Source organism: Salvia miltiorrhiza, chromosome 3, assembly GCF_028751815.1.
Source record: "Salvia miltiorrhiza cultivar Shanhuang (shh) chromosome 3, IMPLAD_Smil_shh, whole genome shotgun sequence".
In the NCBI taxonomy this organism is placed as follows: Eukaryota; Viridiplantae; Streptophyta; class Magnoliopsida; order Lamiales; family Lamiaceae; genus Salvia; species Salvia miltiorrhiza.
In genome coordinates this window covers 28215945-28288033 of record NC_080389.1, presented here as the reverse complement: position 1 = coordinate 28288033, position 72089 = coordinate 28215945, and the positions used below count along the sequence as shown (strand labels likewise).

Below are 72089 nucleotides of genomic sequence, written 5' to 3'. Positions count from 1 at the left end.
TTACCCCCAGCATGGAATTTACTATTTTACCCCCAGCTTGGGTTTATAAATAGCCATGTACGCGTAATCTGAAATCTACGCTATCTTTGCTTGCAACACTACAGCAATTTACTCTCGTGCTCTCAACAATCCAATTACCCTCTCTCACCTTTCCAATCAAACACTAGGTACAACTCGCGGTTCAACGACAACTCACTGATTAATTCTATATCTACTCATTTATGGCTCAACGCCACCGTAACGCCCAGCGCCATTAGATGCATTTTGGGCCTCTAAAAGAGCCGCAGGTCTAGGACGCCCAGCGTTATGTCACCCCGACCATTTAATTACACGTTTTTCCGGCTCACCTGTTTCACGCGAATTGCCGGAAATCAAAGAAAAAGGCAATGCCCTGCTCACTATGCGCACCCTATACAAGTTAAATTGCACTCCCTACGGTCAAATTGCACTCCCTAGTTGAAAAAATTTCAACTATGTGGATTTCTCTGATTCCAACAAAGAAGGTGTGGACTAAGTCTTTTATTTTCCTAGGAAAATGACACACAAACTCAAAACTTGAGATGAAGACCCGTCGTGTCCATCAAAGCAAAGTATGCCTCTCCCAACTGGAAAATTTTCGCTTATCCTAATAGTCTCGGCAGACACCGAACATCTTGTTTATCCTGCTCGATTGCGCGTGAGTCCAAAAATTGTAAAGCCAAAGAGGCGTATCTCCCGTAAGCGGAGCCTATATCACTTTCATCTTGTAAAGCCAAAGAGGCGTATCTCCCGTAAGCGGAGCCTTGATCACTTTTATCTTGTAAAGCCAAAGAGGCGTATCTCCCGTAAGCGGAGCCTAGATCACTTTTATCCCGTATCAGGCGGAAGAAGCGCAAAAGATGTAAATCAAGGAGAGAGAAAGAAGACCTAACAACTTCCTTCCTGCTTCACTTTGGCAGAACCGTCGGTCCCGTAGGACCCGACGACTCCCACTCTGCTTCACTATGGAAGAGCAGTCGGTCCTGTAGGACCCGATGACTCCCACTCTGCTCCACTATGGAAGAGCCGATAGTGCCGTAAGACCCAACAGACTTCAACTCTATCTCACTCGAGAAGAGCCGACAGTCCCGTAGGACCTAAGAACTCATACTCTATCTAACCACATAAGAACCGTAAGCACCGCATATAACGGTTTAAATTCCCCATCCGCAAAAGATAAAAGAACATAAGCTCCATAGGCAACACGAGCTCCGGAAGGTCACACTACAAAGTTGAAATAGAGGGAAAAGTAAGATGAAGAAACGTAAGAGACGTCTATCAAATTTCACTCCCTAATTGAAAAAATCCAACTAGGGAGTGGGGGACAAACTGTAGTGGATAAAATCCGACTGCCCAGCTCGAATCTGCCTTGGCAACTCTGACTCTGCCCAGAGCGATCCATCTGCTCTGGCAGCGACATGATCCCTCTGCTCTGGCAGAGGCGCGATCCCTCTGCTCTGGCAGCGACATGATCCCTCTGCTCTGGCAGAGGCGCGATCCCTCTGCTCTTTCAGCGGCATGATCCCTCTGCTCTGGCAGAGGCGCGATCCCTCTGCTCTGGCAGTGACATGATCCTCTCTGCTCTGGCAGAGGCGCGAACCATCTGCTCTGGCAGCGACATGATCCCTCTGCTCTGGCAGAGGCGCGATCCGCCTGCTCTGGCAGCGACATGATCCCTCTGCTCTGGCAGAGGCGCGATCCCTCTGCTCTGGCAGCAACATGATCCATCTGCTATGGCAGAGGCGCGATTCCTCCGCTCTGGCAGCAGCACCAGAGTAAACATTACAATACGAAAATATAATAAATTGGATTATAAACTTACGAAGACCTAGTCAACATGGGTGACTAGGTCAAACGAAGGTTACGACAAGTGAATTCCGAAGAAGTCAGAACCGTTAGGGTTTCAAGGAATATTCCAACAAACCCTAACCCTAGTCACCCCTCCGCAGCTTCATGACCTATATATACTACCTCACTAACACAATCAAGAGACGCTGTCACTGACATTCAATCTTATACTTACGAACTCTCAATCTGGTGCTCACCCGCTCTTCCGTTCCGCCTCCACGCTCACAACTTCAAGGGTTCCGATTGCTTGACTAGCCCCGCTAGCCCGGACGTTCGTCGCCCCTTGTTCATCGTCGCTCACCAGCTTTGATCTAACTTCCGGGACACCCCAATCTTCCGGATACTCCATTTACTATCATTTTTCCTTTATCATTTACTCATTTCAGTTACGTTATTTACGTTGAATACTTATATCCGTTCACTGACTTGAGCGTCGGAGGCCCTTCCATCGACACCCCCACCGGTGCTCTTCGGAGGGCTCTAACGTTATTTGTGGTCTCGGGTTAATAGTGCCCGTCGATCCAGACGTGACCGACGTCGCTTCCGTAATTGTCGGATTCACCCCCTACAATCATCACAGTCATTTTTACTATCATCCTATCACAAAGACAAGACAATAGAGGGTGACAAAAAATATTATGCACATTAATCTCAGTCTCAAGCCACAGAGACCAACCCAGGGGAAATCACCACATTCTCAAACCAGGAAGGTTATCATTGAAGACACAATAGACTCAACAGAACACACACGCAGCACACAAGGACACAGGACAAGACACAAGACAACAGAAAAACATGCAGAGCACACAGATCAAAACAAAGCTCAACAACATAAACAAAGACAACACAAGAAAAGACAATGGACAAGCAGCCACAGAGGCTGAACTTGCCACACACACAAGCACAGAGACAGAACAGAGCAACAGACTCAACACAAAACATGGCACACACAAACAGAGCAGAGCTCAATCACAGAGCAGAGCTCGACACACAGAATACACAAAGACGTAAAACAAACTCAGAGCAGAGCTTCAACAGACAGAGCTCTGTCACAACAGAGACACAAAAGGTCATCCAAACTCTTTCTTAGCCTTGAACAACCATTTGCATTCAACAAAATAGCAGTTATTCGGTCTTTCAACAAGAACCCAAGTTTTGTTATTATGCAAAGAGTTCATTTTAGAGTTCATAGCAGCAAGCAACTTATTAGGTTCAACATGCATATTGGATTGAGGATCCACCTCAAAAGGAACAGTGGGGGGAGGAAACATAAACTCGTACTTGTTTTGATAAAAAACATTCAGTATCTCCACCTCACTTGGAGCATCAGATTGTGAGGATTCAGTCAAACATGGAAAGGTAAGTTCATTAAACACTACATCCCTACTGATGCAAGTTCTAAACCCGGGGACAAACCTATCCCTCAACCTATATCCATTGTTCATGATGAGCACAGAAGCAATACTTAAATAACGCGGAAGCACAGAAAACAACAGGATCGCAAGATACCAGAAACTCAGCAAGCAAACGCAAGCAAAAAAAAGGGAAAAGTAGCAGGCAACACCAACCCTAGAATCTAGGAGTTTCAGTGATTAAGCCAATTTACCAGAGCCGCCTTCCCAGGAAGGTGAGAGGCCGGTCCTACCTAGTTCCTTTCTCGTCGGGAGCGAATCGGTGCAGCCAACGGGCGGCGGGGTGGGTAAGATGTGTTCGGAGGGTGCCCTGGCTAGGTCACCGTGGCTCTGATACCACTGTTGGGTATCTTCGCCTAGCCAGGGTTGCACCTCTTGGTTCCCGAACCTCCTGTCTTCCCCACTCGTGCTCAAGCACTTGATCTTCCTCTGCTCGGGGTGACTTCCCAGCTCGCCGCGATTCCTCTGCTCGGGGCGACTTCCCAGCTCGCCGCGAATTCTCTGCTCGGGGCGACTTCCCTGCTCGCCGCGAATTCTCTGCTCGGGGCGACTTCCCTGCTCGCCGCGATTCCTCTGGTCAGGAGCGAGACGATTCCTCTGGACTGGAAGAACTCGGCCCCGCTGGACTGGACTCCGCTCCGCTGGCCTTGGTCCTACTGGCCTCGGCTCCGCTGGAGTTGATCCCACTGGCCTTGATCCCGCTGCGCTGGACTCCGATGCGCCTCGATTTCTCTGGCTTTGGCTCCTCTGGAATCCGCTGCACTGGAGGACTCGGCCCTGCTGGCCTCGATCCTGCTGGAATGGATCCCGCTGGAACCTTGATCCCGCTGGACTGGATCCCGCTGGACTGGATCCCGCTGGAGCCTTGATTCCTCTGGCGCCTGGAGCTTCGATCCCTCTGCTCTCGATTCCTCTGCTCCTTCTTCACTTCTCTGCAACACACAAAGAAAGGCAGCAAGTAAAAGAGAAACAAAGTAATCCTGAAGGAAAGAGAGAAAGTAAGAAAATTCAGAGGGAACTCAAGGTGGGAAAATGTGTCCTCGGGACACTTTGGCTTAGATTTTTCCCACAGTAGGCAACAGCTTCTTCCGGCAGCTCAATGATCACGGCTCAGGGAACAGGAAGAACGGATCAGCAACCAGATCTCAGTTGCACAGCCACCAACAGCAGGAATCCGATGGACAGGATTCCGATGGCTTGCACACTCACAAAGTATCACCAAACCAGGAAACCGATGGACAGGAATCGGGTGATACGAGCTCTCAATCGAAGCGAAGTTCACACCCACAGTTACCAATCAGGAAACCACGAACAGAAATCCGGCGACACTTCAAGAAGGAATAGCAGAGCCTTCTATATCAAACGGTGTGAAAACTTCCTTACAATTGAAAGACTTGCAGCAGGGATAAAAAGGAGTGGAGGTCATTGGGAAGGAGGGAGGAGCATTGAAGTCGGAGGAGGGAATCGAGGAGACGGGCGGCAAAAAAAAGGTGAAGCGGCGCAGATGGGATAGTGGGCTAGGGTTTTGGAAATGGGCCGGGTAACAGATTTGGGCTAGGGAATTAAAGATCATTGGGCCAACTCTCCACATATATACTTGCTTAAATATTTTTATGATTAACATATATATATGTTACATAAAGTATAAATGGTACGTAGGCAATATATGCATTTTTCCTGTTAGTGTATATATTTTTGTGTTTAATAGTATGCAAATTTTATGTAGAGATGAGTTTTATATAGTTATAACATTTTAAAATTTATTTTATGCATATTTGCTTTTAACAATACGTATATTTCTATTTAACACATTGCATTTTTGTATTTAACATTAAGTGTAATTATACCCTTCTTATCATAAAAAATATATACAAAACTTGAAGGAAAAATGCGAAAAAAACGTCATAAAATAAAATTTTTGAATGAGATCTGATATTATATAAGAGATATATATCATGTGGTACAAGTCTTACTTCGTACTCCCTCTGTCTCCCAAATAACTTCCTAACTTCTTTTTCGGTCTGTCCCCAAAAAACCTTTATTTTCTATTTTTTTACTATACCTTACCACTAACTTCTTATTTTTTTATAAATTTTTAATCAATTTCCATATCTAAAAAAGATTTATATTTGTATTTTATTTTATTATATAATATTAGTTTAAGTTTATCACATCATACTCACAAATTAATTAAACTGCGATTATATATAAAAAGGAAAAAACAGAAAAAACTTAAAACCCTTGAAAGCATAAAATAACAGACTAAGGGCCGAGTCTCATTAAAACCTTCCTACGGAAAACCCAAAGGGAAAAACCGTAAGAAGGAAAAAGAGTACCCGTCTAGAAGACCAAAGAAAAAGACAAGAAAGGAAAAGCAGAAGGGAAAGTTTCAGGAACTCCGGCCTAACCATCGTCCCCAAACAAACCCGGCTCAAGCTCACAGAACCAAACAAAAACCAAAACCATGATTGCAGAGCTGCAAAGCTCAGGTAGCACTGCCAGCGTAGCCTACTCTGCTCTGGAACGCCATTTCTGGAACAAGCCAGCTCTGGAACATAGCCCTGCGCTGGACTTTGCTCTGCTCTGGCTCTGAAGATTAGCTCTACTCTGGCTATCAGTTCTGCTCTGCTTTGGACTCTGGACCGCCATCTCTGGAACAAGCCAGCTCTAGAACTTAGTCCTGCTCTGGACCTCAGCCAGCTCTGGCACATAGCTCTGTGCTCTGCTCTGGCTCTGTAAATTAGCTCTGCTCTGGCTGTCAGTTATGCAATGCTCTGGACCGTTTAGATCTGCTCTGGACTTCAGCCAGCTCTGTAACATAGCTCTGCTCTGGATTTGCTCTGCTCTGTCTTTGGAAGTTAGCTCTGCTCTGGCTATCAGTTCGGCTCTGCTCTGGACCGTGTGCTCTGCTCTGGCATTCGCATCAGCTCTGCTCTGGCATTCTCTCTGCTCTGTTCTGACAATCACTTCTGCTCTGCTCTGGCAAGAGCGGAAGAAAAAGAAAAACAGACATAAACCACCAGTAAAAAAAGCGACAATGCTCTTTAAAAAATCTAGAATCATCTGTGAGCTCGCGGACATTCCAAACCATCCAAAACATGGAGAATTAAAGTCTTGTCATGGATCGATCTTCATCCCTCTCCACTTCATCCGCCCAACTCTTAGCCACAACATTGTTCATAGCTTGAGCACTAAGCGTGGTCTCCGACATAATAGTGTAGTCCCGCGGATTTTTCCCTGCCGCCAAAGCCTCAGAAAGCTTTTGATTGATTATATTCTCATAAGACGACAACCTAGAAGAGTTGGCTTGCTGTGACGCCTTTTGCTCAGATTTTCTAAGACGTGCCTTAATGGTATCCTCGGATGAAATATATTTCCTGACCGTAGAACCAGTTGGACGATCTCTCTTTTTAGCTTGATGAACCTCAGGAATCCTACGCACTTCTTGTGCAGGAACTGTTATCATTTGTTGTTCACCATCCATCCTATCCATCTTCTCATTCGCCGTGCTCTCCACAGCGCACACAGTTCCCTGTCTTTTCTCCGATCCGTGTTCATCTCTAGGTTTTCCAAGAGGAGATTCAACATGACTCGGGGAGCCGATCAAGTATTTTCTTCAAAAACGATCTCAATGTTCGAGTCTTCAATCACCCCGGTGTCCTTTCCCACTGGCTCCAATTCTGTGTTACTGATCGTATCCACCCTAACCAAAATTTTCTCAAGCAAATCCGGGCCATAAACAGGTTTCGAACAATCAACCTCCTTACTTTTTGTGCCACCATCCTTCTCTTTCCATTGATTCATAACAACCCCCTTGTCTTTGTTTTCCAAGTTGACAGGAGCCCTGGTCTCCACCTTCTGCGAAGCCTCTTTCCTAGACCCTCCCTTTTTGCACCTATCCAGAGAATGACCAGTTATTTTGCATTTAGTGAAATAAAGGGGCAGCTGCTCATAGCTAAACTCCACGTAAAAAGATCATTCATCACAATTAACAAGCATAGACTCAAGCAAGGGAAGAGATAAATCAATCTCTATTAACACCCTCGCAAAATGGCCAAAAGCACCATGAGCCGACGCATTATCAATCTTGATCGGCAACCCAAGACGTCTGCCAATTCCAGAGATGATTCCCGGATGCCAACATTTCACCGGAAGATTATAAAGGCGAACCCAGATTTAACTTAACGACGAGACCTCCCGATAAGGATCAAACATTTTCTCCCAAACACGGATTCTCATCGTACCAAAAGGAAGATCCCAAATAGTATGTTGTTTCACCCGATCTTTATTTTCTTCAGTACTGAATTTCAAAGTAAAAAAACCTTTACCCATTGGGATTAAACTCCAGTCCGCCTGGACTTTCCAAAGGTTGCCTAAAACAAGTTTTAACTCCATTGATGGTTTCGACTTTTCCCCCTTCCTAAGAAGAAGCCATACTCACAAATTAATATGTATATATATATAATACGTTTATATATAGATGTATTCACTTAAATAATTAAATATATATATATATATATTATTGAATATGATTTCAAATTTGACGATGTTGTATAAAGTTTGAGACGAGATGATGATCGTAACTCAATTTTTCGTCTTTCAAGTTTTAGAGATGATGCTCATAAGTAAGAGGCGAGATTACCGAGACTCAATTATGATCTTTCAAACTCTAGACGAGATGATGCTCACAAGTCAGTTATGGTCTTTTAAACTTTAGACAAGATAATGCTCAAAACTCAGTTATGGCATTTTAAGTTTCAGACAAGATAATGCTCAAAACTAAGTTGTGATTTTTCAAGTTCCACACGAGAGGGTGCTCAAAAGGCAGAGATGGAATGTCAAGCTCCAAATGAGATTATTCTCATAACTTAATTATAGTTTCACAAAATCTAGACAAAATGATACTCACAAGTAAGTTATAATCTTCAAGCTCCATACAAGATGATGCTTAAAATTCAGATGTGGTATTTCAAACTCCAAAGAATATGGTTTTCAAAATTTTGACGTTCAAATGTCATATGCGGTCTTTAGAGCTTCATATGATTATCTGGTCTTATTAGGTCCATATGAGATGATACTCAGATGATATGTTTTGTGACGCCCGAGGACGAAGTGCGGAGTGATCGCCGATGCAAAAGAGGCACGGACAATGAGCGACTCCGATTAAGACTTCCAAGCGGAGGGGCGCAGGGATGAACCGAAACACACCCGAACGAGGGGGATTCCAAGAATATGCAGGTATGGGACTGCATATTCGATGAGAGCTTAAGTGATTTGATAGGTGCTACTCATATCAACAAGATGCATCTTCTTTTCTGGTGCCTATACGAAAGAAACTCCAAGGTTAAGCGTGCTTGGCTTGGAGCAATTTCGGGATGAGTGACCCCCTGGGAAGTTTCTCAGGGAGCATGCGAGTGAGGACAAAACATGCTAGAAAAGACTCGTGTTGGTCTGTGGGGACAGTCGTCAACTCTGGAGCCGGACTGTTACATGTTTAATTAAATTATTTCTTATCCGTCAAATTTAAAGAATTTGAACAAACTTAATACTCTCTCCGTCCCCCAAACATCTTCCTAAGAGAGGATGACACGGGTTTTAATAAAAGTTAGTTATGTATTTGATAAGTGGAGAATGGGTCCCACAAAAAGTGAAATTGTAAGAGTGATAGTTAGTGAAAGTGGAGAACGAGTCCCACAAAAAGTGAAATTGTAAGAATAATAATTAGTGAAATTGTTTCCAAAAATAGGTTAGGAAGATGTTTTGGGGACAAACCAAAATAGAAAAAAAAAATGTTTGAGGGACGGAGAGAGTAAATATTATCGATATACGATTAATAGCAGATGCGACACATCAATCGTACATCATATCATACTTCAAATTTACATATTTTTTTCTTCTAAAATATTCAATCATACATCAACTTTTTATAAACTTCATCAAATGAATATTTATATAAAAATATATTTTTATTATCACAACCTACATTTAATTGGCGAAAGTAATTAAGATTAATATTATTTCAAATACTGTACTACTAATTTAATTTGATCATATCAAATTAATTAAAGAAATAATTTATATATAAACTATTTCATATGCTATAGTAATAAAAATATTATAAAATAATTATAAATGATGGCATAAAATAATTCCCGTCAAATTTTGACGGGTTAGACGCTAATAAATGTATATATATAAAAAATTAACGCTAACGATGAACTAAATATGAGCAACTCATATAATGTATGTGTGATAACATTTCTCTATTTATATATATTTAAAAGTTATACTTCTTAAAGTTCGAGTCCCTTGTGGCACGGTATTTAAATTTCTTTATTTGATACTATTAATTTATCAAAAAAGAAAAAAAAAAAGTTATACCTCTTAAAGGTAATGCGTGTATTGTCTTTAATGTCGCGCTGAGAAAAACCATGAGTAGTTTCGGATATTCGCTGCCTATGGAAACTACATGACTATTTTACTGTGTTTTGTCAGAGACATCAAATTTTTTATTTATATTTTTAATTAGCTCCATAAGTATTATTGAAATCATCGTTGTATAGTTGATATAATTATTTGCTAGGAACAAATAAGTCACTAACGGAATCTTAAAAAGAGTTAAAATAGTGGCCGTCCAGCATCTACACACATAAACAATGGTCCAACTAGCGAGTATTAATTAATGACTATAAGTTGCATGTTATTAACGAGTTGAATCAGACTAGTTTCGAGTTATTTAATTAAGCGTACGCTTTGGTTAATGTGTTTCACTTTTTTCTTGCTGGATTTATGCGGCAGGCGTCAATCTCCATTTCTTCCCTTTTACTACTATTTAATTAACCCCAGAGCTAACTAGTCTGCGGCGGCCCACCATTCTCCTGTGCGACCGTCGCACCTGTGCGACGGGTCGACCCGGCCCAAACCCGTCCTCCTGACCCGGAACCCTGATCCGCGTGGATTTGACCCATACTCCTAATTATTACATTTGTTTATAATAATGGTTACTTTTAATAAACATAATATATACATTTGTTCATATAAATGTATATTGATATGTATAATATTTTATATTGAATGAAGGTAAATATTTATATTAATATAAGTATACATTTGTGCGACCAAATGTATATCTTATGCTTATTAAAAGTAAATACTCCTATTAGGGTTTAGTATTCAGGCTTAGGGTTTAGTCTTCACCTATTTGGGTTTAGTGTTCACGCTTAGGGTTTAGTTTACAGGGTTTAGGGTTTAGTTTATAGAATTTAGGGTTTAGAAAATATAATACTGTATATTAAATGAAGGAAAATACATATATTTATATAAGTATACATTTGTGCGAACAAATGTATATTTCATGCTTATTAAAAGTAATAATTATTATAAACAAATGTAATAATTTAGGATTTAGGATTTCGGGTCTGGATTGCGGGCCGGGTCGGGCGCGGGCCGGGGCGGACCCGTCGCACACTGTGCGACGGTCGCACCCAAGACCAGCCCTTAATAATTAAGTATAATTAAGCATTAGATAATTAATAGTTGATAATTTTAAAACTAGGAATGTCAATAAACTAATTATTAGTTAATTGTTAAAAAATGATAGTTAATTGAGAATTATTAAGATTTTAACTGAAATTATTAATCCATAATACAATTTCTTCAATCCCAGTTAAAATACATTAATCATAGTTAAAATTTATTAATCCCCACTAAAATACGTTAACTTTAACTAAGTTAATTACTGTTTAGTAAAAGGCACGAGAGTTGGGGGTTTGGGTGTGGAATCAACTAAAGATGTCTACTTGTTCGAAAGCATCTTAAATGACATGAAAGACGAGAAAATAAACAGACAAAAGTCACAATACAGAATAATGTAGCCGGCAGCTATTCGGATGCTTTAGAAGGTTAAGGGTTGAAAGTACAAAAAGAAATAACAAAATTTAATAAATAGATATGGTTTTAACTTTTGTCGCAAAATATATCTCATCTCCAGCAAGTCTCATGTGCGACCGCCGCATACGGTGCGACGGGTCGGAACTAACCCGACCCGAACCTAGTCTAAGGAAAAATAGTACAGCTGCTCCCCCTGAAAATGATCATTATATATCTTTGAGTCGATGCATGCTGCTTTTTCAAAGTCGATGTTGGTAATGTCTTTGTGCATAAGTCCACCAATTTATCGCTTGATCGAATCTTCATGTATCCTTTGAGTTGTGTGCAATTTGACTTCAAATAAACTCCTCATTTGATGTTAGAGTCTAGATGTTCATGCCTTGTTAAAAACCTCTCCGTAAAAACCATATGGGAAAAATTCGGTAGAGGAAAAAAGTACAAGACGTATATTTACTCATATATTACACTAGTTGCCTCGTTAAAAACCTTAACTAAGAAAACATTGTAGGAAAAAACTTAGTAAAGGAAAAAGAGTACAACCATTTGGCCTTCAGGGCCATTGACCTTCAAAGTCTAATTTTCGAAACTATTTAAAAGACCCTGCTCCCCCTCAAGATAACAATCTTGAATGTGTTCAACATAGTTTTCGAAATTAAATAAATTATCAACATCATCCACCAATTTTGAATTTCTATTTCTTTCATAACATAGACCAATTGTAATTTGCTTTGAATATAACCAATAACATGGTTAATATCATTTAAAATTCTCCTTCTTAGAGAAACATTAAATCTTGCTAGCAAGTCAACTTCGAATTGTATATCATGCATGATAAAAGTAGTGCTTCAATAGCACACAAGTAAGGAACTTCGGGTCCTAAGTAATTTCGTTGTTTTCTTTTGGTCTAGGTGAATGAATGTGATATATTCATATTCATCAAAAACCTTCTTCGGGTAGGTCGATTAAATCGATTAGTTTGAAATATTTTATCGAAAAGATGCTCGATCTACAAGTCAAGACAATACTTAGTTTTAACTAAGTTTTTTAAAACTCATCTTTAGACATAAGTTAACTTCCTTATGTTTTGAGTATTCATATATGTTCTTTCTTCGGGAAGAACTTCCTTAGTTGGTTATGGACTTTCACATATATATATTTATGTTTAATGGCCTATATAATAATACAATCATAACGTCCATAAATTTGGTATTTATATCAATGAGTACTGCCATAAAATGTTATATAAATAACGAAACATAATGCCATTCATAACATGAGAATATATTTGGGAATCTCAATCCCTTGAACTACTAACCTCGTTTAATTATTTTCATTTAGTGAGTTCGGCTCTGCCTCATTGCTTACTTCTATATTTTTAAGTGCTTCTGGCACACTAATATAATTTGTTTTGGATCCAAATAATCTTCAAGTTGAACTAACAATTTGTTGAGGCAAAAGTTGTTGTCGACAACTATAATTTTTTCTATTATACGATTCTCACGTATTCACAAAGTTCATGGCAACTTTAGTAAAACCAAACTTTCACCATTTTTCATAATATTTGGTCTAGTTGTTTCGTAATCCCAATATTACGATAATTTAGCGCACGTGCAAAATGTATTGGGATTATCGTCTTCAGGACGATCCTCTTCATGAGGTTTCATAATTTTTTGAGTTCTTTATTTGATTTTGTAATCCGCGGATATTTTATCTTGGGCACCAATAGATCGTTTACGCTTCTGCCGTCAATAAACATTAAATCAATTTCGTCCTTCAGGGACTTCAATTATTTGTGGTGCAATATGACATATGTATAAGATTTCACTCATGTGGCAGTCAATAATAACTTGTTGAACTTCTAGTTCATTAATGCATGAATCTAACATAATTAAGCCAACGAGAAATTTACGGCATTGTACAATTCACCATTCATATCTCCTCCTAATGCCGAAAAAAGTTTTAAGTTGGATAAATCAAAGTATCAATATATGAATTGATCCTCAATTATTGGCTCTGTATATGTATTTTTCATAAAGTATACATATAATTTTCATAGAGCTATGAGTGCATTTGAATGGTGATAAAATAATTTAGTAGATGGGAAATCCTCTTCAGGAGGTATTTTAATCACACACTAATTATAATGTAGACAGCCCAAATACTCAAGTCTTGAGTTATTTTAAAATCATTTGGGTGTATGAATTTGATATTCATCTCGATATGACTATATGATAAAATAATTGATCTTGTATAATTATTCAATTCTCATGGGAGAATAAACGAAGCTCTTCCGGAGCCCATACAAAAATAATATCATTTTTCAATTGTGTTACCCTTACTCTCAATAAAAGTTCAAAAACAATTGAATTGAGATGACGAATTGCTCTTCAAGAGCTTGTATTCATCATGAATATTAATTGTGCTACTTCGGGAGCAACAATATAAATCGAATAGATAAAGCAATGTAATAATTAAATGAAATACTAGTAAATAACAAGTAAATACTAAAATAAAGCTTAAAAATAAAAATTCATTCTCAATATTTTAATATTCTTCCGGAATATTAACTATATCTCATGTGTTCATCAGGAACACATTATATTTAAAATTGAGGGATGTCGTTGTGTTTCAGCAAGAACTTCAACGATTTAGTTTTAATAATCTTTGCGATTATTAAGAGTTGCAGATTCATGTTTCTTCAGGAAACAATATAGTAACAAATTAATTTAATATGTTACATAAATCATAAATCGATACAAGCTCTTACAAGCCATTTGTCATTTGTGCAATTATGTACAAAAATCAAGATAATCATATATATTATCCAATTATTTGCAATCCTTCTGGGATTGTTTTAATTGTATATCAATTTCAATATTAATTCACAAGTATGAATTAGACAAATTAATGTCAATATCATTACATATGAAGGAATTGATTAAACTAAATAATCCTTCACAAATTGTGTTGATAAGATATTTCATCGCTAAAAATTAATGAAATACATATAAAATGATTGACCATATACGAAAACATATTAGGTTTATATTGCAAAATTCAAAAGGTTATAATGCACATAGATGTTCCAATTGGTAAGAGTAATTGGCTATGAGATGAAATATGATGTGTTCCTCGAAATAATATTATAAATAAATCAAGCAAGATGTGAAGTTTAGTTCATACAACCAGCAAAATAAAAACAACAGAGATTAAAGTTGTGTTTTGATAGATTTTCATAAGGCGATGCACATGGCCAAGCTTTCATTCTCATAGAGCAAATCAAATATAACAGTTGACAAACTAATTTAGAATTAACCCTTTCATACATGATTAACAAACTAATTTTTTTTAGAGAAGCAATCAAACATATTGATTGCCCATGTTATTAAATTCACAATTGAAGGCAACATATAATTTTGGGGGTTTGAGAAAAAGTGGAGTCAATCGAATCAAAAATTTAATAACATCAATTGCAATTTTAAAAAATAAATTTATATATAATAGTACCTTGCAGGAAAGACACGATTCTTTCCTAGGGCATACCATCAAGAATAAAGGTAGATTAATCACATAGAACGATGAACTCTCTTGTGGTAGAACAATCGTGCTGATAACGTGTTGTAAGTGGAGAGAAAAGTAGAAGAAGAGAGAATAGCGTAGAGAGCATAAAGAGAATAAATCTGCAAGAGCATCTTATTATGAGGACTAAATGCCTCTACTTATAGGGAATACAAAGCTAGGGTTAGGGTTTAGGTTAAGTCATTTAATAGGGAAATATATATTTTATATATATATTTACAACACTTTTGTTTTTTGCCTACGTTTTTTTTTTTTCCTTTTTCTGATTCATTTCTTCTTCTTCTTTTTTTCTGAGTTTTTACAATGTTTTTTAATTTTATTTTGTTTGTATTTTATTTATTTCCACACTATATTCCAAAGTAATTATTATTATGACAAATAGTAATTATTGACATAAAAAAAAGTAATATTTACTTAACACTTTTTTTTATTTTTTTTTCATCTATTTTTTTATTTCAACACTTTCTTTTGTTTTTCAACTATTTTATTTTAATATTATCTTTATTCACATCAATGATTTTTTTTTTCTTACAACTATAATTACTTAACCAACTAATTAACATTACAAGTTTTCGTGAGTAAAAATAACAATTTTTGTGAAAAAAATAATAATTTTGAAATATTACATTTCTTCATATGCATAATTACTTTTTATTAAGACAATAGTTACTTTTAATAAGTATAAAATATACATTTGTTAGCACAAATGTATACTTATGTTAATATAAGTATTTACTTTCATAATCATTCAATATAAAATAGTACTACTTATATTTTCTAAACCCAAAATCCTGAACCCTAAACCCTGAATACTAAACCATGAACACTAAATCATAAACCAAAATAAAAATATTTACTTTTAATAACCATAAGATATACATTTGTTCGCACAAATGTATACTTATGTTAATATAAATATCTAACTTAATTCAATATAAAATATTATATTTTCTAAACCTTAAACCATGAACATTAAACCCTAAACCTTGAACACTAAGCCATAATAGGATATTTACGTTTAATAAGCATAAGATATACATTCGTTAGCACAAATGTATACTTATGTTAATATAAGTATTTACCTTCATTCAATACAAAGTATTATATTTTCTAAACCCAAAACCCTAAAAACTAAACCCTAAAACCCTACACACTAATTCTTGAACCCTTACAGAAATATTTACGTTTAATAAATATATATAAGATATACATTTGTTCTTATGAATGAAAATAATAATTATCGTAAACAAATGTAATAATTAATAAACATTACATTTCATCAAATTAATAATTGACATGAAGAAATGTAACATTTTTGAAACATTATTTTCATCACATAAATAGTTACTTTTTATTACGAAATATAAAAAATTACAAGTTCTAACGAGTAAAAATAAAATTAATTATATACATATCAATCATTGCTTTTTCTTATAATAATAATTATTTGATTAAATAACTAAAACTATAAATTCTTAAGAATAAGAGTAACAATTATCGTAAACAAATGTAATAATCTAGAAACGTTACATTTCATTGTAATAATAATTACTACTTTTTATTACGACAATAATTATTTAGTCAAATAGTTAAATATAAAAGTACAAGCGATTGAAAATAACATTACTTTTCTTCACATCAATAACTACTTTTATTTACAAAGATTATTACTTAAAGAAATGTAAAATTTCAAAATTATTATTTTTTCACGACAATTGTTATTTTTACTCACAAAACTTGTAATTTTAGTTATTTGGTCAAATAATTATTATCGTAAGAAAAAAAATAATAAATGATATGAATAAAGTTAATTTTTTAAAAACATTACATTTCTTTATGTTGATAATTACTTTTTATCATAATAGTAATTATTTTGAAATCAATAAAATACCTAAAAATAAAATAAAAAATATTGTAAAAAGAAATAGTAAAAAAATGAAAAGAAAGACAAAACTGAAATAAAAAGAATGAAAAACAAACATAAAAAAACCCAAAAAAAAAATTAAAAAAACAGTAAAAACGTAGAGTAAGGAAAAAGAAAAGGAAAAACTGAAATAAAAAAAATAATAAAAAACGCGAAGAAAAAAGAACAAAAAAAAAAAAGAGTACATAAATTCGGTCCTCGATGGATTCGAACACACTACCTCGCAGGCGTTGGTAGTAGCCAGTGCACCACAGCTTGATATTAATTTTCAATTGTCAAATGTTCAATATATAATTTTTTATTCGGGTCGGATCAAAGACGGATCCGACCCGTCGCATGGGGATGCGACCGTCGCACCTAATAATTTGCCATCTCCTAAATAAGCATGAAGTATGGTACAAAATTCAGCCTAGCCGATCATATACAAAGAATAACGACTATTACTAGCCAACAAATAATTCTCCCACCTTCTGTTTAAATAGATCTAGCTAGGTTTAACATATAGGCAACTAAGTAAAGTAATTACATTACTCAAAATGAATCGGGATGAAAATGAGCAGCTAGCGAAGAACTGGGTCATGTGTGCAAGCTCACGAACGGGCTGGAGCTCACACGTGTGGCCTGCAAAACACTGCCAGATGGGTATTTCACAAAGAGACTCCAATGCTCAAGTTAGTCATTCAGTCAAAAATTTAAAAAATAATATAAATTTTAGTATACAATGTGTATTACATACTTTGGCGTTAAAAATAATAGTATAACCAACATATAAATCACGACAAATTTCCAATAGAAACTATCTCCCTTAGGTCAAACACAAATCTTCTCCAAACCGATTATTTTATTTGCATCTATTCGCTTAAAAAAAATAACAACTTAAGCTTTTCATACAAAGCATAGTATTTTTCTCAATATTTATCGAGTTATTTAAATTATATTGAAACTCGAATTGATAAACATGCCTTTTTATATTTTGGTGTGTCATATTTGATGTTTAATTGTGAAAATTTTGGGTGTTTGGTAGTACTTTGAGCTTTAATTATGATTATTTTGTCGAATAGGCTACTTGTCGGTGTTTCTATTGTTTTTACAAGAATTTAATTGGATTCGTTGTGAGTGTTTGTTCGCTATTATTTTCACCACGCCGCAAGTATACGGTGTAGTTGCAATAAGTGGAAGCAAGGTCGTATCCCACAAGGATTGGTGAATTCAAACTTCTAAATACTATTAATAAGTTGTTTTCAATCTATTTAGACAACCAAAGTTCAAGAGGTGTTGATAACTAAAACAAAACTAAATAAAGCAAGAAAAGTAAATAACAATAACATAAACTTAGTGAATAAATTGGGGAATGACTTGAATGAAAGTTATCCTAGGGACTAGATTTCGATAGATCGTAATGAACTTCAATCTAAATCAATTTAAATCTTGATATGGCCTACTTATCTAGGGCGATCTCCCCACTAGTTTTAGCCCCCTCCCGGACGACTAAAACAGTAGATTACGGGTCATAATTGCCGTCCCCGGTCAATTTCTAACCTATAACTCCCAAGAGCACAAAGGATCAACAAGCCCTCACCCAACTCTCAACCTCCCGGTTTATTGAGATGATATGTATCAAACTCCTAATCTATTGTAATTATCCTCTCCCGATTCAAATCACAAATTAGAAATGCACAAAAGGTGGCCAACCAATCATACAAGAGATAAATCTAGGACTTGAAAAGACAACAATAAGCACAATCAAGATATATATTGAACAAAGAAATCAATCCATTACAAATCCATCTAATCTAATCCCTAAGATAAGAGATTTTAGCCAAGCATATTCATAATAAAAGCAAATCTCAAGTCATAAGAAAACATAAATAAAGATATAGAGAGATAGAGATTCATAGACAAATCCTATAATCTTGATCTTCAATCATGTAGTCTTGATGAGCTCCTTTCCAAGTCTTCCCCTTCTTTATTTGATTTTGGTGTTGTTTTTGTGTGTGGAAGAGAGAAAAAATGGTAGAGAATGGAGGCTAGGGTTTGGGATTGGAGAGTTGGGGAAGATGAAGTGGGTGTGTGTGGTGAATGAATGGGGAAAGGAAGAGAAAAATGGAGTTTTGAGGCTAAAATCGCGTTTGGGGTCCATTTGGGGGAGCCCCGCCCTTTTCCCGCGGTCACGGCCCGCGTCCGCGGCCTTCAAACGTGGGGGATGCTCAGGGGACCCGCGGTCCCGCCCCGCGGCCGCGGTTGGTGACCGCGGGTGTCTCCTGAGTCGGGAACAGCTGACCCGCGGTCTTACCCCGCGGCCGCGGGTGGTGACCGCGGGGGTACTGGGCGTTTTGCACAGTCCGCTCGTTTTGCTCCGTTCTCCCTCGTCCGGACTCGGATTTGGTCGCCGTTTGCGCTCACGGATTCCTCTCGAGACGTACTTCGATCTCATGTCTTCAAAATCCTCCAATTAATTCTTGATTTTCCCTGAAATCACTCCAAAACTACACCAAGGAATTAAAACTCAACAAAACTCAAAATTGGGATACAAACACATATTAGCAATCAATTCATGGGGGAAAATGACAACAATTCATGCGATATTGAGGTACGAAAACCATGTTTGTCAACCCCCCCAAACTTAAAGCGTTGTTTGTCCCCAAACAACAAAGAGAAGAGAAATAAAAGATAACAAACATGTGAGAATGAATTGGTGTCATTTCAAGGGCTTCAATTTTTTCAAAATATTTCACTAGTGTATCACAAGTAGATATGCATTTCAAGAAGTCACAAGTGATAGTAAGTTCAACATTATAGCCTCCAAGCTTGAATCCTCACAAGGTGAATGTTTCAATGATGCACTCGACTCTCAAGTGTTTAGAATGGACGTGTTTACACTCAATTCGAAACAATGCATGCAATCTACCATAGGCTTGCCATTTGTCCTAACTCTCTATGCTTCAATGTGTTATAAATAGAGATCAAAAAGGGCTTTCATTGGGTTGTAATGAGGGCTCTTTGGTAAGGTGAGTAGTTTTTTAGGCAAAGTGACTCATCCCACAATCCATCAATCACAATGAACAAATCAACTTCACCATTTCTCTTATCAATCAAAAACCAAAATCCCTACATTTCATCTTTTCATCCTTAGTGATATCTATCATGGCTATGATTCAAAAGGCAAATCACTCCCCTTTATGCTCTTTTATTCACATTCATTTTCATTTCTTTTTCTTTTTGAGCTCATAGGGGATTAGTGATTTTCACACAATCAAAGCTTGATAAGCAATTTCAATCATTTCCCAAACTTTTTTTCTTCATCAAAGCAACCACTAACACTCTAAGTTCTACCCCTTTATCATTGGTTCATTCAAAGAAAGGCTACAAGGCACAAAAGGGGTAAACTAGGATCATATGAGAATTTGGCACAATTGGGGTCAAGTGGCTAACAAAGATGGCCTTAAATCACTTCAATATTAACAACACATCTACTTTTATTTTCAAGAGAGGACTCATGGCAAGTTCTAGAGACCAACATACATGCTCAATCGATTTACACTCAAGAACAAAATGAGATTGTGATAATATGACAATCAATGGCTCAAATCTTACAAGCTCATTATCAAGTTCTTGGAGGCAAAACATTTAACTCACTTGTCACAAGTTCAAACTTTTCATGCATAATCCACAAGTGATACACACAATTTCTTTTCAAAAGCAACATTCATATCATAAGCCCAACACACATTTCATCCAACTCATGTTTTTCAACAATCAAGCTCAAAAACAAAAGACAAGGAAAAGCTCAAAAACAGAGACAAAATCTCATTATTCGAAAACTAAACTAACTAAATAAATAAACAACGGATAAACGAGATAAGTAACCCATCTTCACCCTCCCCCCAAACTTATTTCACACAAAGGAGAAATAAGTTTGGATGAAGGAGAAAATGGTTACTTGTCTCGTACTCACAAACGAGGTGGAGGCTTAGGTGGTGGCCATTTCTCATCAAATTTGCATGCTCCATCCACCGCGACCCAAAAATATGGTGGCTTTGCAATTCTTGAGACATCCCGGGCGTCATGGTAATCTCGTTCACCATCTAGAGTACCACCACACTCAAACAATTCCTTATTAGACAAATCAAAGTGAAAATCAAAAGATGAAGATAAATAAAAGTGAAAGAAGCAAGCCTTCATAGAATCGCCTGTGGCGAGGTAAGGATCGACAAAATTTTTGACTTTGCTTTCTTTAAAGCTTGTGAAATCTTCATCTTTTTGAAATTGTAGAGGTTGTGTCGGAAAAGTTGGGCTCTCGACTTCAAGGGGTTTGGAGAATTGATCCTCATCTTCTTCATACTCTTCTTCAACTTCTTGAGGCTCTTCACTTAGCATTGGTGACTCATCCTAAAACACCTAACGGATGGACTCGAATTTATACGAGGTCGTCCTAGGGTGGTAAGGTGACTCAAGTCGTCTCTCAAGGAAGGCTAAACAGGGCTTTGATCATGCTACGCACAGAAAACATGAAATAAACCTAAACACTCTAATCGGGTAATTGGGTCTGGCACTCTCTCCGATTAACTAGCGCGTAATTAAATAAGCTTGTAATTATCTAATGCAGAATCAACAGAAAGCATATAAATCTATCTAGGCGGAATGAGAAGGAAGCAGATTAAGAACGCAGGAAACTAAGAAACCTAGGGTTTTAACTAGCAATCTAGAAAGCATTAGATAAATCAATCAATCAAAAAACAACGATTATCTAGGCGAGATTAAAGAACAACGATTCATCAATTGAACATGGAACAACGATTATCTAAGCAATGCAATAACGAGAAAGCTTGTAAAGATTAACTAATCAAAATGAAAAACTTACAATCGATCCAATGAAATCAACGATCTAGCCGAATCCACAAGTATCTAGAATGTTTCTATCTATCTAAACTATGGGAAAAAAACATAAAATCGCAGGTGGAGGCTGCTGGAGTCGGAAGTGTGAAATAAAACCCTCAAAATCGGATTTTATAGCAATTTCCGTAACTGCCAGATCTGCACAGGGGCGGCGGCCGCCGTGAGACGGCGGCGCCGTGGACGGCGGCCGCCGTGGGACGGCGCCGCCGTGATGCCCCTTCGCGGTTTCTTCCAAAAATTGTACGGCCCGCGCCGTGGGGCCACGGCCGGCGTCTGGACGGCGGCCGCCGTGAGACGGCGGCGCCGTGGACGGCGTCCGCCGTGACACGGCGGCGCCGTGGTCCGTCTTCGCAGATTGCTCCCAAGGTTGCACGGCCTGCGCCGTGGGGCCGCGGCCGCCGTCTCCACGGCGGCCGCCGCCTGGCGGCGGCGGCCGTGAGCCTGACTCCAAAACATGCTCGAAACAATACCAAAACGCTCGGCAATTCACGAATCCTGCACGCGACAATAGTACATCCAAAAAGATCATCAAGCACGTGAAATATAGAGCAAAAAGGTACGAAACGAGCTCGAATGCACAGCAGGAAAACTCATAAAATCATCACGAAATAGGGCTAAACAACCCCCCCCACACTTAAATCCTTGCTTGTCCTCAAGCAACAATCACAACATTGACAGAAAATCCACAAGCGATTCTCCTCACCAAGCAAACACAAACCAATCCAAGTCCTTCAAGAAATCAATGTCCCCAATCAGATGTTCAAAGTTAAGGTTTAAAAATGCAACAACAAGGTGATACAACTCAATCCGATCAGACCCAATTCTCCGCTAGGGGTGAATTTCCTAATGCAATTTCCTTTACAATCATAACTCATTCCTTTTTCACATTCGTTCATTTTTCACATTTCACATTTCACTTCTCTTTTTTTTTTTTTTTGGGGTCAAGTTATTTTCGCTCTTAATAGATGGGCCATAATTCACGAGATTGAACTTTTGGAGGTGATCCAAAATATTCTCGTGTGGTTTCCCATGCTCATAATGAAGCCATTAGAGGAGCAGAGACCCAGATCTATCAAAAACTCAACAACCAACCAAACAATAAAACACAGAGAATGATATTAGGAATTTGCACTGAAAACACTCCCCCTAGCTTCTACCGGACAAATCACGTCAAAAGTTGCTCATCAGGGTGTTGCACCAAAACCTTAAACTAATTACACCATGTTGGGAACAAATCAATCATGACAAACAAGGACAACAAACAACACAAACACAATCCAGAATCGCCAATGAATCACTATCAACATGTGATGCACTTAAAAACAAGCAAGAAGACAAGATAAGGGGACCATTCGCCCCAACACAAGAAAGCCCAGGAATACAACAAGGAAACACCCACAGGATTTACAAAAACCAACAAACACCCCCCCCCACTTAAAATCTGGCACTGTCCTCAGTGCAAACAAAAAGAGAGGTGAAAGAGGAAACTTCCCTAAATACCGATCCAGTAGTGAGTCTGTAGTGTCCCACGATGTCTGCCTCTCTCTAATCCAAAGAACAAGCAGTCTCCAACGCAACAACCTGCACCAAACAGCAGAAGCAACAAAACACAACACAAACAAAACGAAAGAAAAACGAAACAAGAAAAAGCAAGAAAACATGGGTTGCCTCCCATGCAGCGCTAGTTTTTAAGTCGCCAGCCCGACTAAGAGAACCCCTTAACCAAAATCCGATTGAAGCTCCAGCTGCCTTAGCGCCCTTGTAAACACATCTTCTTGAGTTGCAGCTGCGGGTCCTCCACATAAGTGCTCCATGCTCATATCCTTGGATGGCCCTCTATCCACACATCCAACGAGATTGCGTAACCTAACCTCATCAAGCTTTTCTTCCAATAACAAGGCACACAGAAGGCCTTGCTCTTTATCATCTTCCTCTTGCAGCTTATCCAGAAATTCCTGCTCAATGTCAGCCTCGTCCTGCAAATTAGCAAGGAATTCCTCCACAATCTCGTCCTCCTCCTGTAACTTATCAAGAAAATCCTGCACAATACAGTCCTCATCCAAAACATCAAATGTTTCAACATAAGAGCAGATTTGAATTAAGGAAGTTGGGGGTAGTAGGTTTTTTATCAAAAGCTGAGAATGTTACAGCTCTACCTGCCCCTGCCATACTTACAGTTCCCGTACCCACATCAATGCGAGTATGGGTGGTAGCCATAAAGGGTCGGCCAAGTAGCACGAGATGCCCATTCTCGCCTCTAATCCCTTTTCCCTCATCAAGGACAACAAAATCAACCAAGACACTAATCCCCCTAACAACCACCTCAACATCCTCAACAAGGCCCCGTGGGCTACTAATAGAGCCGTCAGCTAGCTCTATCTTTATATTCGTGCATTTCAGCCTTTTATTACCCAATTTCTCAAAAATATCAAACGGCATCAAATTGACTGCCGCGCCCAAATCAAGCATTCCAAACACCTTTTCAACCCCACCTAAGCTAATATCAAAAATAAAGCTACCTGGATCTCCTTGCTTGGGTGGTGGTTGGTCTAGTGCAACAGTGACGGGTGGCAGTGGCTCATTGGGGCATTGGGTAGCCTTGATTGCCTGCACAGTTTTGCTTCTCCATCTCCCCATGGTTATTGGGGCCTTGTCCTTGACTACCTCAACGGCATGAGCTTGATGCGGCTGTTTGTCCTGGTTCGGGAACTTTCCGGTCGGCTGTTCTTGCTGCAGCTGATTTAGGGCTCCTGTTAGTTGCCCAACTGTAGTCTCGAGGCGCTTGATGGTAGCACTCTGAGACTCCATGTTCTGTTTGGTCATCTCCATGAAGGACTGCATGGTGTCCTCGAGAGACGGCTTCTGCGATTGAGCTTGCTTCTGAAACTGTTGGGGGGCATTCTGGTATTGCTGCTGCTGCTGAAAATTCCCTTGTTGCATAGGGAACTGTTGATACTGCTGATACTGCGGGGGCTGCTGCTGCTGATAAGCTTGAGTGTAGTTCTGCTGCTGAGCTCTCCAACCCGAATTGGAGCTTTGTTGCCCTTGATTAAAGATAGGCCTCTGTTCAAACTGAGGCCTCCCCGGATAGCTCTGAGCAGCATAGACCTCTGTTTCTCCTTCAGGTGTGAATCCCCCCATGCGATGGCACGCGTTGGTTCCATGACCAAAATCGCCACATATTCCACATCCTTCTGCTGGTGGCGCGTGAACTGGTGGGGCTTCTGCCTGGCTCATCTTGAGGTGCTGAACTTGCCTCATCAATTCTGCTACTTGCTTCTGCAGCTCATTATTTGGGGCTACGGCATTGGCTTCGACCCTCCTTCCTCTAACTGATTTCTGTTGAGAACTCGCTGCAAGTGTGTTGAAAATCTCCTTGAGCTCATCAGGTGTCTTCCGGGCAATGTTGCCCCCTGCTGTACTGTCCACCATAAATTGTGCCGTCTGAATCAATCCGTCATAGAAAAACTGCATCAACATGACGGATGCTAACTGGTGCTGTGGGCACTGGCGGAGGAGCTCTTGGAATCTCTCCCAAGCCTCGTGGAAAGGCTCGTCAGCTCCTTGCATGAAGTTCATTATTTGGCTCCTAATCTCTTGAGTCTTGTGATTAGGGTAGTACTTGAGCATGAACTTCTCACTTGCCTCTCCCCATGTGGTGATGGAGTTCGGCGGCAAGGACAATAACCACGTTCTCGCCCGGTCCTTGAGTGCATAAGGTAAGCACTTGAGTCTCAACTGATCCTCGGTGAGCTCCAGCAGTGGGAAGGTCTGCACTTGGGTGCAGAAATCACGGATGAACTGCAAGGCGTCCTCACTGGGCATCCCGTGAAAGAGCGGCAGCAAGTTTGAGTCGTTGGGCTTCAGATTATAATTCCGGACCGCCGTGGGAAACACTATTGCAGACGTGCTAGTGTTCCCGATAACAGGCCTGGAAAAATCCCCCATATACTGTACGTTCTGCTCTGCCATGTTTTCTTGGTCAGGATTAGGCCGAACTTCTTCTTCTCCTTCCGAGTGCAAAGGAGGTGTATCCTTGATGGCTTCCAGAATGGGATTGGAAGCGATTCTCTCGTCACGTTCTCCCTCTTGAGACTGTGATTCCACAAAGTTCCTCGAACTGGACTCGAATTCCTCCTCCAGGTTTAAAAGGACCTCACGAGGTCGGTGAATGTTGTCAAAGTAAGGCACTAGCTTTCTCTTCAAGCTACGGCGACCTTGCATACACAACACTAGCAAACCAAATCAAACGCACCGGAGGGAGAAAATAACCAAGTCAAAAGAAAGAAACAAAAATAAACACGGAAAACAATGCAACACGATTAAATGCCTAAAGCCTTCCCCGGCAACGGCGCCAAAATTTGACTCATCCTAAAACACCTAACGGATGGACTCGAATTTATACGAGGTCGTCCTAGGGTGGTAAGGTGACTCAAGTCGTCTCTCAAGGAAGGCTAAACAGGGCTTTGATCATGCTACGCACAGAAAACATGAAATAAACCTAAACACTCTAATCGGGTAATTGGGTCTGGCACTCTCTCCGATTAACTAGCGCGTAATTAAATAAGCTTGTAATTATCTAATGCAGAATCAACAGAAAGCATATAAATCTATCTAGGCGGAATGAGAAGGAAGCAGATTAAGAACGCAGGAAACTAAGAAACCTAGGGTTTTAACTAGCAATCTAGAAAGCATTAGATAAATCAATCAATCAAAAAACAACGATTATCTAGGCGAGATTAAAGAACAACGATTCATCAATTGAACATGGAACAACGATTATCTAAGCAATGCAATAACGAGAAAGCTTGTAAAGATTAACTAATCAAAATGAAAAACTTACAATCGATCCAATGAAATCAACGATCTAGCCGAATCCACAAGTATCTAGAATGTTTCTATCTATCTAAACTATGGGAAAAAAACATAAAATCGCAGGTGGAGGCTGCTGGAGTCGGAAGTGTGAAATAAAACCCTCAAAATCGGATTTTATAGCAATTTCCGTAACTGCCAGATCTGCACAGGGGCGGCGGCCGCCGTGAGACGGCGGCGCCGTGGACGGCGGCCGCCGTGGGACGGCGCCGCCGTGATGCCCCTTCGCGGTTTCTTCCAAAAATTGTACGGCCCGCGCCGTGGGGCCACGGCCGGCGTCTGGACGGCGGCCGCCGTGAGACGGCGGCGCCGTGGACGGCGTCCGCCGTGACACGGCGGCGCCGTGGTCCGTCTTCGCAGATTGCTCCCAAGGTTGCACGGCCTGCGCCGTGGGGCCGCGGCCGCCGTCTCCACGGCGGCCGCCGCCTGGCGGCGGCGGCCGTGAGCCTGACTCCAAAACATGCTCGAAACAATACCAAAACGCTCGGCAATTCACGAATCCTGCACGCGACAATAGTACATCCAAAAAGATCATCAAGCACGTGAAATATAGAGCAAAAAGGTACGAAACGAGCTCGAATGCACAGCAGGAAAACTCATAAAATCATCACGAAATAGGGCTAAACAATTGGCATTGGTTCCTCATACAAGGTTCCATTTTGAAGGCTAATGGCCATGCACAAATCATCAATTCGCTTTTGATTTTCCATAGTGGTAGCCAAAGACCTTCTTTGCTCTTCTAGCATAACCTCCGATTTTGCTAGACTTTTTTCTATCCAAGCTTGTGTAGCTATGAAGCATTGAAGGAGATCGTCTTTTGAATTTGATTTCTCCTCTTGATAGTATCGATTTCCCCCTTGGAAGCCTTCTTGAGTGGAACAAGAAATTTCATAATTCCAACTATTGAAATGGTCCTCATACTCCAATGGTGATTGCCACTCCATGGCATTGCACCCCATGTCATAAAAGTCACCATAGGAAGGTGTTGGTTGGAAGGCTTTTTGGATCATTGGTTGCCTACAATTTCTTTTGGCTTCCAAAACACGCAACTTAAGTTGCATCAACGCCAATTGTAGTTGGAGTTGCTCAACCAACTCATTCCTTCCATCATCCATTTTTGGTGCCGCTTTTACGGTTGTGGAGCAATTTTCTCTAACAAAAACAAATAAACATATAAATAAACAAACATAAAAACAATATCTAAATTAGATAAAAACAACTTTTCACAATATCAAAAGTAAAAACTCAACCAATCCCCGGCAACGGCGCCAAAAACTTGTTCGCTATTATTTTCACCACGCCGCAAGTATACGGTGTAGTTGCAATAAGTGGAAGCAAGGTCGTATCCCACAAGGATTGGTGAATTCAAACTTCTAAATACTATTAATAAGTTGTTTTCAATCTATTTAGACAACCAAAGTTCAAGAGGTGTTGATAACTAAAACAAAACTAAATAAAGCAAGAAAAGTAAATAACAATAACATAAACTTAGTGAATAAATTGGGGAATGACTTGAATGAAAGTTATCCTAGGGACTAGATTTCGATAGATCGTAATGAACTTCAATCTAAATCAATTTAAATCTTGATATGGCCTACTTATCTAGGGCGATCTCCCCACTAGTTTTAGCCCCCTCCCGGACGACTAAAACAGTAGATTACGGGTCATAATTGCCGTCCCCGGTCAATTTCTAACCTATAACTCCCAAGAGCACAAAGGATCAACAAGCCCTCACCCAACTCTCAACCTCCCGGTTTATTGAGATGATATGTATCAAACTCCTAATCTATTGTAATTATCCTCTCCCGATTCAAATCACAAATTAGAAATGCACAAAAGGTGGCCAACCAATCATACAAGAGATAAATCTAGGACTTGAAAAGACAACAATAAGCACAATCAAGATATATATTGAACAAAGAAATCAATCCATTACAAATCCATCTAATCTAATCCCTAAGATAAGAGATTTTAGCCAAGCATATTCATAATAAAAGCAAATCTCAAGTCATAAGAAAACATAAATAAAGATATAGAGAGATAGAGATTCATAGACAAATCCTATAATCTTGATCTTCAATCATGTAGTCTTGATGAGCTCCTTTCCAAGTCTTCCCCTTCTTTATTTGATTTTGGTGTTGTTTTTGTGTGTGGAAGAGAGAAAAAATGGTAGAGAATGGAGGCTAGGGTTTGGGATTGGAGAGTTGGGGAAGATGAAGTGGGTGTGTGTGGTGAATGAATGGGGAAAGGAAGAGAAAAATGGAGTTTTGAGGCTAAAATCGCGTTTGGGGTCCATTTGGGGGAGCCCCGCCCTTTTCCCGCGGTCACGGCCCGCGTCCGCGGCCTTCAAACGTGGGGGATGCTCAGGGGACCCGCGGTCCCGCCCCGCGGCCGCGGTTGGTGACCGCGGGTGTCTCCTGAGTCGGGAACAGCTGACCCGCGGTCTTACCCCGCGGCCGCGGGTGGTGACCGCGGGGTACTGGGCGTTTTGCACAGTCCGCTCGTTTTGCTCCGTTCTCCCTCGTCCGGACTCGGATTTGGTCGCCGTTTGCGCTCACGGATTCCTCTCGAGACGTACTTCGATCTCATGTCTTCAAAATCCTCCAATTAATTCTTGATTTTCCCTGAAATCACTCCAAAACTACACCAAGGAATTAAAACTCAACAAAACTCAAAATTGGGATACAAACACATATTAGCAATCAATTCATGGGGGAAAATGACAACAATTCATGCGATATTGAGGTACGAAAACCATGTTTGTCAACCCCCCCAAACTTAAAGCGTTGTTTGTCCCCAAACAACAAAGAGAAGAGAAATAAAAGATAACAAACATGTGAGAATGAATTGGTGTCATTTCAAGGGCTTCAATTTTTTCAAAATATTTCACTAGTGTATCACAAGTAGATATGCATTTCAAGAAGTCACAAGTGATAGTAAGTTCAACATTATAGCCTCCAAGCTTGAATCCTCACAAGGTGAATGTTTCAATGATGCACTCGACTCTCAAGTGTTTAGAATGGACGTGTTTACACTCAATTCGAAACAATGCATGCAATCTACCATAGGCTTGCCATTTGTCCTAACTCTCTATGCTTCAATGTGTTATAAATAGAGATCAAAAAGGGCTTTCATTGGGTTGTAATGAGGGCTCTTTGGTAAGGTGAGTAGTTTTTTAGGCAAAGTGACTCATCCCACAATCCATCAATCACAATGAACAAATCAACTTCACCATTTCTCTTATCAATCAAAAACCAAAATCCCTACATTTCATCTTTTCATCCTTAGTGATATCTATCATGGCTATGATTCAAAAGGCAAATCACTCCCCTTTATGCTCTTTTATTCACATTCATTTTCATTTCTTTTTCTTTTTGAGCTCATAGGGGATTAGTGATTTTCACACAATCAAAGCTTGATAAGCAATTTCAATCATTTCCCAAACTTTTTTCTTCATCAAAGCAACCACTAACACTCTAAGTTCTACCCCTTTATCATTGGTTCATTCAAAGAAAGGCTACAAGGCACAAAAGGGGTAAACTAGGATCATATGAGAATTTGGCACAATTGGGGTCAAGTGGCTAACAAAGATGGCCTTAAATCACTTCAATATTAACAACACATCTACTTTTATTTTCAAGAGAGGACTCATGGCAAGTTCTAGAGACCAACATACATGCTCAATCGATTTACACTCAAGAACAAAATGAGATTGTGATAATATGACAATCAATGGCTCAAATCTTACAAGCTCATTATCAAGTTCTTGGAGGCAAAACATTTAACTCACTTGTCACAAGTTCAAACTTTTCATGCATAATCCACAAGTGATACACACAATTTCTTTTCAAAAGCAACATTCATATCATAAGCCCAACACACATTTCATCCAACTCATGTTTTTCAACAATCAAGCTCAAAAACAAAAGACAAGGAAAAGCTCAAAAACAGAGACAAAATCTCATTATTCGAAAACTAAACTAACTAAATAAATAAACAACGGATAAACGAGATAAGTAACCCATCTTCACCCTCCCCCCAAACTTATTTCACACAAAGGAGAAATAAGTTTGGATGAAGGAGAAAATGGTTACTTGTCTCGTACTCACAAACGAGGTGGAGGCTTAGGTGGTGGCCATTTCTCATCAAATTTGCATGCTCCATCCACCGCGACCCAAAAATATGGTGGCTTTGCAATTCTTGAGACATCCCGGGCGTCATGGTAATCTCGTTCACCATCTAGAGTACCACCACACTCAAACAATTCCTTATTAGACAAATCAAAGTGAAAATCAAAAGATGAAGATAAATAAAAGTGAAAGAAGCAAGCCTTCATAGAATCGCCTGTGGCGAGGTAAGGATCGACAAAATTTTTGACTTTGCTTTCTTTAAAGCTTGTGAAATCTTCATCTTTTTGAAATTGTAGAGGTTGTGTCGGAAAAGTTGGGCTCTCGACTTCAAGGGGTTTGGAGAATTGATCCTCATCTTCTTCATACTCTTCTTCAACTTCTTGAGGCTCTTCACTTAGCATTGGCATTGGTTCCTCATACAAGGTTCCATTTTGAAGGCTAATGGCCATGCACAAATCATCAATTCGCTTTTGATTTTCCATAGTGGTAGCCAAAGACCTTCTTTGCTCTTCTAGCATAACCTCCGATTTTGCTAGACTTTTTTCTATCCAAGCTTGTGTAGCTATGAAGCATTGAAGGAGATCGTCTTTTGAATTTGATTTCTCCTCTTGATAGTATCGATTTCCCCCTTGGAAGCCTTCTTGAGTGGAACAAGAAATTTCATAATTCCAACTATTGAAATGGTCCTCATACTCCAATGGTGATTGCCACTCCATGGCATTGCACCCCATGTCATAAAAGTCACCATAGGAAGGTGTTGGTTGGAAGGCTTTTTGGATCATTGGTTGCCTACAATTTCTTTTGGCTTCCAAAACACGCAACTTAAGTTGCATCAACGCCAATTGTAGTTGGAGTTGCTCAACCAACTCATTCCTTCCATCATCCATTTTTGGTGCCGCTTTTACGGTTGTGGAGCAATTTTCTCTAACAAAAACAAATAAACATATAAATAAACAAACATAAAAACAATATCTAAATTAGATAAAAACAACTTTTCACAATATCAAAAGTAAAAACTCAACCAATCCCCGGCAACGGCGCCAAAAACTTGTTCGCTATTATTTTCACCACGCCGCAAGTATACGGTGTAGTTGCAATAAGTGGAAGCAAGGTCGTATCCCACAAGGATTGGTGAATTCAAACTTCTAAATACTATTAATAAGTTGTTTTCAATCTATTTAGACAACCAAAGTTCAAGAGGTGTTGATAACTAAAACAAAACTAAATAAAGCAAGAAAAGTAAATAACAATAACATAAACTTAGTGAATAAATTGGGGAATGACTTGAATGAAAGTTATCCTAGGGACTAGATTTCGATAGATCGTAATGAACTTCAATCTAAATCAATTTAAATCTTGATATGGCCTACTTATCTAGGGCGATCTCCCCACTAGTTTTAGCCCCCTCCCGGACGACTAAAACAGTAGATTACGGGTCATAATTGCCGTCCCCGGTCAATTTCTAACCTATAACTCCCAAGAGCACAAAGGATCAACAAGCCCTCACCCAACTCTCAACCTCCCGGTTTATTGAGATGATATGTATCAAACTCCTAATCTATTGTAATTATCCTCTCCCGATTCAAATCACAAATTAGAAATGCACAAAAGGTGGCCAACCAATCATACAAGAGATAAATCTAGGACTTGAAAAGACAACAATAAGCACAATCAAGATATATATTGAACAAAGAAATCAATCCATTACAAATCCATCTAATCTAATCCCTAAGATAAGAGATTTTAGCCAAGCATATTCATAATAAAAGCAAATCTCAAGTCATAAGAAAACATAAATAAAGATATAGAGAGATAGAGATTCATAGACAAATCCTATAATCTTGATCTTCAATCATGTAGTCTTGATGAGCTCCTTTCCAAGTCTTCCCCTTCTTTATTTGATTTTGGTGTTGTTTTTGTGTGTGGAAGAGAGAAAAAATGGTAGAGAATGGAGGCTAGGGTTTGGGATTGGAGAGTTGGGGAAGATGAAGTGGGTGTGTGTGGTGAATGAATGGGGAAAGGAAGAGAAAAATGGAGTTTTGAGGCTAAAATCGCGTTTGGGGTCCATTTGGGGGAGCCCCGCCCTTTTCCCGCGGTCACGGCCCGCGTCCGCGGCCTTCAAACGTGGGGGATGCTCAGGGGACCCGCGGTCCCGCCCCGCGGCCGCGGTTGGTGACCGCGGGTGTCTCCTGAGTCGGGAACAGCTGACCCGCGGTCTTACCCCGCGGCCGCGGGTGGTGACCGCGGGGTACTGGGCGTTTTGCACAGTCCGCTCGTTTTGCTCCGTTCTCCCTCGTCCGGACTCGGATTTGGTCGCCGTTTGCGCTCACGGATTCCTCTCGAGACGTACTTCGATCTCATGTCTTCAAAATCCTCCAATTAATTCTTGATTTTCCCTGAAATCACTCCCAAACTACACCAAGGAATTAAAACTCAACAAAACTCAAAATTGGGATACAAACACATATTAGCAATCAATTCATGGGGGAAAATGACAACAATTCATGCGATATTGAGGTACGAAAACCATGTTTGTCAGTGTTATTATTGGAAGATTTGAAGAGTTCATGAAGATACGAGTCAATGGGCGCAAACGGTGTAGGAATATTAAAATTAATTAATATTTTATCGTGCCCAAAAATATCACCTTGTAACATAAAATAATAAGAACACGAGAAATGCGTCGAAACGTTGAGCTTTGTATTGATTTCAGTGTAAGGCGTAGACAATGATCGTAGATGATTTTACACTAGGGTTTTACATGTATTTATAGGCAAAGAACTAAGAATTTTAGTAGGGATAAGACTCTTTTTAGACTTAGAATGGGACTATGATTCTTCATATTTATCCATATCTTTGTGGTAATCTTCTTCTTTATCGGGTATCTAATAGTCTTTGAGATAGGGTCGAATCCCAAGAAATACGGACTTAAGCATTAAGCCAACAAGGCAGTTCGGCCGCAGGGCTGAAACCAGAAAATCAGGGCTGCGGAGTCCTTGCATGCACAACACTAAACACACAGATTAAACGCACCGGAGGGAGAGAAAGGTAACAAAAACGAGAAAAATAGAAATTTAAATAAAGCAAGTAAAAAGCAACACAATTAAAACGCCTAAAACCTTCCCCGGCAACGGCGCCAAAATTTGACTAAACTAGAAACACCTCTAGTTTGACTTGCAATAGAACAAGGACATCCTAGCGATGGTAAGTTAACCTAATGTCGTCTCTCAAGGAAGATCTTTAAGGACAATTAATTATGTCACAAGAAAGCTATAAACTAAGGATTGAAAGCTGTAAAATTATCTAAAGCTGGGAAAATAAACTTAACTAGAAACTTAAACTAAAGAATTATCTAGGCATGAAAAAGAATTATTAACTAATGCTTGTAATTTAAACTTAAATAAAACTTAATCTTAAAATTATCTAGGCGTGAAACTATTAAACCCTAGGCAAGAATTAAACCAACTTAAAGTAAAGAATTAACTAGACGAATTGAATTTAAATAACTTTAATTAAAACTTCTAATCTAATCTAACTAGGCAAAAACCAAAGTGCATAATTTAAAGAAAGCATCATAAAAACGCATAAGTAAATTTGCAGAATTTAAAGAAAGCATAAGTAAAAGCAAATAAATAAACTTGATTAAAGAAATACCGTAAATCGTCTCGAGAAGTAATCTGTCACGTAATTACAACTCTAAACGGGAACTAATCTAAAACATGAATTAAAAGAATTATACTAAACTAACTAAGAACAATAATCGAAACTAACACTAGAAAAGCAATAAACCTAAGCTTTAGCTAACTTGGCGGAAACTAGAGATTAGGGCAAAGGATTTTATCTAACTACACGCCTGGAGGCAGAAGGATTATCTTTACAATGAATAACTAAGCCCTATTTATAGACTTCAAATCCCTCTTGATCACTATCAAAATTGCCATATAAAATTAGACTCTAAAAGGAATAAAATCGTGTAAGAGAAGATAAGTCCAACTGGCGTGCTCTGCAAGTTTCTTCAGCTCTGGCGATAGTAACTCAGCTCTGGAAGGTCCAGAGCTGAAAAGTCAGCTCTGACATAGTTGACTCTGTAAAGTACAGAGCTGAAAAGTCAGCTCTGGCAGTTGACTCTAGAGTTTGACTATGGCGTTTTACTCTGGCGTTTGACTCTGTAAAGTACAGAGCTGAAAAGTCAGCTCTAGTGGTTGACTCTGGCACTTAGCTCTGCTCTGCTCTGGAGATATCTACTCTGCTCTAGTACAGAGCTATCTTCACAGCTCTGGCGCGGGCCTTCAACTCTGGTTAGCTCTGGGTTTTCAAGTCAGCTCAGCTCTGGCGATAGAGCTATGCTCGCAGCTCAGCTCTGGCGACAGAGCTATGCTAAAAATGTCATTTTTAGCCCAAAAATCTCCAAAATTGCATTCTTCCATCTATAAAACCTAAATCTCCTGCAAAGCATCAAACAAACCATAAAACGCACCAATTTCCAGAAGATTAACTAAAAATATACGCATTCAAACCCCAAAATTTAGCACAATTTAGCATAAATCACCCTGCATCTGGTTAACTATAAGTTGAGAATCACTAAATACGTTAATGCATTTTACCCCAATTTCCTTAGCTAGTCCGAGTCCAGCTAGCATGGCTTCGTACTCAACCTCGTTGTTGGTTGCTTTGAATTCACATTGGATTGATCGCTCAATGACGTCTCCTCGTGGTGATGAAAGGACGACTCCAAGTCCACTTTCCCGTATGTTGCTGGATCCATCAACATATAGTTTCCAAATTTCAATTTGATCAGGGTTCTTCCATCAGACAACATAACTCTTTGTCGGCCTGCATAGTAAGGTTAGGCATAAAATCAACAACAAAATCGGCTAATACCTGGGATTTAAGCGCGGTCCGTGGCTTGAATGTGATGTCGTATTCACTCAACTCCACTGCCCACTTTGTTCATCGACCGGATAGTTTCGGCTTATGGAGTATGGCCTTTAGGGGATACGTGGTGGCGACTATGATCGGATGACATTGGAAGTATGGACGAACTTCCTTGCTGCGTGGACCAATGCGAGGGCCAACTTCTCTAGCTGGCTATATCGGGTCTCTGCATCAAGTAGTGATTTACTCACATAGTAGATTGGTGACTGCTTTCCATCTTCCTCTCTGACCAACATGGCACTGACGGCTGTATTGGAGACGGCTAGATAGACCAACAAAGTCTCGTGGTCTTTCGGTTTTGCGAGTAAGGGCGGGCTAGTCAAGTATTGCTTGAGCTGCTTCTTCTGTCCACTCAAACGTTCTTGATTTTCTCAAAGTGTTGAAGAAGAGATGGCATCTTTCGGATGATCTTGAAATAAAGCGGCTTAATGCGGCTATCCTTCCTGTTAGTTTCTGGACGTCCTTCACGCAAGTGGGGCAAGGGATTCCCTGGATTGATTCAATTTGAGCCGGATTTGCCTCTATTCCCCGCTGAGTAACCATGTAACCTAAAAACTTTCCTGCATTGACACCAAAAGAACATTTAGTAGGATTTAGCTTCATATTGTATTTTCTAAGAATTTCGAATGTCTTCCTTAAGTGATCAATGTGGTCCTTCGCGTGGATGGACTTGATCAACATGTCGTCGATGTAGACTTCCATTGTTTGCCCCAACAAACTCGCAAACATCCGATTGACCAGGCGATGGTAGGTTGCTCATGTATTCTTTAATCCGAATGGCATATACTTGTAACAATATAATGCTATGCTGGTCATGAAAGCCATTTTCTCCTCGTCATCAGGGTGCATCCGGATTTGATGGTATCCTGAGTATGCATCCATAAAACTCATTAGTTCATGGACTGCTGTCGCGTCTACTAGCATGTCGATGTGTGGCAGTGGGAATGAGTCTTTTGGGCATGCCTTGTTGAGGTCTGTGAAGTCAATGCACACCCGCCACTTGTCATTCTTTTTCTTGACTACCACCATATTTGCGAGCCATCCAGGATAGTGGACCTCCCGAATAAGTCCATTCTTGAGGAGCTTCGTGACTTCATCATTCACTACTTGATTCCCTTTTCGGTGCAAACTTTCTTCGTTTTTGCTTCCTTGGCGGGTAACCCGAGTCGACCTATAACCTGTGAACAATAATACTTGGGTCAATCCCTGTCATGTCTGTAATACCCCGTTTCCTCGAGCTAAGTTTAGAATAATTTTTGAACTTAGATTTAAGATGATTCACGCCGGATTGAGAAAAAGAATTTATTTAATTCCAACAAATGATTTACAAAAACGTTTGTAAATATTTTAGCTATTTAAATTTTTGTGCATTGCATATTAATTTAAATATGAGCATGTGTATATGTGAAATATTTTACATATAATTAATATTTATTTTTACAAGATTTAAATTAAAGTCTATGATGGACTTTAATTATTTTATGTTTGGGCTTTATTTTTATATTGAACCCTTAAGTTAAAAGTACTTGATTAACCAAATGAAAGCCCAACCCTTAATAAGCCCAACCCTTCATAAGCCCAACCCACATTCTTCCTTGATATTTTCGTCTGCCACCACCGCCTTCCTGTTCTCTTCCTCTTCAATATATGTATCTCCCTTATTTATCTAATTCCTCACCCCAGCAACGAAATTCAAACAGAAAAATCACCAAGCCTAGCTCATCAAGCATCTTTTGCAGAAAACAGAAATCATTGAACAGAATACATACAAGAGGTTCCTCAACTTCTTTAACTTCAGTTTTTATATCAATATTCCCAAATCACAAGCATGACAAATTATTTACATAAATGCTTTCAATCTGTGTACATATTTATATATATATGAAGCATGATTGTTTTAAAAGAAAATGAAGAAAGGTTGAGTCTTGAACTTGTTTGTGTGTTTGCTGTCGAGTCGAGAGTCAGTCAGGGGAGGCCGAGCCTAGGGCTTCGGCGGGCGGCTCCTGCTGCTTCTTGTCGCCGAAGGATACAGAGAGGGAGTGGTGTGTTGACGGTGGTGGCGCGGAGCCACTGACCGAGGCTGCCGAATCTGTGAACAGAGGGTGGAGAGAGAGGGGCGGCTGCTTCGATGGGGTTCAGCGGAGGGAGGCAGGGCACGGCGGCGGTGCCGCTGCTGCCCGGCCACGGCTGGAGAGAGAGAGAGGGTCTGGTCTGGGCTGAGTGCTATCGGCGACGATGGCTTGGTTGCTGTTGCCGGAAGGCCGAGAGAGAGACGGAGGGAGGCGGCGGCGGTATCTATCGCCGTTGCCAAGGAAGGAGGCCAGTCGACGGCTGCCTCGCTGGAGGGAGCTGCGGCGGCGGGATTTGGCTGAGTGAGGATGAGGGAGAAGGGGGCGAAAGGATCAGTCGAGGGAGAGAGAGACTGGTGTGTGCGTGACTGATGAGGGAGGGGCGTGACTGATAAGGAAAAGGGGGAGGGAGTGTTGGGCTGTTGGGCTAGGGCATGGGTGTTGGGCCGAGTTTGTTTAATTTTTGTTTCAGTTTGGGTTGGGCCGATTTATGTTTTAAATTTCAGCTTGGGCCATTGCTTTAAATAAATGTTTTGGGCCCTTATTTTATTTAAAGACTTGGGCTGCTTTGATTAATTCTATTAATTGGGCTGCCCTATTTTAATTAATTGAACTATTAATTAGTTTAATTAATTATTTTCAAAGAATAGTTTTCATAATAATATTAAATTATTATTATGTGCATATTTTAAGTAATTACTTATTATATGCTAAGCATGACATGAAATTGCATTACATTTTTGCAATAAAAGTATTTATGATTTAATTGGTTTTATTTATAATTCCAATTATTAAAGAAAGATGAGTAAGAATATTGTTGGTGTTCTTAACTCAAGAGAATTGTTTTCAATTATTTATTCCTTAAATTTTGAAAACCCGGCTAAGTGAATCATAGAATGTTAAGCACTTCACCACGACTTAAGATTAGATTCAAGGGGACCTATTAAGAATAGATTTCTTGTAGGCTTTGAACGTCAAGGGGATTAGCACTGCTATTCCGATTCAGAGATAACGTTAAACGACAGGCATTGCCTATACAGGTGGGCTTATTTTTCCAAATGTATGATTGAGCTAATGAGCTTAAATGTTCGTAATATATAAACTGTTTATCCAATAAAATGTTTATGTGCACTCTGCTCTGTTTAATGCTCGCCACAACGAATCAATTGAGATTCTCTTATAGCCTAACACGTTATTTGAGAATTGTGTTGTCACAGCCCACTATCCCAATGACGGGTTAACCGGGGTTATGACTTGGGTGAACAATAAGAAATGGAAATTTAAAAGGGATTTACTAAATAACCAACATTAATAACAACAAACTAGTGGTATATATATATATAACCACTTGGGTAATTAACAAATGAGTCAGCCATAACGACTAAACCCCAAATGAAAGTTAAACAAAATGAAGAAGTAATAAGTTCCACAATACGATAACAAATTCAGAGTGTTTGCAGCGGAAAAACGTGTGAGTTATGCATATGGAGATGCATACTCAAGGTTTCATTACATAAACATCAAAAGGGAAATCCGCTCAACACCAATCCATTCCATCGCCTGCTCAACCTGCACATTTAGAAATACATGCAGGGCTGAGTATAAAAATACTCAGTGACATAAGCCGAAAATACAACATGCATACATATATAAATTGAACTGCCATAACAGTAACACACAGGGGTTTTCTTGAAAGTCCTGCGCTTACTAAAACATTTCTATCATTTTCATAAAGTCGATCGGCCGATCATTTTCCTTCATATGATCCATATCTGTTCCTTTCTGTCACGCGCCGGGAAGGAGGCCTCCTTACCACGGACGCCAAGACCGGTCGCAAGCGACTCGCGGTCTCCATGAGTGTACACGTTAACCCTAGCTAGCGACCTTTGTCTAGCATAGGATCCCAATTGGATTTCCTTTAAAGTTGGCGAACCAACACAGATAGGATACATATAAAAACATAAACATTTTGGCAGTCAATTATTTCATAAACATTTCATTTTCATAACATTTTCATTTTCATAAAGGGCATTAAACATATAAGCATTTCATAAGAACTGAATAAATAGTCAAAACATATCATGCATATATATTCGCATATGAGGCCTACGTCACGCAGGGGATCTCTATATACGTAATAATAAAATAATGCCCACCTCAATTGTTCTTAAAGCTGGCGTGGAATCGTTTCTTCTTCTGCTTCACTTTCTGTCGCCCGGACCTTCATTGATGAAGAGTCGATAAGTTCGTGAAGAAATTGTCATAAGACAAAGTCTAATTCTACGTGCCTAAGGTATCTTTTAATGTTTTAGGGTTCTAGCATCCATATTAATCTCGTTTCATTCAATCAATAAAATGTAACCAATTATCATGTAACTATCATATAGGTTCGAACCCATTTGTTCGAACATCAACATGTACATAATCCATAACTTCCTTCTACACCCGTCATTTAGTCAAGTACTCCATCAATTAAGAACAAGCTATATATTATTACTCTGAAAATTTAATCATTATAAATCATGCTTTCTCATACTTCGCACATTTTCATCACTTAAATAAATAAATCATTTATAAACACATGCTTAGTAATTTAATATCTCAATTAAATCCCAAGCTCATTTGATAAAGTAAATCATATACTTAATCATTCTATAACACAATTCCACATTTTTTTATCATGTAAATAAACAGTCTCAATATTTATTAAAACATGAAGCCATTCTAATAGGACATTTTAATTCCATTATAATGGAATTACTCATAAAATAATTTAATCCTTTTTCTTTAAAAAGAACCATATTTAATATATTCTATACATTTTTTTTTTATGTAAATAAATAAGAAATTCCATTATTCATTTATAAATAATAAAACATTTTAAAATCCATTGAGATGAAATAAAACATTTTAACCATTTAAAAAAAAGAAATCCATACTCGTAAGCTTTGAAAATAATTTTATCATATAATAAATGGGGCTTAATCCCAAAATATTTGCTTTAAAGTCCATTAATAATTTAAATAATAGAATGGACTTCATTTAGAATAAATAATCCCAACTTTAAATATTAAAATTTAAATCAAGAGATTTAAATTCATTAAATAATTTAGTGTAAATTCAAACATTTTTCTTTTTTAAAAAAAATAAGGCCAAGATTCGTAGGCCTATATTTAAAACAATAGCCCAAGCATTTAAATAAAATTATTCCACACAACTAAAATAAAAACCCATCAATTAAGAACAAAAAGGGCCCAGCAGAATTAAAATAAAATCGGCCCACATAGAAATAAAAATCGGCCCACTCTCTTTCTTTTTTATAAAAATTTTCGGCCCACACAAATTAAATAATAAATCCTAAAATTTAAACCCTAATTCTATAACACACATATAAATATACAAAACACACACATCAGCACACAAGCATCATCAGCCGCTCTCTCACTCTTACGCCTCTCTCTCCCTCTCGGCTTCCTGCCTGCCGCCGCCACCGGACGGTCGCGCCGTCGCCGGAGGCCGGCGGCTCTACCTCCCTCTCTCCCTCTCACTTCTCGCCCTCTTCCCTCAACTCTATCTCACTCGATCGTCTCTCTCTCACTGTTTTCCTCGCGAGCTCCGCCGTGAGCTGCTCCGGCGACCACAGGACAGCCATGGCCGCCGCCCTTCTCTCCATCTCATTCTCCATCGTTGGCCGGACAGCAGCAGCAAAGCCGCCGTTGCCGGCGCCTCCCTCTGCTCACTCATCTTCTCCCTTCCTCCCTCGGCGGAATCGATGCATGCGCCTCGCCGTGAAGGAGCTCGGCCGCCGTCCGTCGCCTCCTCCGTCGTTCGTCTGGCTGGAATCGCGGTGGAGGCCGAGCCTTGCGTCGCCGGGAAGGTAGGCTCCAGATCTGAGCTCCCCCTCTTTTCCTCTTTTCCGGCCGACCAGGAACAGCTCGGTGCTTCCGCCGCCGCGTCGCCGCTGCCGATGCCGCCGCGTCGTCGTCACCGGAGAAGATAAGTCCTCCCTCCTATCTCTCTCTCTCCCTCCCCTGTTCTACCTTCTCTTCTCTCTCTTTTTTTTTTTTTTTTACAGCAGCCCTAACCATCTTTCTCTCGTTTCAGACAGACAAAGGAAAAAGGCGGCGACTGCCGCCGCGCCGCCTCCGGCCGCGAGCAGCCGCCGGCTGCTCTCACCCCCCCAAATTCCAGTCACACGCACAAAACACACATAGAGCACTTAGGGTTTCAATTCTGTTCATTTTCATTCATTTCTATTTACAAAAACTGATTGTACATGTAATAGATTAGAGAATATAGTAAAATGTGTGCGTGTGTATTATTCTGTTGGTGGTTCTCTGATGGTGATAAGCTGATGTAATTGAAACAATAATAGTCTAAAAGAAGTGGTAATGGATGTGTGTGTTCGATCTGTTTTCATTTGAATCATAGTTTTGTAATTTAACAAATGAATATATGGAGAAAGTAAAGTAGGAGGTAACCTTGGTGTTGGCAATAGTTCGATTCTGCAATTTGTTGATCACAAAGTAAGAATGAATTTTTTTTGAAATTGAAACTGGAAGATTAATGAAGAGTAAGACATTTAATTACCTACCTTCTTGATTTGGAACTTGAAACAAACTTGATAATTTCTTTGAAGGACCCGTGAGGAGTAGGAGGAAAGAAAATGGTAATTTAGAAGATTAGAGAGAGAGGATTTCTTAATGAGGAATCTGCAAGATGTAATGCTGAATATGTAATGTAGTGGTGGAGAAATAAAAAAAATGAAGTGTGGAGAGTTAGGTGTATTGGTGGGGAGCAAAGGGTGGTGGTTGAAGAGGTGGAAAGCATGGCTTTAGCAAAGTTAAAGAAAAGGAGTTGATAATATAATTAGATAGTGGAAGACACTATCTTAATCATAATCTTCCTCTTAAAGCCAGCAAATTAGATAGTGAGCTTATATGCAAAGATTTCTTCCTGTACTTAGAAAAAAAATCAATTACTGCATTGATTGATAGTGGTGGTGGAAGTTCTAATTGTAAATAATAATAAATCTTTAGGTCTTGGTTACTCAGTGCATCTACTATTTAATCGCGTGTTTGCAATCAAATACTGGCTTCTGCTTATTATTCGTGTATAAATTAAATACGTAGATTTAATTCACTTTACAAGCCGCTCAAACCACTAATTAAACTTGTGCACCATATTTATAAAGATCTTTTAAATCTCAAATGGATTTAAATAACAATAAGAATTAAGCACATCAGATAAATCAAATCAGTTTTATTATTAATGGATGCCGAACCCTAATTATTAAATTTTAAATCAGTGATTAAAAACTGGGATATGACATACTATGCTCCTTAAAATAAATTTCGTCCCGAAATTTGTACCTCAGGAAATAATTCTGGGTATTTCTCCTTCATGCTAGACTCGAGTTCCCATGTCGCCTCTTCTTGATCATGGTGCTTCCAAAGGACTTTTACTAAGGGTATCGACTTATTCCTTAGTACTTGAACCTTCCGATCTAGAATAGATTCGGGTCTCTCTTCATAGCTCATATCTGGGCTAAGGATAACGTCGTCTCTTTGGATCACGTGTTTTGGATCATAAACATATTTTCTCAACTGCGACACATGAAACACATTATGCACATTTCCAAGGCTTGGCGGCAACGCCAGCCTGTAAGCTACCGGGCCCACCCTTTCTAGGATCTCATAGGGTCCTATAAAACGGGGTCTAAGCTTACCCTTTACGCCAAATCTTGTAATCCCTTTAGAAGGAGAAATCTTCAAAAAGACTTTATCCCCACACTCAAACTGCAAGTCGGTTCGACGTTTGTCGGCATAAGACTTTTGTCTATCTTGGGCCTCTTTAATACGCTGTCGAATCTGACGGACGATCTTAATCATCTCGCCTACTGTATCTGGCCCCAAGATTCTTCTTTCGCCGACTTCATCCCAGTAAAGCGGCGATCTACATTTCTTCCCGTATAACGCCTCATAAGGTGCCATGGCGATAGTTGCTTGATAGCTGTTGTTGTAAGCAAATTCGATTAGTGGCAACACACGCTCCCAATCTTCTCCTCTATCTAGCACAACAGTCCTTAACATATCTTCTAGCGTTTGAATTGTCCTTTCGGACTGACCGTCGGTCTGCGGGTGGAAAGCTGTGCTGAAATTCAACCTTGTTCCCAATTCCTTCTGCAAGCTTATCCAGAATCTGGAGGTAAACTTAGAATCTCTGTCGGACGTGATTGTCTTCGGCACCCCATGTAAACGCACGATCTCCTTGATGTAGAGTTGGGCTAACTTATCTGATCTATACGTGATAGGGATAGGCAGAAAGTGTGCGCTCTTCGTGAGTCTGTCAACAATGACCCATATTACCGTGTTACCTCGTCTTGTTTTTGGCAATCCTGTAACAAAGTCCATTGCAATATCGTCCCATTTCCATTCTGGAATCTCCAAAGGCTGTAGCTCGCCGTAAGGTCGTTGGTGTAAAGCCTTTACTTGCTGGCAAACTAGACACTTTTCGACGAATAAAGCCACGTCTCGTTTCATTCCTTCCCACCAGAAATTTTCTTTTAGATCTTGATACATCTTAGTGCTTCCCGGGTGGGCGACATAAGGAGTGTCATGGGCTTCGCTCATGATCTTGTTCTTGAGTTCATTGTCATGAGGGATGCATATTCTCTTCTCAAAGAAAATAGCATTGTCGGCTTCTTCGTGATAGTTCTTGAGATTTCCTTCTCTTATCTTAGCTCGTAATTTCTCCAATTTATCATCCTTCCTTTGAGCTTCTACTACCAATTTCCTCAAATTCGGTATAATCGCGACCACCCCCGCTATTGTAGCAGGTGGGTTTATCACCTCTAATTTCATCCTATCAAAATCTCGTATGAGCTCTTCTTCCTTTGTAAGGATGTATCCCAGTTTCAATGGGACCTTGCGGCTCAATGCGTCGGCTACTACATTGGCCTTCCCCGGGTGATAATTTATACCACAGTCATAATCTTTTACTAATTCGAGCCATCTTCGCTGTCTCATGTTGAGATCCTTTTGCTCGAAAAAGTATTTTAGACTTTTGTGATCGGTGTAAATCTCACACCTGACACCATATAGATGATGTCTCCAGATTTTTAGTGCGTGCACTACCGCCGCTAGTTCAAGATCATGGGTCGGATAATTCAATTCGTGTGGCCTAAGTTGCCGCGATGCATATGCAATCACTTTGCCTTCCTGCATCAAAACGCATCCTAGTCCGTTCTTTGATGCATCCGTGTAGACCACATACTCCTTGTCTGGTTCCGGAATTGTTAGCACTGGCGCTGTAGTTAGCTTTTCCTTGAGCAGCTGAAAACTTTCTTCACACTCGTTAGTCCATGTGTATTTAATTCCCTTTCGGAGCAATTGCGTCATCGGCCTTGCTATCTTGGAAAATCCCTCAATGAATCTTCGATAGTAGCCAGCCAATCCCAAGAAACTTCTGATCTCGTTTGGGGTAGTTGGCGACTTCCATCCTTGTACTGCTTCCACTTTGGCGGGGTCCACCTTAATACCTTCTGAAGATACAATATGTCCCAGAAATGTAACTTCTTTGAGCCAAAACTCACATTTGTTGAATTTGGCAAAAAGGCGTTCATCCCTAAGAGTTTGCAAAACAGTTCTCAGATGTTCCCTGTGTTCTTCTTCATTCTTGGAGTAAATGAGGATATCATCAATAAACACCAAGACGAATTTATCCAAATAAGGATGAAATACTCTGTTCATGAGGTCCATGAACACAGCTGGTGCATTTGTTAGTCCGAACGGTACAACTACGAACTCGTAGTGACCATATCTTGTTCGGAAAGCCGTTTTGGGTATATCTTCATGTCTAACCTTTAACTGATGATACCCAGACTTCAAATCGATTTTGGAGAAAACACCCGCGCCCTTGAGTTGGTCGAATAAATCATCAATTCTGGGCAATGGATACTTGTTCTTAAGCGTTAGCTTGTTCAGCTCTCGATAATCGATGCACAATCTCAAGGTTCCATCTTTCTTCTTGACAAACAGCACCGGCGCTCCCCATGGGGACACACTAGGCCTGATGAAGCCTAGGTCCAGCAACTCTTGTAACTGGATTTTCAACTCTTCCAATTCCTTCGGGCCCATTCTGTACGGTGCTTTTGATACCGGCGCCGCTCCTGGCTCTAGATCGATGGTGAATTCTACTTGTCTGCCAGGTGGTAATCCTGGCAAATTTTCTGGGAAAACATCTTGAAAATCCCGCACGATCTCTACATCTTCCATTGTCTTTTCGGTCTCAATTCCCCCGTTCAGGTATACGAGGAAGGCTTGGCAGTCTTTCTTGTTCATCATCTTCCTTGCCTGTAAAGCTGAAATAGTCGGCACTCTGTTCCTTCTGCATATTCCGTGGAAACTCAAAGCGTCCCTTCCTGGAAAGTTGAAACCGATTTTCCGCTCTTGGCACAATATCGTGGCATAGTTCTCCGCTAGCCAGTCCATTCCCAGGATTATATCAACGTCCTCCATCGATATAACATGCAAGTTGTTTGCTATAACCTTAAACGATCCTATGGTCAGTTCTAGGTTCGAGCAAGCATGTGTTACTACTGCTATTCCTCCTATTGGTGAAGAAATTCTCAAGTCCTGATTAGTCTTTTCAGGTTGGAGCTTTAAAGTTTTTACACATACACTTGCAATAAAAGAATGCGAGGCACCCGTGTCGAACAGAAGTATAACAGGTGTGTCAAGTAATGTGCCCATACCTGCCAAATTCCCTTGGTTGTTTCCTTGTTTATTCTTGTGCAAGGCATAGGCTCTTGCCTGTGGAATTTGCGGTGGACGTGCCGCAGATCGATACTGCTGCTGTGGTGGTGGGTAGAGTAACTGTTGGCCTTGGATAGCCCTGAGTGGTTGTACTTGGCCCGGCTGATTCGGCGCTTTCATTCCTCCTTGTGGTTTTCCTTGGCAGTCTCTGGCAAAATGGCCCTTCTGGCCACACTTAAAGCAGGTATTGCTGCCAGCCAAGCATATGCCGTGATGTGACTTGGAGCATTTGGGACACAAAGGTGCCCTGAGCTGGCCCTGATTGTTTCCAGCTGATCCTGGATTGACTGGTCGTCCTTGCCATTGCCCTTGTGGCATCATGTTTCCTTGCCATGGCCTCTTGTTATCTTGGTTGTTGTAGTAACCCCTATTATTGTTGTTGTTGCCATCCCATTTTCTCTTCCCACGATCGTTGTTTCCCGAAGCTTGAGTCTGGGTTGGGCGGTCTTCAGGCATGGCTGCTTCAACATCCAGGGCTCTGCTAAGTGCCTCAGAGTGGGTGAGATTACCATGACCAGCAAGCGCCATCTTGATCTCATGCCTAAGGCCTGAACGAAACTTCTCGGCCATCTTTTCATCAGTGTCGATCAGATGAGGGGCATAGCGAGACATGTCGCAGAAAGCGCGATCGTATTCCGTCACGGACATCTTGTTTTGTTTCAGATTGAAAAACTCCGTCTCTTTCTTCTTTCTGTAGCTCTTGGGAATGTATTTATCGTAGATCTCCGTCTTGAAGTCTTCCCAAGTCAGGTTTTCCAATTGTTCGAGGGTCATTGCCCTCTTCTTGGTTTCCCACCAAAAATCTGCCGACCCAGTTAGTTGGAATGCAACACAAGAGAGTCTCTCTTGGTCAGAACAGTAGAGAAAGTCGAAAATCCTTTCCATTGCTCTAATCCAGATTTCGGCATCAGTCGGGTTGCCGGTCCCGTTGAATGTTGGCGGGCTCTGTTTAAGAAAAAGTTCCTCAACCCTTCGTGGGGGTTCGTTTGCGGTTTCCACATTGTTTCTTGGGGCTCTTCTGGGAGGCATTCTGTGCTTCAAAGATAAAAGATCCTCAGTATATCCCTTACCTCAATTCATAACATATTCATCTTGATTTAATCATGAAAGCATCATAACAAAACATCTAAATCCTTATTGATCACAAGAGGGTACTAGGACAACTCAACAATTGTAAGGCTCAATTCTTGAACGATATCAAAACAAAGTGGTGCAGAAAAATTTGTTGAGAAATTCAAACGAATAACCAGATGGTAGAAAGGAGTAACTACTAGGTCGAACAAAATGATCTAGAGTAAAAACTCATCTGGCTTTTCAACCGAAAGTTGAAACACATGGGTTTTCAACCCAAAATACGTCTACTGATATTTGGATCATGTGGACTGGCTAGGTCCAATCATCATCACCTCCCAATCACACGGAAAACATCATCCCAAACTTAAAAAGTCGTGGACAACTATTCATAATAAAACTCAAGTTCGTACTGGCAAACCAAAAGCTTAATTTAAAGTTCTATGTCCCATTGAACTCAAACCCCCACGTATAACATGTACACAAATATATACATATATATAGGCAAAACATACTGTTCTTAAAATCTATCGTGTACTAAAAGTCAATTCGGTGTTCCATCGCGTGTGAACATTTGAACGTAGAGACTATGCTCAAACCCTTGATGCAGCGTTTGCCTTGAATTCGTCTTGTATCATCATCCCGTGTTTTTCCTTCAACGCGTACATGTCTTTTCATTCCTCTTTGTAGTTCAAAAGAACCATTGTTTTCTTGTGGGAGCTGAAATGCTCTAAGTTCTCTTTCATTATTCTACATCATCACTTTAAGACTCTAGATTGTAGAGATATCCTACTAATCCAGCAGTCTATGTTCTTTTAGAATAGTGATCATGCAACTTATAGCAATCTATGTTTTCTGGGGAAAGCATGTGTCAATTCTCTATCATTCTTCTCTTATCATAACATCATAACTGCAATGATATGCCATGAAAGGCAAAACATTCAACATTTCAATGAAAGGCAAAACATTCAACATTTCATCATAGCATGCTCTTTACATAAACATTTTCATGAAACAGTTTAGAATAATAACATCTTTAAAACATTGTAACTGCAGTTACCTTTTTCCTTGATTGAGCACGATGTAATGGAGTGTTGAGCGGTGTCGTATGAACCCACGTATGTCTAGTGAATCAAACTAGACATGACTTTTTAGAAAATGGTTTCTAGGGCCAGAGCAAACGAACTGCTCTGATACCACTCTGTCACAGCCCACTATCCCAATGACGGGTTAACCGGGGTTATGACTTGGGTGAACAATAAGAAATGGAAATTTAAAAGGGATTTACTAAATAACCAACATTAATAACAACAAACTAGTGGTATATATATATATAACCACTTGGGTAATTAACAAATGAGTCAGCCATAACGACTAAACCCCAAATGAAAGTTAAACAAAATGAAGAAGTAATAAGTTCCACAATACGATAACAAATTCAGAGTGTTTGCAGCGGAAAAACGTGTGAGTTATGCATATGGAGATGCATACTCAAGGTTTCATTACATAAACATCAAAAGGGAAATCCGCTCAACACCAATCCATTCCATCGCCTGCTCAACCTGCACATTTAGAAATACATGCAGGGCTGAGTATAAAAATACTCAGTGACATAAGCCGAAAATACAACATGCATACATATATAAATTGAACTGCCATAACAGTAACACACAGGGGTTTTCTTGAAAGTCCTGCGCTTACTAAAACATTTCTATCATTTTCATAAAGTCGATCGGCCGATCATTTTCCTTCATATGATCCATATCTGTTCCTTTCTGTCACGCGCCGGGAAGGAGGCCTCCTTACCACGGACGCCAAGACCGGTCGCAAGCGACTCGCGGTCTCCATGAGTGTACACGTTAACCCTAGCTAGCGACCTTTGTCTAGCATAGGATCCCAATTGGATTTCCTTTAAAGTTGGCGAACCAACACAGATAGGATACATATAAAAACATAAACATTTTGGCAGTCAATTATTTCATAAACATTTCATTTTCATAACATTTTCATTTTCATAAAGGGCATTAAACATATAAGCATTTCATAAGAACTGAATAAATAGTCAAAACATATCATGCATATATATTCGCATATGAGGCCTACGTCACGCAGGGGATCTCTATATACGTAATAATAAAATAATGCCCACCTCAATTGTTCTTAAAGCTGGCGTGGAATCGTTTCTTCTTCTGCTTCACTTTCTGTCGCCCGGACCTTCATTGATGAAGAGTCGATAAGTTCGTGAAGAAATTGTCATAAGACAAAGTCTAATTCTACGTGCCTAAGGTATCTTTTAATGTTTTAGGGTTCTAGCATCCATATTAATCTCGTTTCATTCAATCAATAAAATGTAACCAATTATCATGTAACTATCATATAGGTTCGAACCCATTTGTTCGAACATCAACATGTACATAATCCATAACTTCCTTCTACACCCGTCATTTAGTCAAGTACTCCATCAATTAAGAACAAGCTATATATTATTACTCTGAAAATTTAATCATTATAAATCATGCTTTCTCATACTTCGCACATTTTCATCACTTAAATAAATAAATCATTTATAAACACATGCTTAGTAATTTAATATCTCAATTAAATCCCAAGCTCATTTGATAAAGTAAATCATATACTTAATCATTCTATAACACAATTCCACATTTTTTTATCATGTAAATAAACAGTCTCAATATTTATTAAAACATGAAGCCATTCTAATAGGACATTTTAATTCCATTATAATGGAATTACTCATAAAATAATTTAATCCTTTTTCTTTAAAAAGAACCATATTTAATATATTCTATACATTTTTTTTTTTTATGTAAATAAATAAGAAATTCCATTATTCATTTATAAATAATAAAACATTTTAAAATCCATTGAGATGAAATAAAACATTTTAACCATTTAAAAAAAAGAAATCCATACTCGTAAGCTTTGAAAATAATTTTATCATATAATAAATGGGGCTTAATCCCAAAATATTTGCTTTAAAGTCCATTAATAATTTAAATAATAGAATGGACTTCATTTAGAATAAATAATCCCAACTTTAAATATTAAAATTTAAATCAAGAGATTTAAATTCATTAAATAATTTAGTGTAAATTCAAACATTTTTTTTTTTAAAAAAAAATAAGGCCAAGATTCGTAGGCCTATATTTAAAACAATAGCCCAAGCATTTAAATAAAATTATTCCACACAACTAAAATAAAAACCCATCAATTAAGAACAAAAAGGGCCCAGCAGAATTAAAATAAAATCGGCCCACATAGAAATAAAAATCGGCCCACTCTCTTTCTTTTTTATAAAAATTTTCGGCCCACACAAATTAAATAATAAATCCTAAAATTTAAACCCTAATTCTATAACACACATATAAATATACAAAACACACACATCAGCACACAAGCATCATCAGCCGCTCTCTCACTCTTACGCCTCTCTCTCCCTCTCGGCTTCCTGCCTGCCGCCGCCACCGGACGGTCGCGCCGTCGCCGGAGGCCGGCGGCTCTACCTCCCTCTCTCCCTCTCACTTCTCGCCCTCTTCCCTCAACTCTATCTCACTCGATCGTCTCTCTCTCACTGTTTTCCTCGCGAGCTCCGCCGTGAGCTGCTCCGGCGACCACAGGACAGCCATGGCCGCCGCCCTTCTCTCCATCTCATTCTCCATCGTTGGCCGGACAGCAGCAGCAAAGCCGCCGTTGCCGGCGCCTCCCTCTGCTCACTCATCTTCTCCCTTCCTCCCTCGGCGGAATCGATGCATGCGCCTCGCCGTGAAGGAGCTCGGCCGCCGTCCGTCGCCTCCTCCGTCGTTCGTCTGGCTGGAATCGCGGTGGAGGCCGAGCCTTGCGTCGCCGGGAAGGTAGGCTCCAGATCTGAGCTCCCCCTCTTTTCCTCTTTTCCGGCCGACCAGGAACAGCTCGGTGCTTCCGCCGCCGCGTCGCCGCTGCCGATGCCGCCGCGTCGTCGTCACCGGAGAAGATAAGTCCTCCCTCCTATCTCTCTCTCTCCCTCCCCTGTTCTACCTTCTCTTCTCTCTCTTTTTTTTTTTTTTTTACAGCAGCCCTAACCATCTTTCTCTCGTTTCAGACAGACAAAGGAAAAAGGCGGCGACTGCCGCCGCGCCGCCTCCGGCCGCGAGCAGCCGCCGGCTGCTCTCACCCCCCCAAATTCCAGTCACACGCACAAAACACACATAGAGCACTTAGGGTTTCAATTCTGTTCATTTTCATTCATTTCTATTTACAAAAACTGATTGTACATGTAATAGATTAGAGAATATAGTAAAATGTGTGCGTGTGTATTATTCTGTTGGTGGTTCTCTGATGGTGATAAGCTGATGTAATTGAAACAATAATAGTCTAAAAGAAGTGGTAATGGATGTGTGTGTTCGATCTGTTTTCATTTGAATCATAGTTTTGTAATTTAACAAATGAATATATGGAGAAAGTAAAGTAGGAGGTAACCTTGGTGTTGGCAATAGTTCGATTCTGCAATTTGTTGATCACAAAGTAAGAATGAATTTTTTTTGAAATTGAAACTGGAAGATTAATGAAGAGTAAGACATTTAATTACCTACCTTCTTGATTTGGAACTTGAAACAAACTTGATAATTTCTTTGAAGGACCCGTGAGGAGTAGGAGGAAAGAAAATGGTAATTTAGAAGATTAGAGAGAGAGGATTTCTTAATGAGGAATCTGCAAGATGTAATGCTGAATATGTAATGTAGTGGTGGAGAAATAAAAAAAATGAAGTGTGGAGAGTTAGGTGTATTGGTGGGGAGCAAAGGGTGGTGGTTGAAGAGGTGGAAAGCATGGCTTTAGCAAAGTTAAAGAAAAGGAGTTGATAATATAATTAGATAGTGGAAGACACTATCTTAATCATAATCTTCCTCTTAAAGCCAGCAAATTAGATAGTGAGCTTATATGCAAAGATTTCTTCCTGTACTTAGAAAAAAAATCAATTACTGCATTGATTGATAGTGGTGGTGGAAGTTCTAATTGTAAATAATAATAAATCTTTAGGTCTTGGTTACTCAGTGCATCTACTATTTAATCGCGTGTTTGCAATCAAATACTGGCTTCTGCTTATTATTCGTGTATAAATTAAATACGTAGATTTAATTCACTTTACAAGCCGCTCAAACCACTAATTAAACTTGTGCACCATATTTATAAAGATCTTTTAAATCTCAAATGGATTTAAATAACAATAAGAATTAAGCACATCAGATAAATCAAATCAGTTTTATTATTAATGGATGCCGAACCCTAATTATTAAATTTTAAATCAGTGATTAAAAACTGGGATATGACATGTGTACACCGTTAGCTGACTCGGTGGGTTGATCTCCATTCGGGCACTAACTAAGAGGCGTTATAAGGGTGCTTGCTGGATGTGTTCCGAAGCATGTAATGAAAGGGCCTGCCTGGGTAGCGTCCCGAGGTCAAAAGTAAACTTGTCTGGGTTACGCCCTCAGTTCAAGTAAATAGGAGAAACGGATCCGTCGGTGGCTAAAAGGTCCGGGATCATAGCGAGTAACAGAAATGAGTGTGACAACTGCGCGCAAAATGAAGTATATATATATATATATATATATATATTAACGAAATGTTTTAACATGCTTAGAAGTTCTTTCACTTTAAAACCTTCTAAGTCATGTCAAGTATGATTGGATAAACTGTTCTTCAGGTTATGAAATGTTTTAAAGTTGCAGCCCACTAAGTACATTAGTACTTAGCCCAAATATTTTCAAATGTTTTCAGGTTAACGGCAGGTGATGACGGGGCAGAGCTGAGGCTAAGGTTCAACTCCATGTTTTGACTTCCGCTGTAGAATTAGCCAGTATCTGTCTTTTGTTTTCCTTAACTTAAGACCTAATATGTGGTGACTCTAAACAATATCTTTTGTTGAGCCGAGACTTTTAATTCGCAAGTATTTCATTCTATAAATGTTGGTTATCTGAAACATGACACTAAACTTGTGATCCTAAAGTTATTATGTTTGTTGATGGATTCGTATCACTTGAATACCTGTCTTTCTTCATCCAAAGGGGCTAAGCCCGATAGTTATCCCTTTTATTCGGATTTCACAAGGATTTTCCCTTGTTCATTTTGATGATTAGTCGTACCCCAGTTATAGTTATTGTTTCAAGAATTGGGGTGTGACAATGTCCTCATGGGACCAAGCGAAACAATCGTAATAATCGGATAGGAAATCGATAAGCTTCTCTCTGAGCTCCGGTTCGAGTTGTGCTCCGATCCCGACTTTGTGGTCTGAAAAGATCGTATTAATTTGAACTTCATCTATCTCCACCATCTCTTCCTCGATCAAGCTGCGTGGTCTCTTCGTTCGTGCAGCTCGATTATAGTGCTCCGTCTGGTGATTCATGTCTTGAGTGCACTGTGGAGTGTCATCCGGGTGTTCCTGTTCAACTGTGGGCTTCGTTTGACAGACATGGTTGAGTGACTCAGGTGTCCCTCCTGGTGTAGTTGACTGACTCGACAAACACTCTTTATTCATCTTCGAGCAGGACGGAGCTTCTTGTTGTAATTGCTATAAGGGCTAGCTTTTTATTTTCATAGTAGTTTGATAGCATGCTCTCGAGTCTTTTTGTTTTCCTTTGATCTTCTTAATGCCCCACTTGGTTGGGAACCGTATGACTTGATGATAGGTTGTTGGTGCTGCCTCCATTTTGTGGATCCATGGACAGCCTAGGATGACATTGTATGCAGATGGGGCGTCTACCACGAGAAACCTGGTAGACAGGTTGACTCCTTCTACGTAGACAGGAAGATCGATCTCTCCTACAGTAGTCGTGCTCTCGCCACTGAAGCCAACGAGCACGGCAGCCTTCTTGATTAGTTTGGACTCATCCAAACCCATCTCCCTGTACGCACTGTAAAACAGAATATTGGCAGAGCTACCATTGTCTATTAGTACACACTTAGTTAAACAGTTAGCGATATAAATGGAAATAACTAAAGCATCATGATGAGGGTGTAGAGGCTTGTCTGATTCAGATGTGGCAAAACTGATTGTTTGAGTTGGATCTGTTGATCCCGCTTTGCCTGAAGGTAGAACTCCTTATTTGCTTGATCTAGATTATTTAGTGTGTCTCTTAGCGGCCGAATGAGTGACTCCGCTGACTTCGAAACCTCCGGATATCACGTTCACAGTTCTCTCATGCTATGGCGGGCCGTCATCCCTGTGCTTTTCTTGCCTATCCCTCGCCTGTTGTAGGGTCTGTCTGTCTTTGTCGGTCAAATGATCGGTGAGGTGCCATTTTTTCAATAAGTTCGCCACCTCCAGTCTAAGCGCGATGCATTCATCCGTGCGCTGACCATGGTCATTATGAAAGTCACACCATTTTGATCTGTCTCTTTGGTCGGGTGGAGCTCTCATTTTCTCCGGCCAACTAACCTTATCGCCAAGGTTCATCAAGGTTGTTACAGCCTCTACGGGTGAAATGGATAAGAGGTATTCCGGGAGTTTTGCTCTTTTCACGCGGGTGCATATTTGGTGCTTGATCGTAATCTCTTCTCTCTTTGTTTCCTCTATGAGATAGCATGTAAAGCTCAGTTCGTCTGTCACGATTGTCACGACCGGACCTCCTGTCGACCCTGTAGTCTCTTTCGGATCTCTCTGGCGGGAAGACTCTCTGCATGTTGTACTGATCCTCTTCCTACTTGATTTGAGCCCAAGCCTGGATCAACACGTCCTCCATAGTCTTGCATGGATACTTGGTAAGTGTCTTGTATAAGTCTGACCCTGGCAGAAGGCCCTTACGGAAGGCCGTGACAGCGGTTTGTTCGTTGCAGTTGGTGATTGATACTTTCTCTTTGATGAAGCGTCCGATGTAGTCCCGAAGAGGTTCACCATGCCTTTGGACAATGGCGTACAAGTCTTCTGAGATTTTTTCTAATTTTCTGTTGCTTGCATACTGTTAAACAAAAACATTCGTTAGTTGAGCAAAAGAACTAATTGAATTATTAGGAGGATTTGTATACCACTGGAGAGCCGGCCCTATTAGGCTAGAACCGAACCCCTTACACATGCATGCCTCCCTCATGTCACGAGGGATAGCAACGGTGAACATTCTTTGACGGTACTGAGCTATATGATTGTCTGGGTCGGATGCACCGTCAAACATCTTCATGTGTGGAAAGCTAAATTTTTCGGGCATCTCCACCAAAGCTAACTCATCCACGAAAGGAGAGTCAGCGTAACAACTCTCTGCACTTTTCTTTATCGGAGCCGGAACTCCTGGGATTCGTTGAATGATGGCCTCCATATCCGCCAACCTTCTAGCCAAGGTAGGGTCCAAGTTCTGGTGGGTGCTGGGCATGCCATGTCGGCCCTGATCGCCAGGAGGTGGTTGATCTTGAGTGCCGCCATTCTGATCGATTGGAACTGTTCGCCTTGGTCCATCTGGTTGACCCGCTGGGGCGTCACGCATGAGAGCACTTTCGTGTGGTCCTATTGGCACTACGTGCCTATGGGCGATATCGGTCCGGCCTATTAGGGTAGACTGGTCTATTCCCCCTGTCGCCATGTTGGCTTGGGTGAGGGCTCCCATTACGTTTGTCCCATTTATTCCGGGCATCTGATCTAGGCTACGCGTTTCACCTGTATTTACAAGATGGGTACCCATGTTAGGATGGATAGTCTCCGATCTATTGTTTCTTACCGATGATGAATGGTCATCTGGGTTGATCTCAGTTCCATGGCGTGTGAGCGGGATATCCTCTATGTCCACCATGGAGTTAACAGGAACTCGGAATCGGTTAGTCCTGTGTGTTTGAATCTGAGGAAACATCTGGATTTGGGTGAAAGCATTCAATCGGGCGACTAGTTCCACGTTCTGCTTTTCTAATAAGAGCATACTCTCCCGTTCTTGCGTAATTTGATTGGCCAAAGCGGAGATCCGGGCATTCACCTCCACTTGGACAAGCAACTCTGATTGGGTTGAACCCAATGGGTTTGAGGCGTCGTTCACGTCGTGAGCATCACTCGGAGTACTCATGGTGTAACTTGGGAACGGCTCGTCGAAATTCTTTGATTTCTAGGCCCCCACGGTGGGCGCCAAATTGTAGGGGATGAATCCAACAATTACGGAAATGATGTCAGTAACGTCTGGATCGACATGCACTAGCAACCTGAAAACACAAGCAACGTTAAAGCCCTCCGATGAGCCCCGTCGATGGAAGGGCCTCCGACGCTCAAGTCAATGAATTGATATAAATAACAGACGTAAGTAACGTAATAAAACAAATAAATAATAGGAAAGAGATAGTAATAAGAGTGTTCTCCGGATGATCGGAGTGTCCCGGTGGTCGGAGTCAAAGCTATTGAGCAATGTGGAATAAGAGGCGACGGACGTTCGGGCTAGCGGGGCTAGTCGGGCGATCGAAACCTTAGAGAGTTATGAGCGTGGCGGCGGAACGGAAGAGCGGGGAGAGCAGGAGATCACGAGAGTGAGAGATCTTGTGCGAGTGCAAGAATGGATACGAGTCATTATCTATGTCGGATTTCATTAGTGAGTTAGTATATATAGGTGACGGACCTACGGGGAGGCGGCCAGGGTTAGGGTTTTGCGGGAATACCCGTTGCAACCCTAGTAGTTCCGACTTCTAAGGAAACGATCTCCCGCGACTCTCGTCTGACTTGGTCGCCAAGTAAATGTCGCGTTTAGGATTTTCTTAGGTGAATTCACGTATCTCCCGCATATGGGCTTGGCTTTGGGCTTTGGGCTAGGAGCGTGTATGGACCGCTTTACCAGGCAAGCCTGTTGGAACTTGGACCGTATAATTATTGTTAATTGGATTTATACGAATTTTACCCATTACAATCTTGATTCATCATGCTGAGTTTTAGAAATTTAATTATAAATTTTGAAAACTAAAATTTTGAGCTAATACACCAACATCCTTGTTCCACTTTCTTTGATAAGTGGGTTATAGATAAATTAAATTTAATCGTAAATACTTTTATTTGCAAAATATATAATGCAAATTCATTTCATGCTTTAAACATATACTCCCTCCATCCCAATAGTAGTGTCCCACTTTCCATTTTGGGTCGTCCACATAGTCATGTCTCATTTCCTTTTTGGTAATATATTCTCTCTATATCTATTATTTAAATAATTTTCACCAAACCACTTTATCTACTTTTTACACACTCCTTAATCTTCGTGCCCAAAAGTAATGGGACGGAGGGAGTAGTAAGTAATTATTCTTAATAATAATAATAATTATAATAATAATAATAACACTATCAAAAAAATAAAAATATAATAATAATAATAATAATAATAATAATAATAATAATAATAATAATAATAATAATAATAATAATAATAATAATATGCAATCATTTACAAATAATTAATCAAACTCAACTATAAAGTAATTAATTAATAAATTAGGCTTAAATCTTTAGTCCAATTAAAGAATTAATTGGCAGCCCAATAATAATTTAAATAACAGGCCTATTAAAATAAGCAAGTCCAAAAATAAATTAATAGGCCATCCCAAATCAACTCAACATAACAAATTAACAGTGGCCCATTTAATAAAATTACTCATCCCATCAGTAGGCCCAAATTCTAATTAAAATAAAAGGTCCATCTTCTTTAAATCCCAAGTTCAAAGTCAAATTTTCTCTCCTCCTTTAAAACACACACACACAATACAAGCACAACACATGCACAGACGGCAACACTCCTAATTCTTGACTTCGGTCGGTTCTCCCTCACCGGCGACATCAGCGGTGTCGCCGCCTCGCCTCGCTCTCTCATCTCCCAACTCCCTCTTCTCTCTCTCTGTGGAGACGGCACACACACACTGACACACAGAGACGCCTCGGCGCCGCCGCTTCCCTCTGCCTCTGGAGCAGCCGCCGCCTCACCATCCCCTCTCTCCTCGCCTCTCTGCTCTCTCTCACCTCTCGCCTGAAACCCCTCAGCCCCGAAGAGTACCACCGCGGCCTCCCTCCGAGCTTCCTCGCCCCGTCACCAACGCTTCTCATCATCTCCTTCTCCGTCCTCGGCAGGACAGCAGTAGCTCCGCGCCAACGCCGCCGCCGTCACAGCCCCTCTCGGTCCTCATTTCCGGCCGATCACAAACGGCACCTCAGCTCAACCCAACAGAACACACACAACAACACTTTAACAAACACCACAAGTTCGGTTTAATATTTCAAGTCATTCAGTTCTTGATTTGATTACACAAAAGCATTGTATTTTCGTTTATATCCTTGGTTTAAAACAAGCTTATACAGTATGTATATGTGTTGGTTTGCAAAGTCTTACTGGGTGATTTAATCATGCTATGCTATTGAATAAGAACTGAAGTAACGGAGTTTAAAAGTAGAACCTTTATAAGGATTCTTGTTGGTTGATTTCAGTTGAATTTCTTTGCTGCTGGCTTTTGAATTCTGAGTTCTCTTTGCTGAAGTGATTTGCAAAATGAGCTATGTAGACGAGAGAGAGGGGAATGTTCGGCTGAAGTATTTGTACAAAGGGGGTATGGGTGGGTTGAACAGATAATTATGGAAATAAAACCTCGTTATTACTAAAGTCTGTAGACTTTAATTATAATCTTATATAGTACTCCCTCCGTCCCGGCCAAGACGCTACATTTGCTCTTCGGCACGGGATTTAAGGAGTTGTAGATTAATGTTTTAAGTGTGTAGTAATAAAGTGATAAAGTATGAGAGAGAAAGTAATATAAAGTAAGAAAGAGAAGGTAATAAAGTGATAAAGTAGGAGAGAGAAAGTAATAAAGTGATAAAGTAGGAGAGATAATGTAATAAAAAAATTCTTAATTAGTGTTAATTAAGTGTTTAAATTCCTTATTTTTGCCAAATATAGAAATGTAGCATCTTTGTTGCGACGGCCCAAAAAGGAATATGTAGCATCTTGGGCAGGACGGAGGGAGTATAAATTAATACTAGCACATACTGACATGCTCATTTTAAATTAATATGCAATACAATTTATATAATTTAAATTCACAAAATGTTTTGTAAATTATTTTGTTAGAATTAAGATAAATTCATTTTCATTTTGTTTCGGGGGTAAATTATCTTATACTTCTAAGTTAAAAATAATTCGAAATTTAGTAAAAAATAACGGGGTATTACAAATACACCTTATTTAAAAATAAAAATAAAAACTACATTTAATTCAATCTCAACTACTCATTTGATACAATGGTGGAACCATTTTTCCACTATATAAAACCACTCATTTTTATTAAAACATGTGTCCACAAAAAATACCATATTTTTTGTGAATCGAAGGAGTAAAAGTTTTCTTTAGAGCAAATAAGATTTTTTTATTCGTAAATGAGACTTTATTAAAATAGGAATTAGATTTCTCATAAAATCAAATACTAAGATTTTTCTTAAGAGTAATAAAATTTTATTTATAAGATTTCTCATAAAATCAAATAGTAAAACTTTCTTTAAAAATAAAACTTTTCATACAATCAAGTACGACATTTTTTGAAAATAAATAATTTTTATAAATAAAGTTTATAATAAAATAAAAAAAGACTTTATAGTAAAATGGATAAGATACTAATATATTGAGTTAAAGATCTTAGGTTCAATCCTCAACTTCTGCATTAATTTAAATTTTCTTATAATCAAGGACTGACCCTCCAACTTAATTTATTTTATTAAAAAGTTTTCCTCTGAAACCCTCGCCGCCAAGGGTTTCAGGAGTGGTGTTTTCCTCTTGCGAGCTGTGCGATTCATCCCAATTCTGGGATTGGTGCTCTTTGTTCATGTGTTTCGAGACTCTTACGACATGGATCCTGATGAGATAGCTAAGAGAGTTGGGGATTTGACGCTCTCTACTGAAGAACAGTCCAAAGAGGTGGAGATTTAAGAATTGGATGCTGTTCGTGGTCAGGAGAGGGTCGACATGATGATCCTGGGAAAGATTTTCTCGGATCGTGTGGTTAATCGCGATGCTCTTCGCGACAATCTCCCCAGTTTGCTGAAACCGAGGGAAACTATGGAGATTAAACTTGTCGAGCGTAATACGTTCGCTATTTTTCTGGATTTGGAAGTGGATCGAGTTAGAATCATTAACGATGGTCCTTGGCATTACTTTAAAGAACTTATGATTCTACAAAAGGCTGATACCACAAACACGGCTGTCAATACCGTTTTTGATCAAATCCCTATGTGGATTCAGCTACATAACATGCCTGTTGCGTTTATGGACTCAACCATCATTCGCCGTATTGAGGAACAAGTTGGTAAGGTGCTGGAGACTGACGACAATAAAGGAGGTTCATATGTTGGTCGGTATGCTCGGGTGAAAGTGATTTGTTCCATTAAAGATCCGCTCATTCGGGGTATCCCTCTCAAAATAGGGAATGAAGGAAAAACAGAGATGATTCTAATCCTCTACGAGAAACTACCAGACCACTTTTGCTTTGCATGTGGTAGGCTGGGGCATTATCTCCGTAGCTATGAAGCGGATGAGGATAAGAAGTCCAATCCGAGTTATGGTAATTGGCTTAAGGTCGGGCATAGTCTTGACTATCGGAGAAATACGTTCCACCACATTTTCCCTAAGAATAGTCCAGACGTGCCCCCAGGGTTTGCTAAGCACAACCCCAATGGTCCTAATTTCCCTCCTAGGGGCGACATGCATGCGGATACTGGTAACAAAGAGGCCCAGATGGAAGTAGTAACTAAGGGAGTGCATGCGGTTCAGGCGAGCACTAGTCGGATCAATGAGCTCTCTCCAATGCTATAGGACCCCTCAGTGGGTGCTCTGAAGACTTCTGTATCAAACACCTGCAACCAGCCGGCTGGAGGGCTTGTTAGAGACACATTATCTCTACTTCCGACGGAGAATAGCAGCGAGGACATGGTGCTTGAACAGTACTCCTCGGTCAATCCCCCTTCTCTGATAGAAGGTGAAATTAGTGGAAGTAATTGCAGCCAGGAGCGGAAAAAATTGATGAATAAGCTAGCAATGATCTCACCGGCAAAATCTCGCGCTAATCCTAAAAGTAAAGGTTGGAAACATATGGCCAGAGTTACCAGCCCTCTACCTCCATCGGATGGCGACTATGGAGGTGATGCCTTGAGTGAAAAGAAGAAGAAGAAGAGTAACAAGAGGCGTGGTGTTTCTGATGACAGTGAGGGGACAAAGAAACACAAAACTGAGTTGGAAGATACTTTGCTTGGCGAGAACGGGGTGTCAAATATTTGTATAACGGCAGCGGCTGCCGAGCAGCCCCGCCGATCGCCATGAATTATGTCGTATAGAATGCCCGGGGGTTGGGGAGCCCTCGAGCATTCCATGAATTGTGCCGGTTGATTACCGGAGTCTCCCCAAGTTTACTCTTATTTGTGAAACAAAAGTTTGTGCTAGGAAAGTGAGTTGGTGGCGCTCTTTTTTGAAGTTTCATGGTCAGTTTTTGGTTGATTCGAAAGGTGCTAGTTGGGGTCTTCTATTATTATGGAAAGAGCCGTGTGTGGTTAACATTAGCAGCTTTTTCTGACGGTCACATTGATTGTGTGGTCAATACTAATGAAGTTTTATGGCGTTTTACTGGTTTCTACGGGAATCCGGAGGTGCAGAAGCGTAAGCACTCATGGACTCTCCTTCAACGTTTGGCTTGTAGCGGCTCAATGGATCTACCATGGATCATTGGGGGTGATTTTAATGAGATCACAAGTACAGCTGAGTGTTGTGATCGAAGCAAACGGCCGTGGACACAAATGCGAGATTTTAATACAGCTCTTCAATTTTGTGGTGTGAAAACTCAGCCGTGTAATACGACCTTTACGTGGTACAATCAACGAAAATGATGCGATGCTCGAAGGCTAAAATTGGATAGATTTCTTTGTAATAGGAGGGTCGATGATTTCTTTGAGCTTGCTCCTGTCCGAGCTCTTGACACCTACGGGTTGGACCATACTCTTTTATTGCTATCAATCTCGGCCAGAGGGGAATCGCCGGTTCCACAAAATGGGCAGAGAAGGTTTTTCTTTGAACAGAAATGGTTGATGGACAAGAACTTTGCTGTGGATTTTTTAGTTAACTGTAGTTTCCATGGTATTAATCCCCTTCATGACAGGTTACAGGCTTGCCAAGGTTTTCTTAACACTTGGTCGAAGGGCAGGTTTGATGCCCCGTCCAAAACTCTCGATGAGCTCAGAAAGAAGAGGGTGAAATTGCTTCAAAGCCGAAATTTGAACAAATTCTTTGATCGTGATTTGCAAAACCTAACCAAGGAAATTGAGAAGATAACTGAAATAGAAGAGGTACATTGGAAACAAAGATCAAGGGCAAACTGGTTGGCGATGGGAGATCGAAATACAAAGTACTTTCACGCTTTTGCGAGTGATCGGAAAAAAAAGAACACGATTAAAGTGTTAAGAAGGGCAGATGGTACGATGGTTAAAAAGGAAGGAGAGAATGGCAGAAGTGGTGGCTGCCTATTTTGGGGAGTTTTTTTACGTCTTTTGCTCCTGCTACTGAATGCATGGATGAGATTACAGCTGCTTGTTCGACTTTTCTAAGCGAGGGAGCTAGCTCCGAGCTTTCCCGCCCCTTCACTGAGGAAGAGGTCCGTAAGGCGTTGTTTTAAATGAATCCCCACAAGGCTCCGGGACCCGACGGATATCCCTAATTTTTTTCCAGAAATTTTAGGGGGAAATCGGTGAGTGTGTTACTAATGAAGTTCTAGCTGTTCTTAATAGCACTATGAGCATTCGACACTGGAATAGAACACTCATTGTTCTTATACCAAAGATCAATTAAACAGCCGAGGGATGTGAAGGAATATAGACCTATTAGCCTGTGTAATACAACATACAAGATGGTTGCTAAAGTGCTTGCAAATAGGCTGCGCTCTTTTCTCGCGTTTGTTATTGACGATTCCCAGAGCACTTTTATACCAGGGAGGCTTATTTCAGACAATATTATCCTGGGCTGTGAATGTATGCATTGGTTAAGAAATAAGAAACAAGGGTCGATATGTTGCGGCTAAGCTTGATATTAGCAAAGCGTATGACAAGGTGGAATGGAGGTTTCTTCGAGCTATGATGGTGGTGTTGAGATTTCCGCTTAAGCTCATTGACTTGGTTATTCAATGTGTGGCTACGGTGGAATTTTCTTTTGTGATTAACTCCAAGGTTTACAGCTCTTTAGCTCCGTCTCGGGGTTTGAGGCAGGGATGCCCACTCTCTCCGTTCCTGTTTGTGATTTGTGCGCAGGGGTTTTCCTTCCTTCACCGGAGTTATGAAAGTCAGGGTATTCTCAGTAGGGTGGTAATGGCTCGGCATTGCCCGTCCATTAAAGATCTTTTTTTCACCGATGACAGCTTGATATTTTTTTAAGTTATGGAGGAGACGGCCAAAAAAGTGGGGGAAGTGTTACAAAAATATGAGAAGGCATCTGGGCAGATTATTACTTTTGAGAAATCAACCATCTCATTTAGTTCTAATGTTAGCTCTAAGGATATTGAGGTTGTTATGGAGATTCTTGGCATCACAGAAACGACTGGTCATACTTTGTACCTGGGAGTGCCAACTTTCTTGACTCGACAAAAGAAAATGCATTTTGAGTATATTCGGGAGAGAGTGCTTAAGAAGTTTGAGGGCTGGAATAATAAATTCTTCTCAGCCGGTGGTAAAGAAACTCTCATCAAGTCAGTTGTGCAATCCATTCCGACATATGCGATGGCCTGTTTTCGCATACCTACCGAGATTTGCTTCGATATTGAGAGAGCATGTGGAAGATTTTGGTGGAGAGATGACGCGAAGGGAAGAAAACTACATCAGGGCTAAGTGGAACGAGTTATGTAAGCCTAAATCACAGGGTGGTTTGGGGTTCCGACAGATTATTCCGTTTAATCAAGCTCTCTTTGCTAAACAGGTTTGGAGAATTATCAAGCACCCGGACTCGTTGTTAGCTCGGGTGCTAAAGCAGCGATATTTCAGGGATTATGACATTTTACAGGCGCCGATCTCTGTTAATTGCTCATATGTGTAGAGGTCCATATGTTGGGGACATGAGCTTCTAAATAGAGGTGTCCGGTGGGCTGTGGGAAACGGAAAATCCATCTTAGCTTTCAGAGATCGCTGGATTCCGGGCAGCGAGATATGAGACTATCCAATGGATCAGCTGCAGAATAAATCTACTACAGTTTCATTTCATCGTTTTTGGGGCTTGATAAAACGTGGGATCGAGCTAAGCTTGCTGTGAACTTTCCTCCTTTTCTGGTGGAGGCCATTTGTTCGATAAAAGTTCCCACAAAAAATAAGGAGGATGGGCATTTTTGGGCTTTTGATGAGAAATGAAGATATTCAGTTAAGTCGGGATATTTGTGTGCCATTAATTTCTACAACTCGCATGCAGAAACAACCTCTCAAGCAACAACGAAATGGTGGAAATTTATTTGGTCTTTGCAACTCCCTCCAAAGGTACTTCACTTTGTTTGGAGAATGCTTCATAATTTGAGTGCCATGAATGCTAATTTGAGAAACCACCATGTTCCTACTTCTGCGATCCGTTTTTGGTGTAATAAGGATTGGGGTACTACTATCCACGGCCTCATTTAGTGTGAGTTGGTCCGTTGTTCTTGGAAAGCGTCGGAGGTTTGGGGTGTTCTTATGAAGGAATATTAAACTTAATTAATACTCGATTTGCCCGAGGATCGTCTCTTGGATTATCATAATTCACCATACATCGATTAAACCTAGCATGCTCCTATTAAAATAAGTGTTGCACCTTGGAGTTAGAAATACCTGAAGAATTCCTAAGAATTCATCAATTCGTCGCTGAACAGGTCAGCCAACTTTAATCCTTCGTTTGAAGCCTCAAACATCCTCAAATCGTATTTTGCCCAGAAATACGACTTCTTCGTCTTCAAGAGAGCTTTCCGTGGCCTCTTGTTTAGCCTGAATCGGAGTTCTATGGAGGAAGTTATGGCCGTTCTACCGAAACTTCCAGAACTTGATTTCCTGCGAAAATCTGACTCCAACTCAGATCTTCTGAACTGTATCCCGCTCAATTCTCAACGTTGGATGGACAACGAGCTATGAGAATTCCCAAGAAGTAGTAGCCGCCATCCTTAGTGCCGCCCCCTCTCTTTTACTGCTCTCTAAAATCCTAATTTTTGTTGTACAGCTTGATATTGAGAGCAGATATCAGTATTTATATTTAAAATAAAATACAATCTAGGGCTGCACAAGGAGGTGGTGGACGAAAATTACTGCTTCCTGGGCTCAGGAGTCTTTGGGCCAGTCCAGGGATCAGATACAAGGAATAAAGATGCGCCTCAAATAAATTAATTCTCCATGGTCAGTCCAAACCATAATTAACTTATAAATATTAGTTCATTCCACTAGAGAACTAATATTGACATACCTCTTTATTGCCGATGATGAGTCGGGGCTTGTATTTAGACTTATTAAATCCCCGTATTTAAAATATCCGACATCCATTAATTAATTAGAGCTCTGACAGCTTAAATTAATTAATCTCTTCGTAATCCTTAAGCAGTACCACTCAAACTTTATTATTGCGTCTGAACTTAATCAACTTGTAGGGTTTAACGCAATAAACCTTACTGAGGTCCTTAAGGGGATGTCATTATCCTATACCGGATACAGGTACTAATACAGATAATCAAATATCATATATTGACCGCTATCACCCAAGATACAGAGTACTCAAGTTACTATATAACTCTCACCCATAGTAAGTCAAAGTGATATACGAATCAACATATATATTTGAAATCTTATTAGTATTAAGATTCTATTAAGTCACCGAGATCTTGATTCTTCACTTATGTGAGATAGAAGAATACATCTCACTGTGATCCTATCAATACGTTATGACGTACCAGTATAGACAAGTATTCAAGACAAACTCCTTTCGTCTATACTGCAGCCTAAACCAACGACTCGTCCTAGAGTCATCTCGGCTGTGATCAGTTTATATCTCTTAAGGTTATTCCAATTATATGGTCTTCTGTGATCTACAACACACCATATAATCTACTTATATAGAGACAAAGGACATACATATGCAATCATGAACACAATCAGATAGGAGATAAAATAGTGAACTTAGGAAACATTGTATACAAGCATAAAACATTCTTGCTTTCAGTATACAAATCCAACATCTTAAACGTTCTAAACATCTATCTTTGGAGGATATTTGTCGGATTATGGTAGATGAGTTGGGTGTGGAGGGTCTTGAAAGGTGGCTGCATTCTCTTTGGTTAGTTTGGCGATTTTTGTGTGACGTTAAACATGGAAATAGACTAAAGTCGGAGGTGGTTGATGTTAACATCGGAGAACATTTGCTGAATGTTTATCAGAAAACTAGATACCAGGTGGGGATTGAGGAGAGCCTTCTTCCTCGTGAGGGTTCGGCGAACTGGTATCCTCCTCCTAGAGGGGTGCTTCGAGTTGACGTGGATGTGGCGGTTAAGAAAGGTGGGTCGAGGGTTGGTGTTGGTTTCGTGGTGAGAGACTTTGAAGGAAGCTTGATTGCTACAGGTTCACAGACCATCAGCCATACTGATACAGTTCTCCTTGGGGAACTACATGCGATTCTTATCGCTGCTGGCTATTGCTTGGAGAACGACATAGGTCCTATAGTGATCTATACCGACTCGTTGCTTGCGGTTCATGTGCTACATGATTCCACGCATGGCTCGGACTCTCTTCGGGATGACCTTTAGGATGCGTTTGCTCATGTTAAATAATATATTGTGGTTGATTTCTTGCATATGCTGCGAGATGCTAATAGAGCGGCTCATGAGTTAGCTCAATTTTCTTTTTCTGTTTCTGATGTTTTGTATGGAAGGCCGATTTTCCCAATTGGCTTCTAGATATTGTACGTTATGATTTTTCGTAATATTATTCCGCTCTTTCGCTTAAAAAAAAAGGACTGACCCACGCTCTGACCCGCTCTCGGCCCGCACGCATCCCATCTTAAGCCCGCTTCTGGCTCGTGCCCAGCCCGGATTCATACATGAGATCGATTTCTTGCAAGATCACCTCAATAATGAATTATAAATAGTGCCAAAAGTTTTGATATGAAAATGAGCAATATATGTTTGAAATACATTATGTGTTAAAAATACATTCAAGTTGTTGGCACGGTTCAACTTCATTATGTGTTTGAAACTGTAGACACGATTGACTTTGAATTTTACAATTTAAATTTACTTCAATTTAGATTTTTATCCACGAATGATAATTAAGCACAATTAAGTTGGATTACATGTTCAATAATATGATTGACACATTTGACAAGGTTTTGTATGTGATATTTTTCTGCGTGTGGATTATGCTTTCGTAAATATATAGTTGGCATAATTGAATACACGAAATATAGTAGCAGGCTTAATTGTTGGTACAGTCGCATGTTCTTAATAAACTATATACAATAGTTTACCGTGTCTACAAATCAATGGTGTAGACTATGCAACTCTACTCATGAGCCATTGTATTCACAGTATATTTGTGTCAACGGTGTCAATCGTGCAACTTTATCAAATTGTCCCTTAATAAAATTATATTGCGATCATTGTTATTATAATTTCATAAAATCTTATGCACATCTGGGTGTACCGTACACCCGGGTTAGCCCATACCCAAATCCTGACCCGCATGTTAATACAAACTTGCATTCGCACACAAATCGTGTAAATGACACTATTCAATTATATAAATAACTTTGTTTATAATTGACACTATTCACTTATATAAATGACACTGTAACATTTTAAAATATTACAGTGTTATTTTCAATCTTATAGTGTTATTAAAAATAAGGTTAAAAGCCAAAAAATATACGAACTATCACCAGATTTGCATTTTGCACATTACCTTCAAAAATAGCTCCACAATACACCACCTTTCAATTTAATTGCAATTTGCACATGCGTTGACCATCACTTAAATTCTAGATGACGTTTTTCCCGGAATTTGCAGACGTGGACGCACCGGCGATCAAGTATAACTATGTCATTTTGTCAAGCTTTTCTTTAAAAAAAAAAACCATCAAATCTGGCCCATCTCTCTCCTCCCCGACCCCCCTCTCCTCTGCTTCGGCAAACAGCCAATCAATTTATTTACTTGCCATTGCCGATTTGTTTTTGTAGAGTCTACAAAATTTTGAGGGTGTTCTTGTTGAGGGGTTAGGGTTTGGTAGGTGTTTGTTAGAAAGAAAAAAAAATGGCAGAGCTTCGAAAATCAATTTCTTCGAACCGTGAAATCCTATTCAGAAACCCGAGAATCAAATCGATGCGGTGAGTTTGAATCATCTGACTCGGAGAGCTGCTCGATTCAGGAAAGCAACAGCGACGACGGCGAGCAGAAGGCGATGAGCAACAACTTAAGCTCCGCTTCGAGAAAATACAGAGGCGTGCGCCAGCGGCAGTTGAGGAAGTGGACGGCGGAGATCCGTGATCCGGTGAAGCAGAAACGTGTAGAAATCGATGGTGGATTGTGGGCTGCGGGGATCCGCGATCAGATGAAGCAGAAGGCGTGGTGGGCTGGATTGTGGGCGGCGGTGGCGGCAGCCTCGGGCGCCGTTGTAGAAATCGATGGTGGATTCTTGTTGTTGGGGTTTCTTAGAGGGAGGGCGGGGGCGATGGCAGATTCTTGCTGTTGGGGTTTCTCAGAGGGCGGGGCGATGGCGGAGGCGGTGGGGGTGGTGCCGGATTCAGCGAGAAGGGAAAGAAGCTGGGGTTTGGTGACGGGGGCTTGGGGGTGGAGAGGAGCCGGATTCTTCAAAAGCTTGTTTATATATTTATTTTGGAGGAAATTCTTAAAATATCAAAAAAGAAAACAACTTAATTTCTATTCAAAACGACGTCATTTTAAATACGTGGCTTGCCACCGTGTAAAAAAAGCCACACACAATGCCATGTAATTTAAAATAGTTTCCACGTCATCGCCGGTCAAACATAAGAGTAACCGAAATTTTCGTCGTGTGCACATTGCAATTAAATTGAAAGGTAACGTATTCTGGAGCTATTTTTAAAGATCATGTGCGAAATGCAAATCCGGTGATAGTTCGTGTATTTTCGGCTATTAACCCTTTAAAATATTATATTGTCATTTACAATTTTATAGGGTCAATTACAGGAAGTGTCATTTATATTTCTAAATAGTGTTAATTATACACATTGTCATTTACAATGTTATAGTATCATTTATACGCAATGTCATTTGTATAACATAATAATGTCAATTACAGGCAGTGTCATTTGTATAACCAAATAGAATCATTTACCCGATTTGAGTCAGGATGTGCGTTTCGATCAAAATGTGAATCAAGATTTTGATACGAGTCAATCCGAGTATATGGTACACTCGGGTGTACACAAGACCACCTCTTATACTTTAATATCAGGGATTCGCTGCCTAAATAAAATAAATTCCAATATATATATATATATATATATATATATATATATATAGGGGAGGGCTACGGTAAAAACACTTCTTAAAATATAAATATAAACGTTTTTTAATGTACGAATTTTATCCAACAGGATTACGAATTCATCAAACATGGTTACGAATTGTGAAAAAAAAAAAAATTGCTACCTTTGGGATTCGAACCCAGGACCACGAATTCATCCAACAAGGTTACGAATCAACCGTAGATCTTGATGATCTAAGGGCTGAAAATTGTTTATATTTTATATTTTAAGAAGTGTTTTTATTTTAGCCCTCCCCTATATATATATATATATCTATATATATGGTATAGCGGAAGAATAATTTAGCCACAAGGGGACAATTATTAGGATTTGTTTAGGAGGATGGCCGGGTTAGACAACCTAGTTATATATGTTGAGATATTTTTTTAGAATAGGACAGATTGGTGTGTTATAGAAATTAAATAAAAAAAGAATTTGAAACTTCAGGTACGATAAAATTTGAAATAAATAATTAATTCAATACCGACAATGATAGAGTACCTCCAACTCCCAAGTCTTTGGAAGTTGAGTTGAGTCTAATACGGTATAATTTATTTTATACATATGTTTGGTCCATATTATATAACAATTAGGTTTTCATGTATCATGTACATTGAATATAATCTAATTATTACGTTTCGTTGTTAGTGGATGTTAATGGAATTTTCACAATACATGTTGGAAAAACTATGATGTTTTAATTAGATTTCAAAACTCTTGAAATTAATAATGATATACCAAAATTTTATTTTATAGACTGTATCTTATATGTTAAGAAGCATGCTTTTTACTCCCTCCGTTCTATTGTATCTGAGATTCTTTCTATTTAAGGCGTTCCACTGTAAGTGAGACTTTTTCATTTCTTGGTAAAGATTTTACCCTTTAAACACATTTTCACTTTTTTCACCTACAAACAAAATACATTTTTCTTAATTTCCGTGTCCAAAAAAAAGTCTCATATACAGTGGGACGGAGGGAGTATGTGTTATAGTAAATATACATTTATATATTTGTCATTATATAAATTGTATCTACAAAATTAGGTACATGAAGTGATACATGTTCACAAGATGTGATTTAACTTTTGAATAAGCACAAGACTCTTTATTCAAGTGGAACTAGTATATACTCTTCATGCACATGTCACGATATATTTATTTATTTTAAAAAAAAATTATATAAAAATATCGAAATATCATTATTATGAGTTAGATTAACTGGTAACAAAAAAAAATGATAATTTATATATTAGTATTTAATTTAAAATAGTGTATAACAACAATATTATTAAGAGTGGATTTTTAAAATGGCCACTTTCATATTGTAAAGATAAAAAATGTCCACTAAAATAAAAAACTTAAAAAATGTCCACTGTTACCAAAATACCCTTCACATTAAAAATTAAAAAAATGTCTACTTTACATCACCCCTTTAAAAAATCCCGCAATTCACAACCAGTGTGAATTCACAACCAAAATTTTTTGGTTGTGAATTCACACTAGTTGTGAATTGAGAATTCACAACCAGTCGAATTCACAACCAGAATTTTTTGTTTGTTAATTCACAACTAGTCGAATTCACAACCAAAATTTAATTCACAACCAGTCGAATTCACAACCAGTCGAATTCACAACCAAAATTTAATTCACAACTAGAATTTTTTGGTTGTGAATTCACAACAAACGAATTCACAACCAGATTTATGTTGGTTGTGAATTCACAATCAGTCGAATTCACAACCTGAATTTAATTCACAACTAGAATTTATTTTGGTTGTGAATTCAAGTAGTTGTGAATTTGAGTTTTTAAAGTTTGAATTCACAACTAAAACTAGAATTTATTTTGATTGTGAATTCATAGATGTGGTCGTGAATTCAAAAACATTAAGCTGCTGTGAATTCATAAATTTGGTTGTGAATTTAAGAACATTAAAAAAATAATTATACAGCTCAATCAAATTGTTGTACAACACCAAAATACAACAACTCAATCTACCATCAAAATACATCAATTCTTTCCTTCAAAAAAAAAAAATACATCAATTCCTCTAAATCAACAATCAAAATACAACAAAATATTATTCGAATCAATTCAATCTACAATTAAAATACAACAAACTATTA

The 72089-nt window shown here is 39.6% G+C and overlaps 2 long non-coding RNA genes across 2 annotated transcripts; both read right to left on the bottom strand.

Annotated features, from left to right (window-relative positions):
* Window positions 1-38885: 38885 nt before the first annotated feature.
* LOC131014009 (uncharacterized) lies at window positions 38886-42018 on the bottom strand. Its single transcript, XR_009097940.1, has 2 exons — window positions 39730-42018; window positions 38886-39142 (listed from the first exon to the last, which is right to left on the bottom strand). It is a non-coding gene; the product is annotated as an uncharacterized LOC131014009 (long non-coding RNA).
* A 6747-nt stretch (window positions 42019-48765) lies between these two features.
* On the bottom strand, window positions 48766-49939 carry LOC131014008 (uncharacterized). Its single transcript, XR_009097939.1, has 2 exons — window positions 49610-49939; window positions 48766-49022 (listed from the first exon to the last, which is right to left on the bottom strand). It is a non-coding gene; the product is annotated as an uncharacterized LOC131014008 (long non-coding RNA).
* Window positions 49940-72089: the final 22150 nt, after the last annotated feature.